The sequence below is a fragment of the Brassica napus genome, chromosome C1, assembly GCF_020379485.1.
Source record: "Brassica napus cultivar Da-Ae chromosome C1, Da-Ae, whole genome shotgun sequence".
Lineage (NCBI taxonomy): Eukaryota > Viridiplantae > Streptophyta > Magnoliopsida > Brassicales > Brassicaceae > Brassica > Brassica napus.
This window is the reverse complement of record NC_063444.1, coordinates 37,608,591-37,680,679: the sequence shown is the minus strand read 5'-3', so window position 1 is coordinate 37,680,679 and position 72,089 is coordinate 37,608,591. Positions and strand designations below refer to the sequence as shown.

Genomic DNA, 72,089 nt, shown 5'->3' with positions numbered 1-72,089 from the left:
AATATGTTGAGAAAAAATCCTACAAAATCTTATTAGATATTTTAAATATTATTATAAAATGAATCATTGATTAATTTCGTGATTACTACTCTAATATTATTATAAATTAATGTTAGTTAAAATTTTATTATAAAATATAAAAAAAAATTGTATACTATTTTCTTAAAATTTCTAATTATAGTCTATATTATCTATTAAAATAGAAGTAATGAATTCTTTCATGTATTGTTTTATAATTTGGACCATCCTTTATTTTTTTATTAAATATATTTTATTAAGACTAATAATATATAGAATCTTTGAACTACGTTAATCACAATATCTTTTGATATCTTTTCATTTTAAATATAAATATATATTTTAAAAGTTCTAACAAGTCTGTTTAAAAGATTTTAACAAGATCTTAATTTTCAAAAATTATATGTAAATATTTTTATTAATTTCGAAATTAGTTATGAAATAATATTATACATTTATATATTTTAGAATATTAAAAATAGAAATTCTATCATTTTATCAATTATATAATCATAATCAATCATTTTAAGAGAAATTATTAATTATTATATAGTGCTAAATATGATTAAATTATATTAAATTGTTAAATTTATATATTTTATTTCTTATAAGTATTTATATTCGAAATGTAATATGTAGGCGTAACAGTGTTAATATTAGAAAACTATATAATACACGTATATAAATTAACATGTATTTCATCAAAGTTAATAATACAAATCATTTATGCATGATATCTTTTTATTTTAAATATAAATATAAATAAATATATACATATATATATATATAATTTTTTTAACAAATCTTTTGAAAATATTATAACATTATCTTAATTTTCAAAAAATTTATGTAAATATTTCAACTAATTTCGTACTTAGCAATGAACTATTATTATGCATTAATATATATATATATATATATATTTAGTTATCATTTATAAAATAAAAAATTACCTTTTTATTATTTTATAATAATAATAGTTCATATTAAATGAGATTAGTGTATTGAACTAAATATGATAACATTATATTAAATTGATAAATTTGTAAAAACAGTTTTTATAAATATAAAATATTTATGCTAAGAATATAATACGATGATTTAACGACTTAACATTCAAAAACTATATAATACATGTATAAAAATCGACATATCTTAGACTTTTGTATATATAATAATATATTATCTGCAATAAATAAATGTAAAAATATTGCTAATAGAAAACTTAGTTTTGAAGGTCGTTGGGTCAAAACTGAATATAAATTTAATACAAAAATAATATGTAATATGTTTTTAATGCATATATTAATTTTTAAAATATATATATATATATACCATAAATGATGTAAAAAATATTTATGTATATAAAATGAAAATAAACACCCGCACGGTCGAAATCTAGTATTAGGTTAAATCACTTTGCAACTCCTAATATGTACATGAATCGGATATGATCACTAAATTTACGTTCGACACCATCTTGTAAAAACTATCCATCCATTTTCAGATGCCTTTTTTCTATTTTCTCTAAATTAAAAGGGATAAATGAAAGTTTTAGTTGTCATATTAATTTAATTAGAGTAAAAGACTTTGATTAGGGTGTAATGTTGTTCCTTTCTCTCTCTAAATAATAAAACGCTCTCCCTTCTCACTTCAATCTAGAGTTTTCACCACTATTTTCCTCCGCTTCCGGCGGTCACCGCCGTGTCTTTCTGGTGGCCGCCGGGTTTCGTTTTTCGTTTTCTGGTTTCCTCTGTTGTTGGGTCCTCTTCTTCGTGCTCCTCGTCTGTTATCTCTGCGACTTTTCTTGTGCGGCGAAGGTCCAATTTCGGTTCAGATCCGGAGGCTTCTCTGGGTCATGGTCAGATCTAGGGGGTGCTAGTGCTCGAGGACGGTGTATGGCTCCTCCAAAGTCTCTGTTCGTGGCCCAGATTGTGTCTCTGTTCGGATTGGGTTTTATAGCTTTCGTCGTGCGTGGGTTAGAGTGGTGTTTGTGTGGTGGTTGCAGAGATGATGGGCCATGCTTGGTGAGCTCTTCTGTCCAGTGGCGTGGTGGTCGGGCTCCGTGGTTTGGTTCCGGTGAGGCTTCAGATGGCGCCGATCTGAAGCTCGGTCTCTCTTCTTCTACGGGTGGTCTCCAGTAGGCGGTAGGCGCGTGTGGGCTCTCCTGGTGACGGTCTCTCTGTCTCCGGTGAGCTTATGGTGGCAACGCGATGGCCACGGCGACGCGTGTGGTGGTGGCAGCTCGCGCGTTCAGATGGGTCTTTACTCTTCATGTCTCTCTTCAAGGCAGTTTCCCGGTGGTTCCGGTGTGGTATGTGATGTGTCCTGAGGCCTCCACGCCTCACCTCTCTAGAATAAGGTACTGCGGCCCTTGGATGAGCTCGTATGGTGGTTGGATCTTGTTCTTGTTCTTGTGCAGTTGTTGGTCTAGCGGGCGGCTCGTTCTTTTGCGGTTGCGCTTCCGGAGGGTTAACTACCTTTCGGTCTGTTAACTCTATATGGGGTTCCGGTTCAATGGGTGTAAACGGTCACGGCGAGTTGGAATGGAGGCGACAATCTCCGGGACGACTCGACAAACGACGACATCGTCGCTTGGTGGTTCTCTCTCGTGCCGTCAGAGGTTTAGCTGTCGGGTATTTTGAGTTTGCTCGTGCTCGGATTCTTCTGTCGGGTCTGGTTTCGGTAGAGCGGTCGGAAGCTGTAGGAGCCGTAGCTTCAAGGTTTGAGGGCACATTTCTCTCGGTAGCTTGCGGTGCCCGACTCTCATTCTCGACTGGTCTCGGTTCGTAAGGTCCGCGCTTGGCTCGTACCTAAGCGGGTTCTAAGTCTTTGTCCCACTACCTTCGGGTTTGTTTCATTCCTTTTAGTTATGTTTAGTTTCATTTTTTCGCATTCCGCTACTTGTTAACTGTGTAACTTCTATCACAAATTCGAAAATTGGTATAATAATTTAACATTTTACCAAAAAAAAAATAAACTTTGATTAGTATATGAAATAAATACTGGAATAGTTGAATGATTGAAGTCCGAAGAGCATAAGTTTCTTATTTGAATATAATTAATTAGTAAAAATAATCATAGAATACTAAAAACGGTTTACCAAGTGAATATTTTTTTCTTTATCATCTAGTTATGGTATGCCATTCATCAATGTATAAACTTCTTTCTAGATAGGTTGGTGTTGTAGTTTAAGTTAAAAAGAAAAAGAAGTTGGTGTTGTGGTATTTCTTGGTGTTTGAAAAGAATGAGAAGACATCGAATTAAACTTTCATTTTGGGAAAGCAGAAAAGACCTACGCAAATAAATAATGAAGACCTAAGCAATTGGACAATTCAATATTTGCATTAAGCTCTAAGTCCTCATTGACTACGCAAAACCACGTGAAGGGGACAACTAATTCTGATGAAAATTTTGATGGAAGATCCAACACAAGATTCATTTCGTTGCAAGGCAAAGATGGGCCTAGTTCATGCCGTTCCTGACATATATAAGGTTAGAAAGAACTAATTTTTTTTTTGGCCCTATAAACCTTTTTATAAAAAAAATTAATATTATAATATACAGAAATGGGGGTTCAAATTCTGCACCTTGAATACATTACCAACCAAGTTTACCATCAGAACTAACTGAACTTTAATGAAAATGGCCCCTAAATTATTTTTAAGCTGACCGACTTCCAGGCTAATGTTTGATCAGGCCTCTGATCAGGCCCCGACCCTGCTCATCAATAAAACTAGACGATGTTAAAGTGTTCACATTCTTTCGCATAATATTATGAAAGAAAGGAAAAATATTTCAAGTGAAATGACAAATTTTGTTTTGAACATTTTATGAATTACTATCAGATACACGGTACACCCTTAGACATAACAAATTAATGTATGGTTTATATGTATTATTATCAATACACATCTGACATGTTTTACACGTTGAGAATCTAGAGGCCCATATAGTTTGATATGTGATGTTTTCTTAAAGCCGAACTAGAGTTTATCCCGCACATAGTGCGGGTATATTTTCATTTTATAAATATTTAATTTTAATATTATTATATAAATTTAAATATACAATTTATATTTTAGTGTTTAGTATTTTATAACTTTTTAATTTTATTGTTTAAGTTTCTTATTACTTTATTAATATAGGGGTTTGTTTTATACATTTTACCTTTTTTATTACATTTTCGAGTTTTCATAATTTGAAATCATCAAATAAAAAATATTCTTCAACATATGATTTTTGAAAATATATAGCTGTAGAAATAAATTTTTAACATATGTTAATAACTTCATTTGTATAAAACAAATCTGACATGATTAACAAATTTGAACCCGTTTTAGTGGTAGATGATAATTTATTTAAATGAAAGCATTATATTATTTAATTACGAAATTAATTAAACAAATATTAAATAAAAATTATTTAAAAATTTAGTAGGATTTTGTTAGATTTTTCTCAACAGATTTTGTTATAACTGAAAATAAAATTCAAATCTATAGTTAAAATTAATTTATTATTAATATTCCTATTAATTATTATATCATATTATGTGATTAATGAAATGGTCCTAGTAGACTTCTAAATAGTAGATAAAAATGGTACTTCTCTTTTAATAGAGAAGATATTAACGGGTAAGTGAAGATATGACAAATATCCTACAGAGTATTCCAGCCCCATTTTATTTATGCTTTCAAAAATTAATTTTGAAATCAAAACTTCTTTTTAATTCTGTTATATTTTCACTTCATAATAAAATAAAAGTAAAACTACTCCAAATATGAGTAGTGAATTCATTTTATTCATTCCTTCGTTTTTCAGTCCAAAATGAATTGGAATTGGAACAATATTTAACTCTACCATATAAATATTTTATTTAAATATAACTAGACTTAGACTTTGATTTGTATATCCATGCGGATATTATTTTAAATAATTACGATTATTTTTGTAATGTAAAATATTTATAATTGCTTAATGGTTTTTAATTATTTGTATATGTATGACACATGCAAAGATATGAAAGTAGGTAAAGTTAAAATTAGCTTTAATAGAGAAACATTTTAATAGAATAACTTTTATTTAGTACTATGTTTACAAGTTTGTCATTATTGACGAGGTGTCATCACCACATGCTTTTTTCATGCTTCATTTTTAATAGATCAATATTTACTAGAACAATTACAATATATGCCACTTGTAGGTGTATAATATATTATGGATTAATGAAATGAATATAGTTACCGGAGTAAATGCAGAACCTGACTATATGTATTTTGTCAAACACTTAATGTTGTATTTGAAATGGAAAATCAGATTTACAAGTTACAAATAATAGCTTAATGATTATGTTTACAATTAATTTTTCAAACTTTGTAAATATGTTCATGCAATTAATATTATTCCCGTAATATTAATGGATTAAATATGCGACTTTGTACTCTGCAAAGGCCAGAGTCTTATGATTGATTACAAATAAAATGCTTGGGTTATTTGTAAATTGATGTAAGTTGGTTCTTAGTTTAATTTCTCTTTTAAGATCTGAATTAGATAAATTTACAATAAAACATCAAACAATTATATTATATGTTTTGAGAGGTCTAAGACTGAAAGAAAAAAAATCACTAAATTGACAATTCTGTTAATATATTGCAGAATTTATAAAAATTAATTGGGCTGATAAAATTACAAATTTAATTACTAGTATAATAACTTGAACTTGAAATCCTAAACTTTAAATATATTATATATCTGAGTTCAAAATATTTTAAAAACATTTGAAATTTTTAGATCTAGACGTTATAAAACGTTACATGCAAAAGAGGTTTCTTTGAAGAGTCCATTATATAATTTTTAATTTAGATGTGAGTAATTTTGATCTTTTTCATTTTATAATATCTTTATGCATAGATGGCTATGACTTATGAGGTAAACACAATTCCATTGGGATGATAATCAACAAATTTCAGTTCTACATAAAAAATAATATGTTAAATGTTTATAAAACAAAATGTAATAAAAACAAAATGACAAATGAAAACAAATTTTCAAATTTAAGCTTGCGATATAACTTACATAATAGTTTAATTGCTATCTCTTACTTATTAGTAGATAATCATTTTAAGAGAATAACCATTATTTATTACTGTATTCACAAGTTTGTCATTATTGACGAGGTGTCATCACCACATGTTTCCTCATGCTTCTTTTTTAATAGACTAACATTTACTCGAACAATTACAATATATGTAGTATAATATATTATGGATTAATGAAATGACTATAGTTACCGGACTAAATGCATGACCTGACTATATGCATTTGGTCAAACACTTAATGTCGTATTTGAAATGCAAAATCAAATTTACAAGTTACCAATAATAGCTTAATGATTATGTTTACAATTAATTTTTCGAACTTTGTAACTCTTTTTACTATTGAAAATAAAATATGTTCATGCAATTAATATTTCTCCCGTAATATTAATGGTTTAAATATGGGACTTTGTACTCTGTTTTTTTTTACAAAATCAGATTTTAGTTATTTCGAGTTCAAACATAAAAAAAAAATTTAAGGATGTAATAATTAGAGATAAGAATGAAAACAAAATTACGAGATGAGAATTAGTGTAAAATTCTTTTTTTTTTGATTAAATATCAAATTTATTGATCAAACTAGAGTAGTAGGAATATGTGATCTAAACTACTAGAAACAAATTAAAGAAAGAGTAGTCTCTTTCCAACTAAATTTAAGTGACTTCAAACCATCTTTTCATCAGCCCCTTCAATGGATGAGCACGTGCATAGCAAAGAGATGATATCCGGTTCCTAAATAGCTTGTCAATACTTCGAGAGTTCTTGGCCGTTGTGAGTCTTGTGACCCATACACCTCCATGCCTTCTTGAATTATGTTCTCTCCAGATAGAGTAGAGAACCATCTGAAACACCATCTTTTGTAGCACAGAGTCCAGCCGACTCCGAGCAGGCTGCAGTAAAGACACTACAGTATCCGTCCAGTCAGGAGATATAGCGCTACCAAACAGCTTTCCTGCAGTTTGCATCAAGACAGTAAACAAGTAGGGATAGGCAAAAAACCATTAGTGTAAAATTCATCTATGTAGAAACCATTTTTTTGAAATATTTAGATTAAAAATCTGGGATCGACGAATTCCTATGTCTCTTTTCTATTTATAATCTCTAATATTTTTGCTTTTAAACCAAAAAAGGTTATAGACTGTATGTATAAGGGCGTCTTATTATACAAATACACCTTTGACAAACTAATAATCCACTATCGTTAACTTTTGTTATAGTTTTTCCCTATATAGTTTTGAGTCTATAGTTTTTATATAGGCGTTTGATTATATACATATACAAGTGAAGTTATTATAGCTCAAAGATTTATAATGGATGCAGTAACTATTTTCATGTGTTTAGTAACATAAATTATAAAACTTTTACAACCATTTAAATGTTTTCTTTTTAATTCTATTTATATATTTTTGTTTATAATTTTCTTTTACAAATTAAAAACAAACAATTTTACAAATTAAAAACATATTTTTTCATATATGATTTCACAATTGTTAGATTCTGTCATATAAAAATCTATATATTTAATATTTAATTATATATTAAATATATATTTTTTTAATTTGTTTTATCCTGGCACGCACGGGTTTTGATCCAGTTTGAGTATATTCGAATACACAAAAGTCAAGTCGTTAAAAAGAATATACAAAAGTCAAAAGATTTAAGACATCCATTTCAATTGTTTAACTAAGCAGAGAGTGAGAGTTGCAACGTCCAAAGTCAATTACAAAATAGTCAATACTAACAACATGAATCGGGAATTAAGAAAAATACATATAAATATAAAAAGATATGGACAAGCAATAATGTATATACAATAAGATGAAAAAATGCATTTGTCGTTTCATACTTGTTCACAGTCAGATCATTGTGGCTCAAGAAACGCCAAACAACAAGAGCGCATCGATAGAATCAGACAGAACACCGTTTGTTCTGAGTTTTCTTTATTTAAAAAGAAATTTTGTTTTAAACGTTTGTTCTGTTGACAAACAAAAAAAACGTTTGTTCTGAGTTGTGCACTTTCTTCTTGAAATATTCGTTGTTGACATTCTACAAAATGCTTAGATTTCAAGTATGAATGATATAGATATATAATTGGAAAATATATTTTTCTATATAGCTATTTTTGGTCAGAAATCATTATGTAATGGTAAAGGTTAACCTAGCAAACCAGTTGACATATATGGAATAATAGTAGTAAAATTATCCCAGCAAATAGAGGGTTTAAATTAATTAATGATCCCAAACAACAACCCTTGTACTTGTAATATGTGACTTTGCACATTGCATATAGCGATGGCATTATTAAAACATGTTTATCAAGTTCTTAAAAAGTTATTGGTTCAGAAAGCAAACCCTCATTTAAAGCGATTATGTAATTTACTGATTTTAACAAACTGATCGAAGTCGTGAAGTGATTTTCATTACAAAGAAGTTATAGGTTAGTCCTGATTTTGAAAATTTTCGAAAAAGTTATTAGTATTAAAAAAGGTTCAGCTTCTTCATTTAAATTACATAATGTTTGGATATGTAAACAAATTAAATGTATAAAATGGATGACAGATAGCAAAAATAATGGAGATTCTTTTTTTTTTTTTTGTTTAAATAATAATGGAGATTCTATGGTACAAAAGCAAAGGCTAAATGATGACTTTGGTACGTTGGCTTTTCTTGTGGCCATTTGTAGTAAGCAACAGGATCTTTAATTAATTAATTAACATTTATTTTCCTAACTAAATTCTGAATATTCCGTTAATAAACAACCTGACATGCACAAACAGTTCATGGAACAGCTTTTCGATATCCCAATTTCTTATTAATACAGACCTGATTTAGTATAGTACTGTATACAATGGACTCGAAATAATATTTAAAATGACTGACAATAATAGGTACACAAGTAACAAAATATTAATAATAATGTTATGGCGTATTATAAAAAGAAAGACTCATGAAAGATGCATAGTTTTATGTTTTTGATGTCACGTGATGTGTCATGCGGCACGTGACAGAGAAGCAGCAACATGAATGTAGAATGGTCGACATTATGATTTTCGCATGGGGGCACCTTTCGCCAGAAGAATTGCTTTTGGTTCTATCCATATCATGATACCAATTCCCATCAATTCTCCATGGAGGATATATAATACATATATACTTTAATATGTTTTTTTCCTCTTTCATATGAATATCACTATTTTGGTTATAATTTTCCAATCGACTCCGTATAGTTAAGTTGCGAGGGAAAATATTAAAGTATCATTGATACCGTATAGTTAAACAAAACAACAGTTAGTCGCTTCATTAAGCAAAAAAAAAAAAGAAAAACAGTTAGTCGCTTCTTGTATCAATCGATCTCTTGCTTTTGTTGTTGATATGAGATTCCAGTTTACGATTTAAATTCCAACAAAGTATCACTTGTGTCTTATATTTCCTTTTCGTTATATCACGTTCACGTAATTATGTGGCAACGAAAGGAACCACTGCAACGAATATTTGGAGCATTCACTTTATGGCGTCACGGGTAAGACATTTTTTTCTGGCTAGAAGAGATAAATAGCTAATATGTTTTCTTTACAACAAATAGCTAATATGTTTTCTTTACAATATATTTCAACATATACGCACTTATTCACAGTAGATGCGTAATAATTGTATTCACGAGTCAACATGTATAGCTCTTAGTTAGTGGATGTGACATTAACATTTCAACAACTCTTTTACACCTATGCGTCCGTGAAAATAATATTGTTTGCAACTTTGCAAGTTGTTTGATCATCTCTAATGTAAAATTCTACATTTTCTTTCAAAATGTAGTAATTTCATAATAAAATGTGTTTTGTTCTAATCCAGTTTCATTTTGAAGTGAAAAATAGAATTAAAAACAAAAAAAATATACAAATTTATTTTTACTCTATTATAAAATATAGTGTGGAGTGAGATTAGAGCATTTTTTTACTCTAACTTTATTTTAAAGTAAAAATAAAGTTGGGTGAACACAGAAAAAAAGAAAAAAAGAAAGTAAAAATATAGTTGAGAGAGAGATTCTCTTATAAGTTATAAACTTACGTCTGTTATGAAAGTCAAATAACACAGCCACCGCAATTGTTGAAAATATAAAGATGTGGGGTCCGCTGTACTATTTGCACAGTAAATTACTTTCTATATATACGAACGTTTTCGTTCATTGTAAAACACACCTCAACCTTCTCTTCTCTCTATAATAAACTCTTTCTATCAGTGTTAAAAATTCTACGGGTATAAATTTTCCCTTTATTTAAATTCCCGCGATATAATAAAATTCCAGTTCTTTTCATAACACGTTATCAGCACGATCACTCTGCGATTCGAAATACAAATGACAAAAATCGAGAAACTTCAGTTTCCGGCATTGGAAGTAACTGGGACAAACTACACGGCATGGGTTACAAACATGGAGCTTCATCTAGATTCCGAGGAAATACTCGGAACAATAAAAGACGGCAATATATCAACCTCTCATGAAAAGGCTAAGGCCGTGATATTTCTGAGAAGACATCTAGATGAAAATCTTACGCATGATTATGCGAGAACCAAAGATCCCTTAGATCTTTGGAAAGCTCTGAAGGAGAGGTTTGATAACCAAAAGAAAATTTACTCTCCCCCATGCACTCGATGAGTGGAAAAATCTACGATTTCAAGATTTTGAAAAAGTGGAAACGTACAATTCCGCTATATTGAGAATAGCGGCACAATTAGATTATTGCGGTAAGCCTGTCTCGGAAGCAGAAATGCTCGAGAAAACTTACCAAACGTGCCACAAAAATCATTATGTTCTACAAGAACAATATAGAAATTGTGGGTATACGAGGTTCTCCGAACTCGCTGTGGCGCTTATAATAGCGGAGAGAAATAATGAACTCCTCATTAAAAACCACAATGCCCAAACCCACGGGAACCAAAGCATTTCCTGAGGTAAATGTAGCGGATATAAAAAATCCAAGAAAAAGGAAATTATTCCTATCGTGGGCGTGGTCGTGGCCGTGGTCACAATCGTGGTTTTGGTCGTGGTCGTGGTTATCGATTTAACCGCAACCATGAAAGGGGTAACAACCCAAGAGGAAGGGGATCCAACACATGGAATCGATTTGATCGGGTAAAAGGGAAAGAAACCCAAGAAAACCCTACTCATAAAAATGAGAACGTCTGTTACAGATGTGGATCGAAGGGACACTCGTCTCAAGTATGTCGAACTCCTCGACATCTATGCCAATTGTACCAAGAATCTATTAAAGGCAAGGCAAAGGAAGTAAATCTCAATGAACACCTTGTGGGTACAACATCGACATACCTCGAATCCTCTGACTTTATGGGAGATTTCGACGAGGCCACTCATCAAAATAATTGAAGTGCTTGTACTGATCAAGCTTAATAATGCCTAGTGATGCCATAAAATATTATGTATTTCACTTTCAAAATAATGTTGTATTTCAAAATATCTAATGTATAATTATTGTGTACTTGTTATTGATGCATAATATGTTTACTTATGAAAGTTTATTTTCTTTATTGATATTAACTGTGTGTTACAGAAATGGATAAGAAAGCAAATGGAACAACAACTAAACAAATTGGTAGAGAAGTTTGCATACCAGATAGTGGCACAACGCACACTATACTGAAGGATAAGATATATTTCTCTACTTTAAAGTCAGTAAAAATGACTATAAACACAATATCAGGTCCTACAGACCTGATCGAAGGAATTGGCAAGGCAAACTTTATGTTGCCTAATGGAACAAAGTTTTCCATAGATAATGCCTTATATTTTCCATAGATAATGCCTTATATTCTCCAAATTCTAAGAGAAATTTGTTGAGTTTCAAAGATATATACCGTCAAGGGTATAACACTCAGTCTGCAACTGAGAATGGAAAGAAGTATTTATATATAACTTCTGAAAAATCAGGCAAATGCCTTGTACTGGAAAAATTTCCAGAACTTCCTTCTGGATTGCATCACACTTATATTGATGCTATAGAATCACATCTTGTGATCAAAAGAAATCCAGAAAATGTTACATTATGGCATGATCGTCTTGGTCATCCAGGCACTACAATGATGCGAAAAATCATTGAAAGCTCACATGGTCATTCAATAAAAACCCAAGATATATACCAAAGTAATAAAATGACATGTGATGCGTGTGCTCTTGGGAAATTAATCATAAGACCATCACCAACCAAAATTGACAAAGAATCACCAAAGTTTTTGGAAAGAATCCAAGGTGATATTTGTGGACCAATACATCCACCGTGTGGACCATTCTACTACTTTATGGTATTAATCGATGCATCGAGTAGATGGTCACATGTTTGTTTGTTATCATCTCGAAATATGGCATTTGCGAGATTTCTAACTCAGATAATCAAATTAAGAGCACAGTTCTCAGATTATCCAATTAAAAGAGTTAGATTAGATAACGCTGGTGAATTCACATCCCAAGCTTTTAATGATTATTGTATGGTATCAGGGATTGAAGTAGAGCATTCTGTTGCTCATGTTCATACACAAAATGGTTTGGCAGAATCATTAATTAAACGGCTGCAACTAATTGCAAGGCCATTGATCATGAGATCAAAACTCCCAACATCTGTATGGGGACATGCTATTTTGCATGCAGAAGCACTAATTCGGATAAGACCAAGTGCATACCATAGATATTCCCCATTACAGTTAGCATTTGGAAAAGAACCAAATATCTCTCATCTAAAAATCTTTGGTTGTGCGGTTTATATTCCAATAGCACCACCGCAACGTACAAAGATGGGACCGCAAAGACAGTTGGGAATATATATTGGCTATGATTCTCCATCAATAATAAGATACCTAGAACCACAAACTGGTGATGTGTTTACGGCACGATTTGCCGATTGTCATTTCAATGAGAAAGAATTCCCAACTCTAAGGGGAGACAATAAGCAAGTAGGAAAAGGGATCAAATGGAGTGTACCATCGTTATTACACCTTGATCCTCCTACGAATTAGTCAGAACTAGAAGTTCGACGTATCATGCATTTACAAAATATAGCAAATCAGCTACCTGATGCATTTGCTGATACCAAAATGGTAACTAAATAACATATACCCGCAGCAAATACTCCTGCTCGTATTGAAATACCACAAAATGGTGGAACGGCAGTTGATACACGTGAATCAGGAACACGTTTAAAGCGCGGTAGACCTATTGGTTCAAAAGATAAACTTCCTAGAAAACGTAAGGAATGTGAAAAACATGATACTCCCAAAATAACAGAAAATATTTTGGACGAAGAAAATTGTGAATCTAACGACAATATAAAGCATCTTGAATCTGAAGGAAATCATGAGATTTTTATCAATTACATCCATAATGGAAAGATATGGAAACGAAATGAGATGGATGATATTGATGACGTTTTCTCATACCTTTTAGCAAAGGAAATAAATGAAGAAAACGAAGATCCAGAACCAAAGTCTGTATATGAATGTCAAAAGAGACATGACTGGATAAAATGGAAAGATGCAATTCAAGTCGAACTAGATTCGCTTAACAAACGAAATGTATTCGGACCTATTGTGCTCACACCCAAAGATGTAAAACCTGTTGGGTACAAATGGGTGTTTGTCCGAAAAAGAAATGAGAAAAACGAGATTACAAGATACAAAGCTCGTCTTGTAGCCCAAGGTTTCTCTCAAAGGCCAGGAATTGATTATGAGGAAACTTATTCTCCTGTTATGGACGCAATCACATTTAGATTCCTGATGAGCCTAGCGGCCAATGAAAATTTAGAAATGCGTCTCATGGATGTCGTTACGGCATATTTATATGGATCATTAGATACTGATATCTATATGAGAATCCCAGATGGATTTAAAATGCCAGAAACGTTAAGTTCCAAACCTAAAGAGTTATGTGCAATAAAATTGCAAAGATCATTATATGGGTTAAAACAATCTGGACGAATGTGCTATAATCGTCTCAGTGAACACTTAACAAAAGAAGGATACACAAATGATCCTATATGTCCTTGTGTTTTCATAAAGAAAACAACATCCGGATTTGTGATAATCGCGGTGTACGTTGATGATCTTAATATTATTGGAACTCAAAACGAAATCCAAAAGGCATCAAACTATCTGAAAGGAGAATTTGAGATGAAAGATCTCGGGCAGACAAAATATTGTCTAGGATTACAAATTGAGCATTCTCGAAAGGATATATTTGTACACCAGTCTACATATACCAAACGAGTATTGAAACGCTTTAACATGGATAAAGCAACTCCTCTTAGCACCCCGATGGTCGTTAGATCACTTAATGTTGAAAATGATCCGTTTCGACCATCTGAGGAAAATGAAGAAATACTTGGTCCTGAAACTCTACACTTAAGTGCAATTAGAGCTCTTATGTATCTTGCAAATTGTACTCGACCTGACATATCTTTTGCTGTTAATCTTTTAGCGAGATTCAGTTCGTCTCCTACGCGAAGACATTGGAATGGAATTAAACATGTCTTTCGTTACCTTCAAGGAACAACTGATTTAAGCTTGTTTTATCCTAAAAGTTCAAAAGGTCAAATGATTGTTTTTGCAGATGCAGGTTATTTGTCAGATCCACACAAAGCTCGATCCCAGACAGGATATGTTTTTACAATTGGAGGCACTGCCATATCTTGGCGTTCTCAGAAGCAGACACTTGTTGCTACTTCTTCAAATCACGCTGAGATCATTGCACTCCATGAAGCAAGTAGAGAATGTGTATGGCTAAGATCAATAAGCCGACACATCTGTTCAAGCAGTGGGATTGACGAAAATACGAAGCCAACTATTCTATATGAAGATAACGCGGCATGTGTTGCTCAAACGAAGGAAGGATATATCAAAAGCGATAGAACCAAACATATACCTCCGAAGTTCTTCTCATACACTCAAGAGCTCGAGAAGAATAAAGAGATTGAAGTAAGATATGTTCGATCATGCGACAATGCAGCCGACCTCTTCACAAAATCACTCCCTACCTCGGTATTCAGAAAACACATCCATAACATTGGAATGCGCCATCAGAAGGATCTATGACTGTTCATTCGAGGGGGAGCTTACGTAGTTGTACTCTTTTTACCTTACTATGGTTTTTCCCATTGGGTTTTCCTGGAAAGGTTTTTAACGAGGCAACAAAGACGTTATGCGGGAGCGGATAGTGTCACCGGCCCCCAAGGGGGAGTATTATGAAAGTCAAATAACACAGCCACCGTAATTGTTGAAAATATAAAGATGTGGGGCCCGCTGCACTATTTGCACAGTAAATTTCTTTCTATATATACTAACGTTTTCGTTCATTGTAAAACACACCTCAACCTTCTCTTCTCTCTATAATAAACTCTTTCTATCAGTGTTAAAAATTCTACGGGTATAAATTTTCCCTTTATTTAAATTCCCGCGATATAATAAAATTCCAGTTCTTTTCGTAACAACGTGTAAATTATTAACTTAAAAACTTACTGAATAGAACCAACATATAGTGGGTCCAAATAGTAAACACAAAAGTAATAAATGAGATATGGGATGAAGATGAATGAGACAGAGATGACTGCAATATGAAAATTAAATAAATTTGTTATTCCTAGTGGAATTTTTTTTCCTGGTGCAATATTTTGTTTTGATATTAGATTGTTTTTTTTTCCTAGAGGGAAAAATAGAATTTGTATTTCATGATTTTCATTGTTAGTGGTAAAATTCAGAGCCGTGCGAAGGTTTAATGGGGCCTGAGGCGAATATAAAAATGGGGCCCCTTTATAAATTTTTTTTTATCATAGTACAATATATATTTGAAAAAAAAATATTAAGACAATAACTTTAAAAAACTAAGACAAAATTTTCCTTCCCTCTTTTTCAATAAACTCTTTAGTCAAATTATCATAATCTAGATTCCTAACTAATTCTCTCTCGATCGATATAATTGCTAGACCATTTAACCTTTCTTATGACATGGTTGATCGAAGATAAGACTTTATTAGCTTTAACTTGGAAAAGCTTCTTTCAGCAGTGGCGACAGAAACTGGAATCGTCAATAATATTTGATAAGCAATCCATGAGTTTGGATAACACTCTTCCCTTCCTTTCAAGAAGTTCAAAACTTCAAGAGGTCTCTTGTAATCTTGTGGCAATGCCTCTTTTAGAACCATCAGTTCAAAACACAAATCATCCCCAATAACATCAGAATGATTTACATGCTTTAAAGCTGCTTCAAGATTGGTACAAGATGCCATCAAACTATCTTCACTCGCTGATTTCAGTGTCTCCAAATCAAAGAGAAAACCAAATGTTTGTTCATACTTCTGAAATTGCTCAAACCTTGTTTCAAGAGAATAAAGAGCTTGATCCATGACTTGGAGGAAATAAGAAGTTCTGAAGCTCTCTTCCGGAGATAGATCTACAGACTCATCAACTAACTCTGGTTCCTCATCAAAGAACCTTTTCCTTTTGATGACACGCTTTTTCTGTGTTGGGAATGTGGCTTCAATCTCCATAGCTTCTGCAATTTTTTTAACATCTGTTTTTGCACTTTTAAAGCCTCTCTCTCTATAATTCCGAAAAAAAGAAAGAAGTCCTTCCAACTGGGAAACAGCACCTTCAATGTTCATTTTTTCTGACTGCAAACTCTTGCTTACGGTGTTAACAGCAAATAACAGTTTGTACCAAATCACCATAGACAACAAGAATTCATAATTTCCAATCCCATGTGTCTCGCTTGTAACAAGACACTCAGCATCGCTTTTTGTTGTCGGATCCTTAGTAGTCTCTGCTATATAAATTAAAGCATCTCTTATCTTTGGAGCTTGAAACCTTATTCCCTTGACACATTCAACATGACTTTCCCACCGTGTTTTCGATAAAGATTTAACTGTCAAACCTCCCACCATATCTTCTAAAATTTTCCACTGCTTCGTTGAAGATGCAAAGACGCGATAAATACGCTGAATTATCCCAAAGAATGAACTAGCTTTTTCAGAAGTGCTTGCCATATCACAAAGAGCAAGATTAAGACTGTGACACCCACACGGTGTATAAAATGCACGTGGATTAACATCAAGAAACCTTTTTTGTACTCCTTTATGTTTTCCCTTCATATTGGATCCATTATCATATCCTTGTCCCCTCACATCATCAATATTTAAATCTAGAGAAACCAATACATTCTGAATCTCACGGAAAAGCCCTTCTCCAGATGTATCATTAACTATCAAGAATGTGAGAAAAAATTCATCTATCTTAGCTGAAGCTGCAGATGAAACATCAACACATCGAAGGATAAGAGTCATCTGTTCATGATGACTAATATCTGGAGTACAGTCAACAATGACTGAAAAATACTTGGCACTTTGAATCTTTTTTATGATCATACCCTTGATCTTATCAGCAATCATTCCTATCAACTCATTCTGAATTCTGTTACTGAGATAGTGATAACGAGATTCCCCATCTTCAAACCTTCTAACATGTTCTCTCATTACCGGATCCCACTCAGCCATTGAGTCAATAAAACTTAAGAAATTTCCATTACCATCTACTTTTAGCTTTTCCTTTCTCCCACGGAATGCCAAATTTTGTTTAGCAAGAGTTTTTACCAATGAAAAAAATTCTGACCATCACATCTTTCCAATGATTCCTCTCTTTGCTGAGTTCTTCTTGAATATGCTTATCAATTGTTTGGTTTTTCTGCAGCCTCAATTCTAATTCCATCCACTGGCTCATGCATTTGATATGCTCGTGGCTTGTCTCGTGATGCCTTAACCTTTCCAAAATATTTTTCCAATCATTGAATCCTTTAGATACCAAGTGACTTTGATTGTGAGTGAACAATTTACAGCAAATACAAAAGATTTTATCTAATGTTTTTGAGTAAACTAGCCAACGTCTGTCTTGCTTCTTTCCATTACTCAAAGATCGTGTATAGTATGCATGAGAAAAATGTCGACCACTTGCTTTCTCTCTTGGAAAGATAAAATCACTCGGTAGTCTTTGAGCAGGACCTTTTTCAACCATAACAAGTCTTAATGCAGGTTTGACTTGTCCCCAATTTCCAGGATCATAGATATCTAAGATTCTACCCATATCAGTATTATCTTGAACTTGATCATTCACGTCTTCATTCTCCTTTTCACTTAGATTATCATCCTCTTCAGTGACATCAGTAACATCATCTTCAACCTCCTTATCTTCTTCATTGACATCCTCATCATTTATTTCATTCTCATCTTCCATTGAATCATCAAACTCATCACCACTTCTACCGGATTCATTAAGATTTGCTGATTTTACAAGAAATCTGTCCATAGAACCTTGCATTGATTTCACCAATGCATCAACTCTGTCTTTTTTTTGTCTTTTCTTGGCTCCTGATGCACATGATCTCGTTGGAGGCATATTTTCTGAAATTAATAATTAAACTTAAATCAACAAAGACTGAAAACTAAAAAAATAAAAAAATAAAAAAATTCACCACTTTAACAAAACTGATGATAATATAAGAGACACCTGTAGCACAAGATTGAGAACCAAGAAAGAAGACGTGTGTGCTTGCTTGAGAAAGATTGATGTGAACATTGCACGTAGAATACTTAGGAATATATACGAACCAAATATATTAAGTATAACTGCATTTTTTCCTTTTTATTTAGGAGTTTGACATATAAAACATATATTCCTTTTTTCAATTTGGAAAATTGACAATAAAATAAAATACTCATTTTTTTAAAAAGCAATGTAGATAATTGAACTTGTATTGAATAATAAATGGCAAACTTAAACCAATATACTACTAATAATTTTTGGAAATTTGGGGCCCTAAAAAAACTATATATTTTGGGGGCCCTTGGCGAAAGCCTTTTTGGATACACTTGAAGCACGGCTCTGGTAAAATTTCCTCTGAATGGTTTATCAACCCTGATTTTCTTTTTGAAAACCACAACCAGTTGTAATCTTATTTTACAAAGTATCCCCTTCCACAATGAGAAAATAAATACTTTTTTTTTATTTAACATCGACAAAGTAAATACCTTCGGGTCAAATATGCTTCTAATTCAAGAGTTTTATATTTTGGCTAAGTAGGATATTCTGAGTTCTGAACCAAAATCCAACTATCTAAAGTGAATGTATTGTAGCAGTCCAATCTTTGAGTTTTCTAATATGTTTAAAACGGACTTAATACCACTTCAAATAGTCAGAATAAGAACAAAATTGTTCCTAATAATCAGTATCGGTTCTGAGAGGAAACTATGGAAACATGTGCTTCAGGTCTTGTTTACAATAACTAAATTTTAGGTCATTTTTGAACAAAGTTTCTTATAGCTCAATTGGTTAATGGCCTAACGATATCCGTCATTTTTGAACAAAGTTTCTTATAGCTCAATTGGTTAATGGCCTAACGATATCCGTCATTTTTGAACAAAGTTTCTTATAGCTCAATTGGTTAATGGCCTAACGATATCCGGAGAGGTTACAGGTTCAATTCTCTCAAATTGTTTTCACTACATTTTGTTACTTTCAAATTTTTGAGCTTTAGGCCCCAAATATTTTAGGGCTTGAACTGCTAATAATAACATATTTTAGTAAATGTACGTTGGTGTTCAGTCACTATATATTTTGAAATAAATTTCGTCAATGTACATAAATAACCTCCAAATACTAACTTATCACAATTGAATAAGAAAAACACATAGATCAATTTTAATTTGTTATGTTTTAGAACTACCTCTATACTATTAAAACATAATCTTTTTTAAGATTATGCCTCTGACTTTTCCAATTAATTACAAAATTTTCCATTATTTTTTTCAGTGATTTTCTAATAATAAACCTGATTTTGTCGGTCAAAACAATAAACTAGATTTATAAGGGCAGTGAGCTTGGGCCTATTAATGTAAAATAAGATATATGTTTGTTTTGATTTCTGGTTGAATTGGTTTTTGCGACCCAACTTGATCATTTTTGCATGTGATTTTAAAATCAAGTAATAGTGCGTCTCATTTTAATTCTTTTTAGCAAATTAAAATATTTGAAAATATAAAATATCGACATTATAATTTTTTTCATAATATAAACATTACAGATTATATTTTTAATAAAAAACTATAACATTTTTTCTGAATATAGTAACTTTATGTTATTAAAATGATTTGTTATTCTTTGCTATATTATTTATACCTTAAATAAATAGATATGTAAATAAAATAATTTTCTAAATATTTCTCCCATTTTATTATATTGGTGATTCACAATATGAAGATTTTTTTATTTTACCTCAATTATTAGAAATTATTTAAAACAGAAATGTAACCAGAACCGAAAAATTCGAAATTTTTATATATCCATACCACACAAAATATCAAAATATTCAATCACTTTAACCAAAACTCAACTTCATATATAACCAAAATTGTTCTATATTTCTAAACCAAAAACCACAACCAAACTGAAATCGAAAACCAATAAAAGCAAATTAGAGTCGAACGAAAACCGAAAATGTTTATAGTGAAATAAATTAGTTAACAAACAGTTATATCAATAAATTTGTCAACAAGTATATTTCCGCGCTTTGAAAGTGCGGATCAAAATCTAGTAGGTATTATAATCGTTTGAAATAAGTTCGAGGACCATAAACATTTTTTAAGAACTTTTTTTTTCTGTAAACCACATTTTGTAAGAACTTCCATCAAAACATTTTTTAAAAGGAAATTTAGGATCTATACTTATAAAAAAAATCTATAAAAAATTTGGAAGTCATGGTCAGTGTTTCATTCAGCTTGTCCAAAGCGGGTCTTGGTTGCATGTTTCTCTTTAAAGTTATGGGTTTGCATATACTAATAGATAATTAGATGATAATCAGCATCCTGTTCAGGGTAATTTTTTGAAAAAATATATTGTACTTAAATATTATAACCAATATACATTTTTTTTATCAATAAACTTTTTTACATTTGATTAGAGATGGATATTCGAGTACCATTTGGTTCGGTTCAGATCTTTAAGAGTTTGATTCGGTTCGGATCTTTGCGGGTTTGGTTTGGATTTGAGTTCGGATAACCTATTTTTTTATTTTTCAAAAATTAAAGTTCATATATACTTTATTTTTTTCGAAATCTAAAACTAAAAATAATATATAACATATAAATTTGAATAATGTATGCCAAAATACTTAAACTTAACATAAAAATGGTTTAGCTTAAATATTTGGATAGGAAATAAATAGATATTTTAAGTATTTTCGGTATTATAAGTATCGTTTAAATTTAAACATGTACTTATAACTATTTGTATATATTTTCAAGTATTTTGGACAACTTCAAAACGTCTTATATATTTTGTATATTTTCTGATATATTAAATTTAAAAATAATTAATATATTTAAGTATATAAATCTTGTTCGGATATATTCGGATACCTAAAATATTTCAGTTTGGATCGGGTTCGGTTTCGGTTCTCTTGATACCAAAGTTTTGAACCCATTTGGATATCTAACCAATTTTGGTTAATGTTCAGTACTATTCTTTGGATCGGCCTTGGTTTGGTTTTTGAACCCATTTGGATATCTAACCAATTTTGAATTTCTCTATATAATATATTTTAATATAAAAATATTTATTATTGAGACTTATATTCATATGGTTTTATTAAAATTTCTATATTTGATATAACAAAAAATTCAAACCATTAATCTCATTTTCGATGTGGTATTTTGGATGAAAATTTCAAAATTAAAGTATTAAGGTCTCAATACTCTTTCAATGCAAATTTAAAAGTTAACATATTTATGTATTTTTAAATGGTATATATTTTAATTTAAACGATATTAATATATATATATATATATATATATTATTTAATATAAATATCTATCAAATAAAATTTTAAATTAATACGATTGTATGATCATTTTTATCTTGTTATAACAAAAAAAATTAAGTCATTGATCACAAATTTTTTAAAAGGATTTTTAAAATTTTTTTTTAATTTAAAGTCATTTTAAAAAATTCAAAATATAACATATAAAAAAATGTTTATTTTTATTATATGATTAATGTTATTATTTTAATTTATTTTAATAATATAAAATTAAACAAAAATGGAAGAATGCAAAAATTGTTATCAAATATTTATCATTCATAATCATTAATTACCGTATATATGTTATTTTATTAGGTAATTCCGTAACTTTTATTTAAAGATATAATATACGCTTCTTATATTTTATGTTCTCTAGTAATTGGATTTTGGATCAACATTTTTTCAATTGATTCTTAAGTTGCAGCGTAAGATTAATTGATATCTTAATTAAATGACAAATCAAGACTCTTTTGTTATTATTACTAATTACATGTTACAACATTTTAAGAGATTCTAAATCGAAATATGGATTAAAATACAGGAGAGATGTATTGTCATTCCATGCAGTTTAAGAGGCTTGATTTTCTCCGAACGTTACATTAACAAATTACTGCTACTAAAATCATACTAGTACATGATTATTATTATTACTACGAATAACTGACCAATTAATTTCAATTTAATAGTGCCATGATTACTCATAAGTGCTTTCTCGTGATTAGCAGATTTTAGTGTATTAATTACAAATCTCCAGGCTAAAAGCATTGTAAGTTGTAATTCGTAACGTGTTCTCTTCCATGCAGTTTCCAATGTTTACCATTATACATTTATACTATTTTTTTAATTATTTTTATAGTATCCGATGATTTTTTTGTTGATTATAAATATAAAATGTTTTTTTTTCATCCATAATGAACCGAATTTCGCAATCTTATAGGAAAACAGAAGTCACACCCTTAATTCATGTGTGATTTTCTTAAAAATAAACTCTTTCTAAAAAATCCAAATTCATTTATTCCTTAATAACATTTATGCCTTACTAAATCACTCTTTTTGATACTATAATAACTACCTACTCATACAAACACGATTCAGTTAAGAAACATATATTTGCATCATTAATGATTCACATACGATGCATATCTGTGTTTAAAAATATGCCTATATCGAACCTAACATTTTTTCTAAATAAGTAATTTTACCCGGTTTGGTTTATACAAGTTAATAAACAAATCACAATTGGAATAACTAGTTCTGACCATCATTCTGATACATGATTAGATTGCTTCAATGTTTTTAAATCCGACCAGACACTAAACCAAATAAACTTCTGAGTCATCAGATCATCGGATCGACCGCCGGTGATCGGCAGAATAATATATAAATTAATTGTATTATATAATAATATATTAGCTATGAAAATAAATATACAGAAACTAAGGTTAGGTATTTTATAATATTTATATAAAACATAAAATAACAGTTTGGATATGTAAATATTTTATGTTTAAAAAAAATTTAGAAAATATTTAACTTTAGTTTCTATATTTTTATTTTTATTTTGCATACAAGATATAAAAAATAGTTTAGATTATTTAAAAAAAAAATAACAAGTTAAGATTTATGACATCTAACAAAAAAATATTAAGACTTAAAAAATTATAAATAGTTATATGTTTAATGTGACTAATAAAATTAAACCTTAAATCTAAAATATACCAAAAGTAAAAATCATTAATAAAATGTTGATAACAAGACTGAAAACCCTAATTTCTTAATTAAAAATTATACAAAATAGATTTTAAAAACATAATTAAAAACTAAAAGCTGTCTATTGGTTTAACCAGTGGTTCACCGGTGACCAGATTTCGGGTTTTAGCGGGTTTTATTGGGTTTTTAAATTTTGGTTATTTTCACAAAACCCGAAACGGATTTATCTTGAGTCAATCATTGACTATCTAACATGTGCGGTTCATCCATTCATTAACTAAAACCATATATCAGATATAATCCGTGTTGATTAATCTAAGAAGATATAAGTATAATTTTTGTTAAACTTTATAATGTTGTGAAATGTTACAATGTATTTGGAAATGAAAATTATTTTCTATTTTACAAAACTTTGTACATGTTCATGTGTTTAATAATAAAACACTAATTCAACAAACAAAAATATTAATTTTATGAAAAACAAAAAAAAATGAATAACATACTTATGTTTCTAAAATGCATATACATATATATAATTATAATATATACCATTCTTGAAATAAAACCAAATATCTATATAAGTAAAAGTAAAAATTAACACCCGCGGGTCCGGATCCTAGTTGAAATGTTAATTGTGGGATGTTGATATAGTGACAAGTCTCTTCCCTCTTTTTCATTGAGCCTAATCATTTTATAGATCTTCAACAGTTAATATTATCTTTATAAACATACTATAAATTATTGTAAATCAATAAATAGATAATTTTATTTCATTCTCTCTTTGTTGACAAAAAAAAAACCATTCTCTCTTTATTTCTGCATAATTTTTTGCATGATATCAAAAAATCAAATCTATTAATTCGTTTTTATTTTATTTTTTATTTGAGTATTTTTTTTCACATCCTAATTCTTCATTCTATCTTAACAAACCACTGTTGATATGGTCAAACAAAAGTAAGGCAGAGAAAAACTCGTAGATCAAGCGTGACAAGTAGTCAACATAGTCAGTAAACCACATAAATAAAACAAAAAAAAAAAAAAAAACAGAATTAAAGAAAAATAAAAAGATTTTTTTCTTTTCTTTTCTCTCTTAAATAACCTTTTTGAATGCAGACAAAACAGAAGCAGCGAAGGAAATAAAAATAAAAAGATCAAGGTTGATGTCCGTTACTTTATTAAAAGCAAAGATTACGATATTTACAACGTATGTTTTTACAGACAGAAAGTGAGTCAATAAAAGAGATACGTAGGCAAGTGTAGTTGGGGGTCAAATAGTGACCCTTTTGTTGTAGTTGTGGTTAGCCTTAGTTGGATTTGATTTGGACTATATCCTCCTCACGAGAAAAATCCTCTCATCTTCCCGCTTCTCTCTCCTTCTTTGAAATCTCTCATCCTTCTTCTTCTTCTTCTTCTTCAACCCTAAGTAGAGAGAGAGAGACAGTGCAGAGAGTATTGATTGTTTAGAAAATGGATACACCTCAAAAGACAGTAACCCAGATCGAGACTCCGGTTTCTAAACTCAAAGTCGAGGTCTTTTTCCTCCAACACTCATCATCTCTAGTTTCTTTCTTACTCTGTGATTCAGTTTTTGTTTATTTGAGGAAAGTGTTTTCATTTTCTAAATCTGTGCAATACCCATCTTTCAATTAGTTTAATTCTAGTCAAAGATTCAAATTAAATTTATTTTTGATTCATAAGATTGATTTCAGTAATCTCAACTTTCCCGTTTTGGGTTCTGTCTTTTTTTTTTTGGAATTTCCAGAGGTTTAACAATGGCAACACGCTTTTATTTAGGTCTTTTTAAGGGGTTTGATGGATCTGATGTAACTGTTCTTTTATAATTGAGTTGAATTGTGTTCATCACTGATCGATCAAAGTTGTTTTTTTTTTTTTTTGTCGGAATGCAGAACTCTCCAGTGTTCAATTACATAAACAGTTTGTCTCCAATCACAACAGTCAAATCAATCTCCAATGCTCAGACGTTTAGCTCTCTGAGTTTCACATCTCCTCCTCCTGTGTTCACTACCCCTCATGTGGCTTCTCACAAAGGATCTCGTTTCAGAAGGTTAACTCTCCTCTCCTTCTTACTTCAAAGATAAAAATCTCTGATTATTTGGAATGTTTTTCGTTTGCAGTCATAGTAACTCCTCTGATCCTTCCAACAAAGTTGTAGAAGAAGCTTTACTTGAAAAGGAACCGCCACAAATCCTCAATAATGAATGCCTTACTACTACTCCTAGAGTTACCAATGATGGTGCTTGTGAATATGGTGAAACGGATCTGCAGAAGATGTGCGACGACAACGTCAAGCGGAAGAGTGATACTCCAGATTGGGAAACTCTCATCTCCGATTCTTCCGACATGTTGATTTACGGCTCACCTAATGATTCAGAGGCTTTCAGATGCTTCTTGCAAAGATCATCAGACTCCAAAACTCGTTTATGTGACGGCGGTTCAAAGCCTGCCTTAGTAGCGCCTGTTTCCCAAAGCAATGAACCTGAGTCCTCTGATGTGAGTAAAAAGCTTTTGAAACTATTATCTTTAGTTCTTGATTAATCTTTTGTCTCTGAGATTATTCTCTATGTGTGTGTGTGACAGGCTCTTTCGATCTTGCATCGTGGAGTGAGAAGACGCTGTCTGGACTTTGAGATGCCGCGGAACAATAATCAAACACCGAGATGTGTAGTGCCTAGCATTGGTCTCCATCTTAACGCCATTGCAATGTCTTCTAAGGACAACAACAATGTTAGTAAAGAGTACTCATTTACCGGAAACGTTAAAGTCGGGTTACAAAGCTCTACGACTCCTGTTCTTCCCTCCGATGACATTGGCAGAGACAATGAGATAAGAGAAGCTGCAGGTGTAGAAGAGGCTCCACTGTCTTTAGCTTTGGTAGAAGTGAACCAAAGCAGCCCCAAGAAGAAAAGGCAAGTTGTTTCCTGAGAGACTTGCCACAAGTCAAAATCATATCATTTTCTTAACAATCTATGTGCATTAGAATGTGCAGGCGCAAGTCTGAGCAAGCAGGAGAAGGAGAGTCATCATGTAAACGGTGCAACTGCAAAAAATCAAAGTGTTTGAAGCTGTAAGCTATAAATCCTCTTTAGATCTTTTTGGATTTGCTTAAATCATTCTTTTTTTGGTTGACTCTCTTTTGAATGTTTTCTCTGCTGCAGTTACTGTGAATGCTTTGCTGCTGGAGTTTATTGCATAGAGCCATGTTCATGCATAGATTGCTTCAACAAACCTATCCATGAAGACACTGTTTTGGCTACTCGCAAACAGATTGAATCTAGAAATCCCCTTGCATTTGCTCCTAAAGTCATCAGAAACTCTGATTCTACAATTGAAGTTGGAGAAGATGCAAGTAAAACTCCGGCCTCGGCGCGACACAAAAGAGGTTGTAACTGCAAGAAATCAAACTGTCTGAAGAAGTATTGTGAATGTTATCAGGTACTTTTTTTCTTACATCATCTTTAATCTTCATGAAATTATATTAGATATGGCTACAATATGGCGGCTAATTTTTATAAACCGAAAAAACCGAACCTAAACAGGAGGGAAATCCGGATTGAACACGCCTACATATCTGTGTAAGATTCTTATATACTTGTCTCTCTGATGTTCATATAGAGTGGAGTTGGCTGTTCCATTAATTGTAGATGTGAAGGATGTAAGAATGCATTTGGCAGAAAAGATGGTTAGTGTTTCTATGCCATCTTTCTCATAATTCTCTATATATATATCTCAAGTCAAATTACTTGGTCTTTTAATTTGACATGAATACAACTTGCACAATATCTGCAGGGTCTTCATTTGCTGGTATGGATACAGAACAAGATCAAGAAAATGAAACATCTGGCAAAAGCGGAACAACAATACCACTTCCACCTTCAACACCAATGCCATTAAGGTAAGAAAACCAATTAAGAAAGCTCCTCATGATCTTGGCTCTTCTATTAACCTTTGTTTCTTGTTCAGACAACCATTGGCTCAACTTCCAATCTCATCCAACAACATGCTGCCTTCTCAACAGTCTCAGCAACATCTTCATGGAGCTTCCTTGTACAATAGCCAATCTTTCAGAAAACAGGACATGGGTTTGATGTCTCATTCAAGGATTGAGACAATTGCAGAGGAAAGAGCAGAGGATATTGAGAATTTTATCCACTCTCCAGTAACCAACATCAATGCCTTATCTCCAAACAGCAAAAGGGTTTCTCTGCCACATATGGATTCAACAGAGACGACTCATTGGAGAAGAAACGGTGGAAGGAAGCTCTTACTGTCTTCAATTCCAACTTTTCCTTCCCTCACTCCACACCACTAAATTTTTTTAATTGAATATTTGAATTGTTTTGATGTCAACTTCTAGTTGGTATACACCACAACTGTTTTTGTTTGCGTTTGTGTTTCACCTTGGTTGTGTGTAATAAGAATGTTAGTCAACATATGCAACCTTTCTAGCGTAATATACACACAATTTGTAGCCAAATTTTCACCAACTTACAGAAAATATGCGGAGGGCTAAAGCACTAAAAATACACACAAGTTCGTAATTCTTGTGCATAAGACATTTAAGAGAGCTTTTAGGCTTTAAGTAGGCGTCTATCTACTCTAGCGACTAGAGCGCTGGAAATAAAAGGTAGATTTAGCAATTTTTAGACTGGTCTTAGATTACGAAACTAGGGAATCTCCTGTATATTAATCGAAGATCATTTAAAAAATTGTAACCTTAAGTTTAAACAAATTAAAAAGAGACCCTACTGTGTCACTTAATTATGATGATAATTTAGCTTACGTCACATCTTAAGTGACATCTTAAGAATCAATTGAAAAAAATGTTGGTCTAAATCCAATTACTAGGAAATATTATATTAACAAAAAAATATAAAAAACGTGTATTATTTCCTTAAATAAAAGCTACATAATTACCTACTATGATTAACATATATATGCAATTAATGACTATTAATAATAAATATTTGATAACAATTTTTGCATACTTCTTCATTTTTGTTTAATTTTATATTATAAAAAAAAAACAATATTTTGAATTTTCTTAAATGACTTGAAATTACAAAGTACTTTATATGTTATATTTTTTTTTAAACGACTTGAAATTACAAAAATGAGGAAACCTTATATGTTATATTTTTCTTATATGTTAGATTTTTTCTTATATGTTATATTTTAAATTTTTTAAAACGACTTTAAATTACAAAATGTAAGTTTTCTTTAAGCATACGAATAAAAACATTAAAATGACATGTATCAATTTGATGGTTGATCTGAAACCTTTCAAAACCATATGAAATATAAAAATCAAAATAATTCAACTGTGGAAACATTACTTTTCATTTTTTTTCAAGAATGTGTTTGGTGGAAATAAATAAAGTTTTTGTGTTATAATTTGTTTAATTTCCAATTTGATCAACCCATGATATATTAATTATAGTTTAGTTCCACAATTTTTGATCAAAATTGATCTAGTCCATCAGAAAGAAATTATATAATAACAATAAAAATATTGTATATGTATAAATAAAATGATCAAATATATAATAAAAATTATCGATAATATAAACAAATAAACTGCGCAGATCTTATCCTAGCCACACATTATTAATGAAATCAATAAAATACATATGCTTTCTATTGTTACTCAATTTATAGAGTTCGACTATTCAGCTTTCCTAATCTTCATTTCAATTGGCTTTATCATCTATAACTAGATATTAAAATTTTGAAAGTTTAAACGAATAAACTTCTTTTTTTTAAAAGCTATACTATTATTTTGAAGTGATTTTTCTTATCCACGCTCTCAGGTTAAAATTTAGAGTGGTTAATATCATTTATACCCTTAATGAATAAAATACATAAATTAGCCAAAAAACTAAAAACGAATTTAAAATCTATTTGATTGGATAAGTTATTAAAATTAATAACAATTAAAATTATCCAAAATCTAAAAAATATATATTTTAAAATAAAAATATAATGCATATATATATATATGTATATATATAATGTGTTGTTATCAGAAAAATATCTTTTAGTAAAAAAACTAAAAATTAAAAAGCAGAAAATATCTTTTAATACTTATGCCCCCATGCGCTAGGCCAAACACACAGTTTATTAAACAAACATAATGCATAGATTTCTTGTGTCATAAATATAATTCATATATATATATACTGTGTTGTTATCAGAAAAATATCTTTTAATAAAAAACTAAAAATTCAAAAACAGAAAATATCTTTTAATATTTATGCCCCCATGTGCTAGGCCAAACACATAGTTTATTAAACAAACATAATGCATAGATTTCTTGTGTCATGGTCATGAGAGATTGTGCTTCCATGAATCAGACTGATTATATTTTTGTGTTTTCTTGGGTTCTAGATGGATGCTAAGGAGAATTTCACCTGTGAAGAACCAGAAGAGATTTCATCGCCCGACTGATTGGCTGAAGAGCTCAACAATTCCATGGCGCTCCCCAATCCGGCATGGCTCTATGCTCTGGCTTAGTGGTTCGATTCAGCTGAGTTCACTCTCAAAGAAAACTATGATAACGATGTTGGATAAGCATGGAATAACTTGATATGCAAGTTATCTATTTCTTATGAGAAAAGGATATAGGAAATATGGAAACTAGATACTACTATTGGGATTAGGTTTAATTAAGTAGTATATAAGGAGATACCAATATGTGATATAATATAGAAGTGTTGTGAGCTTTAGATTTGAGAGATTTTACTAAAGCAATAAGAGTTGAGTTCTTATTAATCTTGTGTGTGAGATACTCTAGTTGATATCGAGTTTGTGTGTGATCACCTTAAGACAATAAGTGGTATCAGAGCTTCGAAAAACAAATCATTGGAGAAGTGATTCCAGTTACAGCAGGGAGAGAAGGCGGAGGTCCTTCATCCATAAAGTGTCCGATGCTCACCTCGAGCAACTACACAGTATGGGCTATGAGAATGAAGATAACATTGAAGGTTCATAAGGTTTGGGAGGTAATTGAGACCGAGTTTGCGGATGGAGATAAGAATGACATGGCTACGGCTTTGTTGTTTCAATCCATTCCCGAGGCTTTTATACTTCAAGTTGGGGAGCTTGATACGGCAAAGAAAGGGTGGGAGGCTATCAAATTGAGAAACATGGGAGCGGAAAGAGTAAAGGAGGCTCGGCTTCAGACATTGATGACTGAATTTGATCGTTTACAGATGAAAGATTCCGATAAAATTGATGACTTTGCTGGAAAACTTTCAGAGATTTCATCAAAATCATCTGCGCTAGGAGCTACCATCGAAGAACCAAAGTTAGTCCGGAAGTTCTTGAAGTGTCTCCCACGCAAAAAGTATATTCAGATTGTTGCTTCATTGGAGCAAGTACTAGACCTTAATACCACTGGTTTTGAGGACATAGTGGGACGTCTAAAGGCTTATGAGGAGCGAGTGTCCGTGGAGGAAGATGTTGACGAAGAGAAAGGAAAGCTGATGTATGCTAATACAGAAGGCCAAGATCGAAGATCATCAAACTACAATGGTCAAAACCGTGACTATAACAAAGACTATAGAGGCAGAGGTCGAGGAGGACGCTCTTTCAACCAAGGGAGAGGTCGTGGAAGAAATTTCGATTATAGCCGAATCACATGCTACAGGTGTGATAAGAACGGACACTTTGCTCAGGACTGTCCAGATCGTCTGTTGAAACTGCAAGAAGCACAAGAATCAGACAATACAGAGACGCAAAACGTAGAGGAGTTGATGATACATGAAACTATTTTCTTGAATGAGAAGAACGTCATGCCTGAAAAGTATGAAACAAAATATCTCGACAATGGTGCGAGTAATCATATGACAGGAGATAAGAGATACTTCTCTAGTGTTAACACTTCAATCACAGGCAAGGTTAGGTTTGGTGATGATTCACGCATCGATATAAAAGGCAAGGGAACAATATCATTCATTGATATGAATGGCGAGTCAAGGAAGATGAAGGATGTGTATTACATTCCTGACTTAAGAAGTAATATAATTTCACTAGGCCAAGCCACAAAAGATGGATGTGATATACGGATGAGAGGATATCAACTTACAATGCATGATCAGAATGGGAAGTTGCTTGTTACAGCCAACAGATCAAGAAACCGACTATACAAAGTATGCATGAGCTAAACACCAGACGCGTATCTTTCTCTAACAGAGTCAAAGGAGTCAAGCAGATGGCATGAAAGGTTGGGACACATAAACCTTGAGACAATGAGATCAATGATACAAAGAGAGGTCGTGTTAGGGATTCCAAAGCTCAGCATTGAGAGAGAAGTATGCGGATCATGCTTGAAAGGGAAACAAGCGAGGCAAGTGTTTCCACAAGCAACACAATACCGAGCTAGCAAGAGACTCCAACTGATACACAGAGACTTATGTGGGCCAATAACTTCGAGTACACAGGGTGGTAGATACATCTTCGTCCTCATTGATGATTATTCAAGGTACATGTGGGCTATCTTGATGAAAGATAAGAGCGAAGCCTTCACAAAATTCAAAACAATGAAGAGTTTAGTGGAGCAAGAAACAGAGGAGAAGATTCAAACCTTTAGAACAGATAGAGGTGGAGAGTTCACTTCCAACGAATTCAACACCTTCTGCGAGAACTCTGGAGTTAAGAGACATCTAACTGCTCCATACACACTGCAGCAGAATGGCGTGGTCGAAAGGCGAAACAGAACCCTGTTGGAGATGACCAGAAGTATGTTAAAGCATAGGAGCATGCCAAATTGGTTTTGGGGAGAGGCAATACGACACTCAGCATATCTACTGAATAGAATCGCTACACGAGCACTCAAGGACAGGACTCCATATGAGTTATTTCATATCAAAAAGCCAAACGTAAGCCATCTGAGGGTCTTTGGATGCATCGGATACGCAAAGATAGAGAAGATACAAGTGAAGAAACTTGACGACAGATCAAAGATGCTAGTGAACCTCGGAACATAACCAGGGTCAAAGGCTTATCGCCTGTATGATCCTCAAGATCGGAGAGTAATAGTAAGTCGAGATGTTGTTTTTGATGAGATGAAAGGCTGGGACTGGAGTAAAGACCTCTAAAGACCAGAGACATGATGAGGAATTTACTCTTACAATGAGCACACATGGGAATCGTGGGCTTCAAGAAACTGTTATAATCCGAGATAACCCAGACAAGAGTGATGAGACAAGCCACAAGGATGAGGATGGGGAGAATCACAGCCTTGATACAGAGCCGACAGATGAAGATGAGCTTCCATCGTCTCAAGAAGACCTCACCAAAGATATATCTCAGCCCATTTTGAGAAGATCAGAACGTCAAAGTGTCAAACCAAAGTACTTGGATGATTATATTCTCCTTGCAATAGAAGAAGGAGAAACACTTTTGTTGTGTCTCAACAATGAACCATTGAATTTCCGAGAAGCAAGCAAGTCAAGAGAATGGACACTAGCATGTGAGGATGAGATTGATTCCATCGTCAAGAACGAAACATGGGAGCTAGTTGAAATACCCGTTGGAGTCAAACCAATTGGCCTGAAGTGGGTTTTCAAATTGAAACGAAACGCATATGGGAGTATAAACAAGTTCAATGCTCATCTTGTTGCGAAAGGGTATGTACAGCAATATGGCATTGACTTCGACGAGGTCTTTGCTCCAGTGGCCCGTCTCGAAACAATACGACTTCTAGTAAATTTGGCAGCAGCTTATGGTTGGGAGGTACATCATCTTGATGTAAAGACAGCATTCTTGCACGGTGAGCTTAAAGAAGTTGTATACGATTCACAACCAGAGGGTTTTGAGGTGAAAAGTCAAGAGCACAAGGTATACAAACTTAAAAAGGCGTTATATGGTTTGAGACAAGCTTGGAACACAAAGCTCAATGGCATTCTCATTGAGATGGAGTTTCATAAGTGTACAAAGGAACCGTCCGTATATCGGAAGATGATCAACGGACACTTACTCCTGGTAGCCGTCTATCTTGATGACCTGTTTGTTACAGGAACCAACAAGGGAGTCATTGATGAGTTTAAAGCAATGATGGCATCGGAATTTGATATGAGCGATCTTGGTAGGTTAACCTACTATCTCGGGATAGAAGTAAATCAACATAGTGGAGGAATAACGTTGAATCAAAGCCGGTATGCGCAAAAGATTTTGCAAGAGGCAGGAATGAGTCAATGTAACCCTGTGCAGACACCGATGGAAGCAGGACATAAATTATCAAGAGCTGATGGAGAGAGAGAGATCGACGCAACAGAGTTCAGAAGGAACATTGGCTGTCTACGTTATCTGCTTCACACACGTCCGGACATGGCCTATTCCGTGGGAGTATTGAGTCGATACATGCACTGCCCGAAAGATTCTCATGGCACGGCAATGAAACAGTGTTTAAGATATCTGCGAGGTTCTACTAATCTTGGCCTAACGTTTCAGAGAATGATGTCGAAGTTACCAAGACTACTTGGATATAGCGACAGTAGCTATAACAATGATGTTGATGATGGCAAGAGCACCACATGCCATATCTTCTATCTCGGAGAAAGCCCAATCACTTGGTGCTCACAGAAACAAGAAGTTGTTGCACTCTCATCTTGCGAAGCAGAGTTCATGGCTGGAACCGAAGCAGCAAGACAAGCGCTGTGGCTACAAGAGTTGTTAAGCGAGATTATTGGACGTCCATATGAGAGGATCACTATACGAATCGATAACAAATCAGCAATCACACTTACAAAGAATCCGGTGTTCCATGGTCGAAGCAAACATATACACTCTAGGTTTCACTTTATAAGGGAATGTGTGGAGAAAGGGCAAATTGAAGTCGAGCATATCTCTGGTGATAAACAAAAGGCGGATATCTTAACCAAAGCTTTGGGAAGAATCAAATTTAAAGAAATGAGAGACTTCATAGGAGTACAAGATGTGAATACAAGTGATTCCAAGCTTAAGAGGGAGAATGTTGGATAAACATGGAATAACTTGATATGTAAGTTATCTATTTCTTATGAGAAAAGGAAATAGGAAATATGGAAACTAGATACTACTATTGGGATTAGGTTTAATCCCCTATATATTATTTGTGAAACATTACAACTTCTTTTTGTAGCCACGTATCATCACTAGGATGATTCTTAGAATTATTAGAAAATATGTTGGTCCATCTAATTATATAATAAGCTTTTTATTAAACTAACCATAAATTTATTATTAATGTCATTTATTATTTCCTTAAATAAAGATTACGGAATTGCCTAATGTGGCTAAAGTATATATGACAATTAATGATTTTGAATAATAAAGATCTGATAAAAAAATGTATCTTCTATCAAATTTGTTTAGTTTTAAACTATTAAAATAATTTAAAAAAATCACAATAACCATATTATAAAAATTTAGATTTTTCTGTATATGTTATATTTTGAATTTTAAAAAACGACTATAAATTACTAAAACTGTTAAAAGTCTCACATTCAAATTTTGGGATCCATGGTTTAAATTTTTTGTTATGACAAAATACAAATGATTACAAAATCATATAAATAAAAGTCTAATTTAATTAATCATTAAGATTTAAAATATATATGTATATATATCATTCTAAATTAAACTATAAACCATATTGAATAAATAAATATTTTAATTTCAAAATTTACTTTGAATAATTTTTTTTTATAAAAGTTTTAAACTAACATTGATAAATTTTTTTAAATTATAAATTACTAAAATTATTAATCCTACAATGAAAATTTTGTTATCAATAATTTAAAGTTTTTGCTATTAAAGATACACATGATCAAAAAAACATATGAGTAGAAAACATCATTTAATAGACACTAATATTAAAAATATACTATGTACGTTAATATTATTTAAATTTAATTACATATCCTATCAATTTTTTTAAAAAAATTGTTTGCATTAATAAAATTGATTTATACGTTCGCACCAATTTAATTATATATGTAATATTTATTGACTTTTAATTATTCAATATATATTTATTATTTCATAATATGTAAGAACATATAATACATAAAATAATTTATATATATAATGTTTATCCCGCGCAAGGCGCGGATCTTAATCTAGTTAAGTAGTATTTACGAAGATACTAATATGTGATATAATATAGAAGTGTTGTGAGCTTTAGATTTGAGAGATTTTACTAAAGCAATAAAAGTTGAGTTCTTATTAATCTTGTGTGTGAGATACTCGAGTTGATATCGAGTTTGTGTGTGATCACCTTGAGACAATAAACGACCTCTTCTGAATGTCTGCTTCTTATTATTGTCTTGATTTTTTTCAGATGAAGTAGTTGTAGTAGGTATCGACTCTCTTTTGTTCACATGATTGTATACTAGTGTCCATCACTCTGTAACTGATAAATCAGCTGAACAAAAGATGTTTGCGTTATTCGGAGAATCTCAAAACCGGTTCGTTACCCAAAAAACCACATACTTATTAGAAACACCACTTATCATCAAGAAAATTACATTCTTGTCGGATTTTCTGAACATTGAATCGAAGCAAGAATGAAAGACTGATTAAGATTTCACTCGTATTGTGAGCCATTATTTGAGACGTTCTTGTTTGTTTGTACCCTTCCATTGTCTGACACTTTGGTGGACACATAAGAGAAAAAGGTCAAAGTTTTGTCCTCATTTTTTTTATTATATTTTCTCTATTGATATATTTTTTTCTCAAAAACAAAATTATTTTAAATAAACTCGATTTATCTAACCAGAAAAAATCCAAGAAAGATGAACGAAGAAGCCATGATTCTTTACTCAAATTACAAAGCCCTTAAAATTTTCATAAAGCTTGAAAATAGCTGTTGAATTCGTACTTAAAGAAGCTTCACATTCTCAACATACTTGAGATAGGTGTTGAATCTCTTACCCTGAAACGCTTCCATTCCTTGGATTCTAACTTTTGTTATTGTATTTCTCTCCACATTAAAGAAGAGGACATAGGAAGGCACGTTTTGGAGCCCAGGTACCAAGACGATTTCATTTGTACCAACTATTATTCCAGCAATGCGCATGGTTTCCGTAACTACATCCTTCCACGAAGGAGGTAATACATATACATGCTTGGACCATTCAGCGTCTTGTAGAACCCACAGCTCAAAACTTTCACTTGCTCGACTAATATTAACACCAGGAGAATCTCCAGACGTAAGCAAACCCAGTTTCCCATTGTAATTAACCAGAGCTGTTGAACCATGCATTGCTCTACTGAAATTCACAAAGCTGAACTTCTTGTTTCATGTTTGAAGACACTCATTTGTTATTATGTTTTACACTCATTTGTTATTATTGTTTGAAATGGATCTTTGGTTATTATTGTATAAACCCATCTTGTATATTGCAGAGTGAACGTGTTAATGAGACGAATGCGGGAAGGAAGAGCTTGCCGGAGGATAAAGGTCCAGATGTGCCCGCAGATGCTAGTTCCTCGAAAGATAAAGCTCCATAACCGAGCCTTGTTCTATTGGACAAAAATCAACCCACTGTTTCTGATTTACAGAAGGAGGATGCTAGATATCAGGAAAAGAGGGATGCTGCTTTGACACTTTGCCGTGCAAAGAGTGATCGAACAAGGAAACTTGCTGCTTCACAGCAATCTCCTTATACGGCAAACAGCACGGCCAAAGTGATCATTCCAAACAAAAAGCTTTATCCAGGCTATAATCCTTTTGCACCAATTGACAAGAAGAAGTTGAAGGAGCTCGCTGATTGGTTGAAAACTTGTTCGTAAGTGTTTGCTTTTCTCATAATAGCTTGCTTTAGTCTACAAAAACTGATTGCTTTTCAACATTTTGTGTTTGCAGTCATTATAGAACACCTCTCGATAAAAAACCACGTACAAGTAGAACTTGGTGGTATCACATCCTCCGGACCTCCTTAGAGTGGCTGGAGGACTGTGTAAGTCTTCTGCTATGACTTAGATGACTTACTGATAAGTCTTCTTTGTAGACGACTTACCAATAAGTCGTATCGTAAGTTTTCTACGTAGACGACTTACCAGTAATTCGTCTGATATCTTATGACTTGTACCCTATTTTATATGTAGCATATTGATGCTTGGATTAATGTGCTGAGGAAGAGGTACGACGCTAACCCACAACATTTCAGGAGCGAGAGAATGTGCTTACTCGATCATCTCTTTGCTCAGCAATAGAGATTCGACTACAAGGATTTTAAGGACTCGGATCCCGATCAGAACGGTTTAGGAGGAAGACTCCCTGGTGGGGCATGGAATTATTATGCAGGCACTATACCATCATTTGCCAATCGAACAAGGTTTGGGGAACGAATATTGATGATGTCTATGCGCCAGTGAACTACAACGACACTCATTGGATTGCTATGTGGATATCGATCCCTAAGAGGCACATAGTCGTCTGGGACAACATTTGTTTCAGTATCTCCCCAGAAGAACTCGATGTGGTAATGGAGCATTTTCTCTACATGGTCCCTTATCTGCTTGTTGAGTGCGCTTCCTCAGACGAACAACGTGACCAATACAGCCTGGAGCCATTCACATATGAGAGACTGACCAATATACCTCAGGCCCGAGCTGGTGATTGTGGCGTGTACGCTCTAAAGTACATTGAATGTCATGCTCTTGGGATGCCATTTAGTAAAAAAGACTTTGCTAAGCCCAACGGGAAGACTATGAGGGATAAGATGGCGGTGGATATATTTAAAGAGCTTCCTGACGCGCATGAGTTCGAAAACAAGGACAATGATGCCAACCTGGGTGCGTATGAGGGGTGATAAACATGCTATGTTATTTTGTATGATAGATTAGGCTGATGTGTGTATTTGAACTTGATTATTTTGTAACTTATCTTCTGCGCAGAAAACTTACAGTTAAGTCGTCTGGAATGTTGGACGACTTAACTATAAGTAGTCTGGAAAGTCTTCTGTGCAGTGACCTTTGTAACATTTCAGATAATATAAAGGGCAAGACCTTCTTAAATTTGTTTGGTAGTGCAATTTGACAAAGAAGTTGACACATATAAGTTCATAACACAAATATTTAATACATAGACTAAACATTGGACGACTAACTTGAGAGTCTTCTGGAAGAATAAACACTGGACGGCTAACTGGACGACCTTCTGGACGACTTACTTGACGGTCTTCTAGAAGACTAAACACTGGACGACTAACTTGAAGGTATTCTGGAAGAAAACCCCTGGACGACTAACTTTAAGGTCTTCTGGACGACTTACTTGAAGGTCTTCTGGAAGACTAAACACTGGACGACTAACTTGAAGGTCTTCTGGAAGAAAAAACCCTGGACGACTAACTTTAAGGTCTTTGGGACGACTTACTTGAAGGTGTTCTGGAAGACTAAACACTGGACGACTAACTTGAAGGTCTTCTGGAAGAAAAAACCCTGGACGACTAACTGGACGACCTTCAGGATGACTTACTTGAAGGTCGTCCACGTCATTTCTTACATTGTGGTTTCGTATGACCAGTTTCCTTGCATTTTGAGCATTTATAAACCCTGTGTTGCTTCCGGGGTTAGCGTCCTCTCATCCTGGATAGCTCTAACCAAGATTGCCATCTTGATTTCTTCAGTCTTCCTGGACCACTTTTTACATCCGGAGGAAAGCATGTGCGTTCCTCAACTTGTTGTCCAACACAAGGATATATATTCTCTGAGTATCCTGCAAACAGAAAATCCTTTGAGTTCACTGGACATACAAGTGTGGAGATATGCAAACCAGCAGATGTTCCAGCAGCTATAGCATGAGAGCAAGGTATTTTCTCCACTGCATAGACACCACAATCACACTTTCCATGTTCCAAATCAACCACACAGTCCATTTTGCTACCTTTCACAAAGAATCGCCATCCATCAATTGGTTGGACCGTCATCGTATCCGCTATCTCTGATCGAACATCAAGCAAGTATTCAACACCCCGACTATGTTGAGTTGGGAGACTCAAAGCATCTTCTCTCCTTTTCCAAAACCACTTTTCTAGCTTCTCCCTTTTGAACTCCAACAGGAACTGAATCGGAAATCCTCTAGCTCGCTTCAGAGCGGAATTAATAGATTCAGCGATGTTGCTTGTCTTTATGTTGTACTTGTCCCCCTGATAATAAACCCTTGACCATAGGCTGACGTCGGCATTCTCCAAATACGTTGCAAGGTCCGGGTTTGCACTCCGTATCTCAGCCATGTACCGTTCAAAATCTGAAACCGTATGAGCATAAGCAGCACCTTTCACCAAGTACAAGGGATGTTTCCCTTTATACTTTTTGAAAATGTTATCTTGAAGGTGATAATAACATATTCCTCGGGTTGCCCAAGGAAACACTTTATCACACGCACTTTTAATGGCCGTGTGCCGGTCGGAGACTATCACCTGAGGCTGCTCATCAGATACACAACTAGCCAATTTTGTGAAAAACCATTCCTAAGAAGGTTCATCTTCAGCATCTACGATCCCAAAAGCCAATGGAAATATCTGAAAATTCCCATCTTGTGCGGTTGCAACTAACATAACACCTCCATACTTCCCACTTAGGTGAGTCTTATCCACCACAATGATCCTTCTCTGATACTTAAAACCTTTGATAGAAGCTCCAAAAAAGAGAAATATATACTTAAATCTATTGATAGAATCAAGTACTATAGCCATGATAGAATCGAGATTTGCTAAGGAGATTTGCTCGAGATATGATGGCAGACGCGAATACCCATCTTCTGCTGATCCTCTCACCAATGTTTGTGCATATAAAAGTGCTCTGTATGAAGTGGGTAATCAAGCTTCATGCCAAACATGTTCTTCATTGTATCAGTGATATGCTGCGGATTCAACCCATCAATGATTCCAACAAGATCAATGAAAAGCCTACCAACATACTTCGGAATACAGTGTCTCCGCTGAGCGATTCGGTCTCCCACTGAGCATGTATATTTTTCCACATACTTTGTTACCCAAAACATGTTTGTCCCATGTTTCACACTCGCTCTGATCTTCCATTCACAACCACTTACCGGACATGTTGTCACAAGGAGAGTTTTCGTTGAGTTGTATATTCAAAAGGAGAACCTAAGCCTCACTGCTGTCAACCGCAGCTCTGAAAGCAATGCATCATTGCTAACAAAACTCTGGTTGACATAGATACTGTTACCATTCGATCTTCCACCTTCAATCTTTTTGAAATCTTCAAAACACATATCATCATCTTCCTCATCCTCATCTTCAACCTTTCCATAAACACTGTAATCCTCACCATTCTCGTCCGCTTCAGCAACAATAGAGATATCAGCATCCTCCTCCCTATCATCCTCATCCCCATCGTCCTCCTCCCCATCATCCTCCTCCCCATCATGATTTTCATCTTCAACCAAATCATCATCATCATCTTCAAAACATTCATCAGCTTCATCAGCTTCATCATCTTCTTCCCTGAACTCTGAAACCGTTTTCACCTTGCTACGGCTTGATACACAAAGCCGTACTCCATGCATTTTGGTTATCTCGAGCAAGTTTCGAACTTGTCTATCACTTGTAACATGAATAGGGGGGTGTCTGGAGCCAACATCATTTCTGTTGGTAATGAGTAGGTTATCTCCACAGATTTTGTGCTCATGTCCATGCTATAATCTTCTTGAGCCATTGCAAGAAGTTCAGCATGTGTCGAACCTTCACTCAAAAAAAATATTCTCGCTCCTTTGACATTATCAACCACAAAATCCCAACAGCAATCTTTCAACAACCATTCTCCATACACTGCATGTAACTGACGCATCATCTGCAAAAATTCAAAATAAAACACATTAGTAAACATAGAGAAAATGAAAGTTTACTAAACATTGACGCAGACGACATACCAGTAAGTCGTCTGGACGACTTACTAGTAAGTCGTCCAAACATGTCATTTTTGCAATTGAATTTTAAATAGGACGACTTACATGTAAGTCGATCAGCTTTGTTTGTTAAAAAAAAACTGTAGACGACTTACCAGTAAGTCGTCTGGGATAAAACGGGTTAGTTTTGCATTTGACCGAATTGTGTCAGATATTTGACTTTTCCTGGACGACTTACCAGTAAGTCGTCTCTGGGTAAACAAAAATTTCAATATTTTATTAAAGCTAGACGACTTATTTGTAAGTCTTCTCAGGTTAGTTTGCAATTCTAAAAAGAAACTTAAATATTTAACTTTACCCAGACGACTTACTTGAAAGTCGTCCAGGTAGACGACTTACGAGAAAGTCGTCCGAGATAAGCAAGGTTTGACCAGAATCTATGAAATAAATCTGGACGACTTTGCTTATCCTGGACGACTTTCAAGTAAGTCGGACGACTTTCAAGTAAGTAGTCTTACTTGACGACTTCCGCGTAAGTCGTCTGGGAAAAGTTAAATATTTAAGTTTTATTTTCCAATTGCAAAAGTAACCTGAGATGACTTAGAGATAAGTCGTCTAGCTTTAATAAAATATTGAAAATTTTTTTTCCCGGAGACGACTTACTGGTAAGTCGTCCAGGAAAAGTCAAATATCTGACACAATTCGGTCAAATGCAAAACTAACCCGTTTATCCTAGATGACTTACCAGTAAGTCGTCTAGGGTATTCTCTAGATTTTATTAACAAACAAAGATGACGACTTACAAGTAAGTCGTCTGTTTGACCAGAAGACTTACCCGTAAGTCTTCTATAGCCAGACTACTTACGGGTAAGTCTTCTACGCGAACAGATATGGAAAAAATTTCAATTTCATACCTTAAACTAGTGAGATGACTTCCTTAGCACACAGAGTCTTCTCCAACCACCCAGAACCTCAAACGAAAGTAACCCACCAAGAATAGTATGCTTGAATGGCTCTATCAACCATAAAAAAATTTGAATCAAAAGCTTGAGTTTTTTGATGAATATGGAGGCAAAGTGAAAGAGATGTTGTTTTTAGTTCATAACAAGTGAGAAAAAGAGAGTGTAAATCGATTTTAGGTGTATTAAGAGCTTCAAATTGGTTGTTCATGGTGGTTGGGGTATTGATGACAATGGCAATCTTGTAATTAGTTGAAGATGATGAGGGTGAGAGAGTAAAAATGTCATTTTCGGAAAGAAAAAAAAATATTTGATATAATTTTCGTGAATTATATGAACTTGTGGGGTGAATAGGGCAAAACCAATTTTCAAAAATAGAGAGGTTAGTTTTGTGTTTGACTTTGAGTTCTAGGTCAATTTTGCAAAAATCCCGGTATTTTATCCCTTATTAGGTTAAAGTAAAGATGGATCTTTAGAAAATTACTTAGATTAACCCTTATTATCAGTATATTCCAGCATAACCTCATATAGTTTGATTTATTACATCAACTAGATATGGGCCCGTGCTGGGTTTTGATTGATATTTCAGTTTATGAAAACATTAAAAAATAGATTTTTTTATTATAAATTATGATTTTTTAAATACATTGCCATGAGACTTATTTTATGAATAAGAATTCGTAGGGGTGGGCGTTCGGGTATCCATTCGGATTCGTTTCGGGTTTATTCAGGTTTCGGGTTTTCAAGGTTAAAGATTTCAGTCATATTCGAGTATTTCTAAATTTTGGGTCGGGTTCGGTTCGGATCTTTGCGAGTTCGGTTCGGGTTCGGATAACCCATTTAAATAATTTTTAAAATTTTAAAATTCAATATATAGTTTAAATTTCTCAAAATCTGTAAATAAAATATTGTATTATATATAAATTTGAATAACATATGTCAGAATACCTAAACTTAACATATAAATTAGTTTGATTTGAATATTTTGATTGAGAATCAGTAGATATTTCAAGTATTATTAGTCTTTTGAGTATATTTTAGTTATTTTAGTTATTTTAGACATTTATTTTTGACTATTTGTATATATTTTCAAGTATTTTAGACGATTTAAAAGTATCTTATATATTTTAGATGTTTTTAATATACATTAAATCTAAAAATAATTAAAATATTTAGATATATAAATCTATTTCGGATACATTCGGGTACCCGACCTTCGGTTCAGGTCGGGTTCGGTTTCGGTTCTCTGGATACCCAAATTTTGAATCCGTTCGGATATTTAATCAATTTCGGTTCGGATTCGATGCTACTTTTTCGGATCGGGTTCGGTTCGGTTCTTCGGATTCGGGTTTTTTGCCCAGCCCTAAGAATTTGTTTGCCACCTAAGTTTTGATTTGTTTTATATTTTAATAAGGGAAATAGGGATGTATAGCAATAAAATAAACAATAATTAAGTAACTAACAAAAAAAAAGTACCTCCATTATTTTTATAATATATACTATATTACCCTTACTTTCCGGTTAATGAAAGAGAAAAATATCTCTTTCTCTTCTTCGATTATCAACTACCACCACTTATCCTTTGTCACCATTACAATACGATCATCTCCAATTATATAGCCATCCCAAACATCTCCAAATCCATAATATATGCTAGATATGTCATCTTTGCTTTTGAAATATACAGACCACGATGGTGTTACGGTCGAGGCTTCCTCATTTGTCATATAAATTTTCGTTGTACTATACTATTTGAACAACATTTACTATGCTATTTTTTCTGTTACTATTTTCATATTATGTATTGTGTGCATATTTTGATCTTTGAGTTAGGGTTTATATTTCTTTTTAGGGTTTAGTGATTATTGTGTTGTGTTTAGTTTATCGAACGTTTTTGTTGACTTTGGGGTAAGCATTAATTCTTTCCCTATAATCATATACATTTCAAAATTTGATTAATATATACTATGTTATTTCGTTTATTACTATTCTATTTTGATACTGCTTCATATTATGTACTATGTGCATATTTGATATTGGGTTAGTGTTTATATTTTCGTTTAGGGCTTAGTGATTATTGTGTTGGGTTTAGTTTATGGAAAGTTTGAGTTGATTTTAGGATAAGCATTACCTCTTTCAGTGTAATCATAGACATTTCAAAATCTGAACATTAATATGTACTATGCTATTTCGTTTGTTACTACTTTATTTTAATAATGCTTCTTATGTACTGTGTGCATATTTTGATATTTAGTTTAGGGTTTATATTTTTTTTTATGGTTTAGTGACTAGTGTTTTGGGTTTAGTTTATGGAAGGTTTGGGTTGACGTGGGATAAACATTACTGCCACTATTATTAAACCATTTTATAATTTCATTAATATGAACTATACCATATGTAGAATGATCTATTCTATCTACTTTGTTTATCTTCTTCCATAACATTATATATTTCTCCGATCATCGTAGTCATAGTAATCTTTGTGTGAAACACGACTGTTTCTTTTGGATTGACAAACTCTGTTTCATTCTTAATCATTCATGACATTGTCATCATCTTTGTAGTCACCACCACCGCCAGTGCTATAACCCAATATTGATCACAATTTTTTTTTCTGTTACTGGCAACTGGTTCAAAAGAAGAACAAAACCGGGAAAATATTGCACAAATGCTATGAGATCTAATAACGTCAAAATCAACACTATATTCTTAATTTGTTGGTGAAATATGGCTGATTCACAAATAAACCCTTTTAATAAGGGAAGTGCATATGCGAGTTATTATTTACTTTGTACATAAGTTTAGATAAAATATCCAGATTTTAATATCTAAACCGAACATAACAAAAAAGAAAAGTAGAAAAAATACAAAAAAATTTAAAATTGAACCAAGCCCAAATCAATAACAACGTCTTACACTTTCTTATGCTCATCTTTTAATGTTTGTACTGATTGCTATGTTATTTTTTTGTCATATTGTAATATTTTATGGTCATTTAGTGATACTTTTATAGTCATTATAGGATTTTGTGCATTTGTTACCTTCTATATATCTTGGTTTGCATTTGTTATCATCTATCTATTTTGGTTTTCATGGTCTATATATCTTTAGTTTTTCAGTTAATATAAAACGTTCTAGATCGATCTTTCCATCATGTAATTTATAAGTAATAAAATTATCAATATTTTATGCGTTTTGATTTTGTTTTGATTATCGTAGCCATAAAAATATATGTGCATAATGAAAACATGTCTACGAATCTTGGTTGTGTGCACAGTATTTTGTAAGAAAGCATAACTTGTAATAAAAATTTGCATTGACTAAATATTAAAATAAATATTAGTATATGATGTAATAAGGCTGAAAAAGACACCACTCTAGATCATTAAAAATTCTTGTAATTTCATTTTCAATATAAGACAATCAAAATCCGATATATCATCTGAATTTTTGTTTTGTGATTTTCTTCTATGATTATTCATTATTGTTCGAGTCTCTTTTCTCTCTGCCAGTTACTGTGAATGCTTTGCTGCTGGAGTATATTGCATAGAGCCTTGTTCATGCATAGATTGCTTCAACAAACCTATCCATGAAGACACTGTCTTGGCTACTCGTAAACAGATTGAATCCAGAAATCCCCTTGCATTTGCTCCTAAAGTCATCAGAATCTCAGACTCCATCATGGACACTAGTGTAAGAGCTCTCATTTCCATCTTCCTATTCCTCTTCTAACTCAGTCTTCTATTTATCTGAGGTATGAAACTGTAATCTTAGGCAGGACGATGCAAGTAAAACACGAGCTTCTGCACGACACAAACGAGGCTGTAACTGCAAGAAATCAAACTGTCTCAAGAAATACTGTGAATGCTTCCAGGTTTTTCTTTCATCATCTATTCATCTGCGTAGGTTATCTTCCATGGTCTGATTCAGATACTTTGTCCCTGATGATCTTATAGAGTGGAGTTGGCTGTTCCATAAACTGTAGATGCGAAGGATGTAAGAATGCATTCGGAAGAAAGGATGGCTAGCTTCTTCTTCAACTCCATTTTCCATTAAAAAAATTACTATCCCAAAGTTTGATGTTTAACATGATTACATTCTCAGCCTATTTACATGCTATCATGGAGAGAAGACTAGAGGAGGATCACGAGACATATGAGAAAAGAACGACAAAAATCCAAGAAAATAAACAAGTCAAGCAGAACCCAAGTTCTGATCAACCATCGACACCACTGCCACCGTACAGGTAATTCTTGTTAGTACAGTGAAGACTGAGTTTCAAACAACATACAAACAAACAAGACAGCTCCTAATTTCTGTTATTTTTTGCAGACATTTGGTGGATCATCAGCCATCTTTGTCTAAGAACAGGCTGCCTCCCACACAGTTTTTTCTTGGCGTGGGTTCTTCATCTTTTAGAAAACCAGAGAGTTATTCAACGCAGTCAAGGAATGAGACGAAGCCTCTTGAAACTGTGACTGAAGAGAAAACAGAGATTATGTATGAGATTCTCAGCAATAACCCTATAACTACCATCAAGGCCATCTCTCCCAACAGCAAGAGAGTTTTTCCTCCTAAGCTCGGCTCCTCGGAATCAGGCTCAATCCTAGTGAAGAGAAGTAATTGCCGGAAGCTGATACTATGGTCTATTCCAGCTTTTCCTTCTCTTAAACCCAAATCAGTGAAAAAAAAACCATTCTATCAACCAACTGTTTGTATCTTTGTAATGGGTTCTACATAATTTCAAGCCGATCACTGTTTCATAACGTAACCATTCTTGTAAGATACTTATGTTTTAGAAGGTAATCTAATATCACATTCTAGTTTGGAAACATAGGAGTCAAACCAGGTACATACAGTTAAGCATACGCTACAAGTTTTACTCTATTATTTCAGAACCCTTGTCACAAAGTTCTTCTAGAGTCAGTTCGATGATCAAAGTGAATAAAGATAGTAAACTTAGATGATGTTACGTTATCGTCCACCCTAGTCTTCCTTAGCCGAAGATCTCATGCAGCCACAGAAACGGTTTTTCTTCTTTCTAGCTGTCCTTTTCCCGCCCTTGTGGATAATGTCTCTCAAGAGTATCACTGTCCTACTCTCTGAGAACTTTGTCTTTCCTTTACTTTTGGCTGCTCCGTCTTCAATCTTCAGCACTGTTCGCTCAATGCTCTGCATTTCTTGCTGCATCTGCTCTATCTTCTCCGATCCAACTCTTGACTTCTCCATAACCACCTTTCTGTAGATATCTCTGGCGTCTCCCGTCTCCTCAATTTCCTTGGAAAGAATCTCGTTTGTGTTTGCAAGCTGAAGGACGGCTTCTTCTATCTCTTTCAGCTGTTTCCTCACTCTAGCAAAATCAGGGTTACTGAACTTGTTGCCTTGTTTCTCGTTCAGATCCAGCTTGCTTTTCAGATCTCTTAGACTGATTCTAAGGCTTGCCAATCTTCTGGAATCAGACAAAAGCCTCTCCATGATCTTTGCATTGTCCTCAGTGTTTCTAGATAACTCTAACTTGTCAACAGCTTTCTCAGATTCAATAGACGGATTCCTGCTTCTGCGATGAAGACGCGGAATCATAGGCTTTTTTGAGGTTTTATTGCTCATCAGAGACTTGATGGTAGACTCTGGTTCAGCAGGTTCTTCCCATAGCTCAAGCATCTGGTCACTGGAGCCACGGCTACCCCTCCGGCTCCTTCCATAGAAGGGAGAGTTAGCAACATGATCAAGGGGAATGTCTTTCATCAGTGAACCATTTCTAGCCTCGGTCATTGCAGGTGATCTAGGCTGGTGTCTGATTTCGCCAGAGAATTTGTCTTCAAGTTCAATCTCTTCAAAGATCTTACGGTCTCTGCTTCTGCGCGAAGAGCTTCGTCTTCTCTGCTTCCCAAGCCTCTTCTTCTCCCCAACAACTGCTTGCTCGATGATTTTAATTCTTTTCTTCATGTCCTGCAATAGCACAATTCCATTTTCTTGGTTGGTACTGCTATGTCCTTTAGGTTCTTGAGAGACCACCGCTTCTGGATATTCATCATCCTGAGGAAATTAAAAGAGTTTAATTGATGAGGAACGTAGAGGCATATAAGTTAATCACTAGAGGTAACATGTCATTTAGAAGAACACGAATGTGTTTACCTCTCTGCAACGATCAGATAGCGTAGGGAGTTTCATCAGCACCAGGGCATTTTGCTCTAGGGATTTTACATCATCTGCTAGAGATGCTACCACAGGATCATAGACAGACAATTGATTCTTTAGCTCAGTCACTTCATATTCCAAGAATCCAACAGTTTCTTTAATCCGTTTTATCTCTGTGGTCTTTGTGACAGCTTCATCTTTGAGGCTTTCACAAACTCCAGTGAGTTCTTTAACTTTGTTCTCAAGCAAGACTTCACGGACAGCTGAGATCTGTAGATCAAAGAAGAACGATGTTGCTTCCGCATCCCAAAGTTCAAACTCATTGCTTCTCTCCTGCAGCTCCGAACTCAGGAACTCCTCTCGAACTCGCTGTTCCTGGATTTCCTTGTGTAGCAACTCTACTTCTGACTCCAAACTCTCCTTCAAACTGCTAAGCACTTTAATCTCTTCATCTTGTCTTCCACTAACGTCAGACAGTTCAAAGATACGCCTCTCTAAATTTACCCTCAGTTGTCTTGATTCTTTACAGTCTTTCTTCAGCTCTTCAACTTCTTGGCACAGTTCCGCATTTGCGTTATGTGTATCCTTGAGCATGTCTTCTGCTTCTAGTAGGTCCATCTCCTTCTGTCTCAAGATTGCCTCTTTATCTGAAATCTGATGTTCTAAGAGATCGTTTAGCTCATTGGCATCCTCTAACTTTTCAAGCTTTCTGTTAAGCTCCCGACTGTCCACCTCTTTCCCTCTTAACTTCTCTTCCAATGTCTCAACCTTCTGCTTCAGTTCCCTATTAACATCTTGTAAGCTTCTCAAGTTTTTAGCAAAAGCTTCAACCTGTTCAGCCTTTTCAAACCCAAATGACTTGTAAACCACAGACATGTTGCTCAAGGAAACAGCTTCCTGAAGAATTACATCGTTCTCTTCCAGTAGTTTATGCATTTCACCTTTAAGCTCTGAGAATGTCAGATCCAAAGTTTTGTTTTCGTCGAGAGCTTTGGAGTATTCTTGATTCAGAGCCGTGTATGACTCATGCAAACTCTCAAACTTTAAATGCTCAGTTTGTAGGTCAGCTCTTAGATCTAGCTCCCGCTTCTCTCTGTCGATCAGTTCTGATTTCAACTTCCGGTTCATCTCCAATAGCTCGAGCATGTCCTTCTTCAGCATTCCATAGTGGTGTACTATCATCTCCAGATCTCTCTCTGCGTTTTGTTTCTCTGATTCCACCTTCATGCCATCTGATTGGAACTCTCCAAGGAGAGATAAGAGCACAGAGTTCTCAATTACAAGCCGCTGCTTCTCATATTCAGAGATGGAAAGTGAACGTTTTAGTTCACTGATTCCACCCAAGATGCGTAAAACTGGAACTCGCTCTTTCGAAATTTTCTGGTCAGCTGCTTCAAGCTGAAGTGCCTTGAACACTTGATAGATTGCGCCCCTGCAGTTATCAACCTCATGCAGCAAGAACTCTGTTTCCATCTGTTGCTCAAGATTCTCGCTTTCAAGCTCAGTAATGAGTTTCTCTGAAAACATTGACGCCTCTGCATATTTCTGGCACTCAACCAGGAGGGAAAAGTTCTTCTGCTCCAAGTCTTCTATAAACTTTTGCAAGATGAAGATCTCGACTTGAGCGTCTACTGCTCTGTCAAGCTCTTCTTCAAACTCCTTTTTCCTGGAGCGACACTCTTCTCGAAGAAAGCTCACGTTGCTCTGAAGATCTGCCAATCTTGTGTCAGTCGACCTTTCGTAGCTAGCACGCTCTTGCTTCTCAGTGGCGAGTGAGACTCTTAGCTCTTCCACTTGTAGATTTTTGTACTGTTTATCCCTCTGTAGATCAGCATATCTTCCTTGCAACTCTGTGAACTTCTTCTCCAGAACTCCCAGCTTCTCCTTATTACTATGTAACTGAGAGATGAGAGATTCTCTTTCCTTTGTAAGCTCTGCCTTATCTTTTTTGAGCAACTGGAAAAACTCTTCAAAGCATTTTGACTTCTCCCTTGCACACTGAAGCTCAATGTTTGCACCAGAGAGGGATGCCTCCAGTAAAGAGTTTTTCTCCAAGAGCTTCTGCATATTCTCAGTCATGATTTGCAATTGGGAAAACAGATTAGCTCTCTCGGCATTAAACTCAGACTTCTCTCCTCGTAGAGACTCACATCTTTCTTGCAAATCCTTTGTCTTCTCCCTAGAACCATCCAGTTTGGTGTTTGATTCCAGCAGCAGTTTTTCTAGACCAACATTCTTTCTAAGAATGTTATCTATTTCACGCAGCTTCTCCGTAAGAGCATCTTTATCACCTCTCTGGTGGTTCCACAGCTCGGTAAGCTTTGAGTTCTCGTCTTGTAGATTCCTCACAGAGCAGGTGAGGGATTCAGGATCCAATCCTGCGAGTTTCACTTGCTCCATTATTGTTTGATACCTTCTGTTCAAGCTGTTTATTTCATCCTTCAGACGATGGATCTCTTCTTGAAGGGCACTGCTTTGGTTTATTTGTCTAGCAACTTCTTCCTCGAGATTTCCTTTCACCTCTTTCAAGGTGGAGATCTCGCATCTCTGAGTCTCTAGGGAGATCATAGAAGAGTCGCTTAAGTTTCGGTTTGTTTCTTTAACTGAGCTGATCTCTCCTTCCAACTTATGATTACGAGTCTCTAACTCCCTCAACATGTCAACTCTGCTTTGAATTTCAGAAGTGAGAACCTTTTGTTCCTCTTGGGACTGAGAATGCAAACTTTTCAAACTTTTAAGGCTGGCTTCGATTTCCAAGAACCGAGAGTGCTCATCATGGATCAGAGCTTGAAACTTCTCAAGCTCGCTTTGCTTCAGGATAAGCTCTTGATCCTTAGCTGCTAGTTTGTGTGTTAGACCATCTGCTTCTAGCTTTAAAGTTTCATTTGAGCTCTCCAAAACAGTACACTGGTCCTCTACAGTCTTCAGTTTTGCAGCTCCAGCTAGGACTTCACTACTCAGCCTTTTAGCATTCTCTTGCGCATGAAAAACTTCTCTCTCCAGCTTGGATATAGTTTCCAAACACTGCTGGTACCGAAGACTCAAACCGTCCTTCACTTCATTTGCCTTCAGAAGTTCTTGTCTCAATGCTTTAATCTCATCTTCTGCTTTTAGAGATTGATTGCTTAGCATCACAGCATTCTCCTCAGCCTCTTTAACCTTCTTCTCTAGAGTAGATATCATCACAAGGCACTGATTGTATCTGGCTAAGCCAGCCTCCTTCTCTGAGTGCAATCTACTTTGCGCTTGCTTAAAAGTCTCCGCTTCTGTCTCTGCTTCAGTTGCTCGGTTGGTAAGCCCCTTCACATCTTCTTGCGCATGAGCATATGATTCCTCCAGATCTGCTATCTTCTTCATGGACTGATTATAACGAAGAAGCGCGTTATCCCTCTCGGCTTCAAGCTTTGCAAGGCCTTGTGCAAGTATCCTACTTTCAATCTCAGCTTTGCTAGCACGCTCATCAAGACCATTAACATCCTTTTGAGCATCTTTCAGGTCTTTCTCTAGTCTGGATAGTTTGTTCAAGCTCAGCTGATACTGAAGACTAAAGGCTTCCTTCTCAGCCCCAAGCTCAACCAACGTTCTCTTCAATCTCTCAACTTCTGTTTCAGAACTTCCAACATGACTTAACCCTCTTCTACTCGTGGCGGCACTGTCCGAGTCATAAAAAGGCTGGATTCCAGGAGGAGTTTTCTCAGGAGTACGTGGCTCAGAACAAGAGGAAGAAGCGGAATCTTCAAACATGTCGAACGGCACTTGGTTAGGAAACGCCTCGGCCATGGTCTTGTGCGCGTGGCGAAGCTCCACAGTCGCGTGATCGTACCTCTCTGCTAACGCACGGTAAGCTCTGTAGAACTCTTCAACCAGTTTCATAAGCTCTGGACGTTTCTTGTAGTACATCTCTGCCCTTCTCGCAAAGGAATCTGCGTCTTCTTCGATGAGTTTAATCATGGCCTTGACTTTAGAATCCATATCTGCACACATCATTATTCAGTTAAATATAACCAATACAAAGGAACACAAACAGCAGCAGCACGTTACCTGCAAGATTCTGGTGGATCCATTTAGAGTTTTTGGGGATGTGACTATCCCACCACCATGAGTATAAGCGCCTGGACTCGGAGTGTAACACGGTAGCCATCACACCGGCTGCAACGAATACAAAGAGTGGTCTAGACTTCACCCAAGGGTGGTTAAGTGCCAGGTAAGAATCAACCACCTCTCAGTGTTAGGCTTTCTTCACCTACAAAACTGAGACAAAGCCACACTATAAGCAAATCTACAAATCAAACTTGTTCAGAGTTAAAGCAGTGTTCTTTCTACTCAATTTAGAGGAACAATGTGTTTAAAGCCTAAACAGAAACAAAACAAACCTCTGGAGTAATAGGTCAAACGCTGGATCTCTAACTTCTTGTCTGGTCTTAGGGAAGATAAAATATTGAATCCCCCTGAAGAAAAGACAGAGAAACCAAACCTAAATTACTTTCCACACAAGAGAGAATCTTTCTACTGAGAGTATTTAAGGCCAACAATAACAATGTAGGTTATAAACAAAGCAGTGAAACTTAATCCAAGTAACACTCTGAGAAATCAATAAAGGTTAAGACTTTGAGAGCAGAAACAAAAAAAAAAAGTGGTTCAAGAGAAGAGACACAACTTGTCTAAATAACAGCGAAATGGGTTAAGCAAAATGAGAGACGTTTACGAAACCACTCGTCAAGTAGACTGAATCCAAATGTAGAAATTGAAAATAACAGAGATGAAGAAGAAGAAGATACCAAGAAGCAAGAGGTGGGAAGTAATGGTGAAAGTCATCCCATTGTCTTCTCTATTTTACACTCAACAGCTCTCTCTCTCTCTCTCTCTCTCTCTTACTGTCTGCAATTATACTTTTCTTTGTTTCAGATTCGGAAGTCTTTTTGTGCGACAAAAATAAAAGATGGGAATGATTTGACGCACACTGTAGTTTTATCTTCTTTCTTTTTTTTTAGTTTTATCCTTTTTGATTTCTTTGTAATTTTTTTTTTTTTTTTGGCAAATGCTGTATGCCTAGGGCTGTAGGTATAATGGTATACTAGACTCTGATCCGCACGCCAACGTGGATATAAATTTTCAGTTTTTAATTATTTATTTTATTAAATGATGTATTTGTAATATTCGTTCATATTATATTCATTAAGTAAATATTTTTTTTGCATATTAAACTATCTATTTTTTTACGAATGTGTGAAATCATATAAAAAATATTAAAAAAATGAGTATAGAGTTAATTAGATAATTTTAAAAACAGAAATTTTTCTTTCGTGTGCGATATCATACAATAATGATCCGCCCAGTTAACAAAAATCATGATTATTTTATGTGTAATTTTTTTATTTTGACCATTTCCTTAAAACTATATTAAATTTTACATATTTTAATTAGAATATTTTTAATATCTTTACCTTTTATTTGAAATGCAACTCGATATTTTTTTTAACAATTATAACAAAATATTTAAAAAATATTTTTAGAATTTGTTTGAAAAATATGAAAATTACATTTTAAATTAAAATTATCCAAAAATATGATAAATTTTGATGTAAACGAAAACTCAAATTATGTGAAAAATAATGATATTCAATGATAATAACAATTTTAATTGATTATTTTTTAAAAAATACATTTACAAAATATTGTTTGAAAGAAAATTCATTTATCTTTCAAATATAAAATGAAAATATTATAATTAAATAATAAAAAATATAAATAAAAACCATAAATTTAACAAATGACAACTGAGTTATATTATGCTAAAATTTTCTTTCTAACAATTTATCAAATGACAAATGAGTTATGAGCAAATAATATCATATAATTTTTAAAAACATAGCCATTCTTAAATATTTTTGGAATAAATAATTATTTTTAAATTTAATCAACTGAAAATAATATCCGTACAATGTGTGAGTCAAATTCTAGTTTTATTGATGCATGTTATATATTAGTGTTGTATGGTTTAGGTAACATTTTAATGATGCACGCTTTTAAAAATCTCATTTATTAAAATTATGCACGTAAGGATAACTCATGAATTTTTTTGGTTGATTAAATGACATTATGTCCAAATTTATTTAAGGATATTTCATTAAGGTAACTGAAAAAGACAAACAATAAAATAGGAAGTTTAAATTTATTTAAGCATATTTCATTAATGTAACTGAAAAGACAAGTAATAAATTAGGCAGTTTTATTCGTTTTAGGATATTTCATAAATGCAATTGAAAAAGAGAAACAAAAAAAAAGAGTTTAATTAATGAAATAAAAACATTTTCAAATGGGTACTTATCTTTTAATAATATAGATAAATGAACGGGGTTTATTTTGGAAAATGGAACGTTTGAATATGTGATTTATTAATATCAGAGAATTAATTAGGGTCAGGAATTCGCTTCAACGGGTAGATTTCCATTTTTGTTAATTGGTGTAATCAATGCAATTAAGGGGGAAAATGATACGGTCAGCACTGGGTTTGAATGTATTGGTTTTAAAAATCTTTCTTAATGTTACAAGATAAACTTTGAAATGATCCTCCACTCCTTTACCAACTCAAGCACTATGATCATCTACTCATCAAGCACTATGATCATCTACTCATCAAGCAATATGATCACCCACTCATTTACCAAATCAAGCACCATCTTTGATATTTTATGTATTGTTGCTCACTATAAATACCATCACTCATCTCACTCTTTTGTACACAATTACATCTTCTTCTTCTTCCTTATAATAAACTCTTTCTCTCATATTAAGTGTTATTTGCTTCCTACGGGTATTGAATTCTACTCTTATTTAAATTTTCCGATACTATAAATTATAAGTTATTTCATAACACGTTATCAGCACGATCACTCTGCGATTTGGTAAAATTTATTTGTATCATTTATACCCTGTTATAATGGTCGGTATACCGCCTCTACTATTATTTATATCATGTTATAATGGCCGGAATACCGCCTATATTATTTACTAGTAATTTAATTTATTTATTGGTCGGCCGAGCCGCCTTATATCCTGTTTATTATTTATTGGTCGGCCGAGCCGCCTTATATCCTGTTTATTATTTATTGGTCGGCCGAGCCGCCTTATATCCTGTTTATTATTTATTGGTCGGCCGAGCCGCCTTATATCCTGTTTATTATTTATTGGTCGGCTGAGCCGCCTTATATTCTGTTTATTATTAATTGGTCGGCCGAGCCGCCGTATAATTTATTTATTATTCTGCATTGATCGGCTGAGCCGTCGCATGATTTGTTGTCATATAACATAAATATTTCATTGTCATAATTTTTCACTTTTATGAAATTTTATAGATTTGATTGACCGTTTAATACGATATTTTCAGACTAATTTTTGGTGCACTCGATTTAACCCCAACGGTCACAAAGAAAATTTTTCAAAAATTTCCCCTTTCTCCAACGGTCATGAACAGTAATTTTCATCTATAAATACAACTCATTTTCACTCCATTTCATCATCCAAAACATTTCATCTTCTCTCAAAAATTTCAAATCGCTCTCCTCCGATTTTTCATTTCAAGAAAGATGATTCGCGCACTTTTGTTTTTATGTGCCATTTTTATTTGTGTTTCTATTTATGGTTCATTCGTTGGAGAATTTACTCCGAGTGAATTTAAGATGAATATCGGTTTAATTTTATTTACATCGCTTCTCCTTGTAATTGCTTGTATGATTAATGTAAACGGTTTTTAAATTATGAAGTTCTAATAAAATTACTATTTTGTGTTTTAGAAATACAAATGGCAAACATCGAGAAACTCCAGTTCCCGGCTCTAAAAGTAACCGGCGAAAACTATGTCAGATGGGTCACAAATGTGAAACCTTATCTTGTAATAAAAAAGATATCTGAAGCTATAAAAGTCGGTAACAAATCGCCACCCGAGCATATAGCCGAGGCGATAATCTTCCTGAAGAAGCACTTAGATGAGAATCTAACTCACGACTATGGAGACGTTGAGGACCCAGCTGTACTATGGCAAGCCTTGAAAGACAGATTCGATAATCAAAAGGAAATCAATCTCCCTCACGCTCTTGAAGAGTGGAAAACCCTGAGGTTTCAGGATTTCCAAAGGGTTAGAGATTACAATTCCACTATCTTGAGGATAGTTGCACAATTAAAATATTGTGGTAACCCTGTCACCGAAGCAGAAATGCTTGACAAGACATACAATACCTTCCACAAAGAACACAACGTCTTATCCCGAATTTACAGAAAATGTGGGTACACCAAATTTTCTGAATTGATGGTAACACTCATGTTGGCTGAAAAGAACGATGAGTTACTAATCAAAAACCATAATTCCCGACCCACGGGAGCCAAGGCATTTCCCGAAGTGAATGCTACGGCGGTAGAATATTCGGGAAGGAGAAACCATACCAATCGAGGTCGTGGTCGGCGTTTCAACAACAAACGTGGAAAGCCTTACTATCCTAAAAGTATTAGATCTAACAAATGGGTTAGATCTGAACAACCTCATAAAGGCAAAGAAACCGAAGAGGATACCACAAAGAAAAGTGAGACTGTATGTTACAGATGTGGATGTAAAGGACATTGGTCCCGTACCTGTCGTACTCCCCCACATTTGTGCAAGTTATATCAAGAATCCATAAAAGGAAAGGCTAAAGAGGTGAACCTCACGGAAAACGTTGAAGGGACCTCATACCTTGAATCCTCTGATTTCGCAAATGAGCTGGACTAGAATACTCTTGAAGAGTACGGAAATGTTTCTAATAAGACTGCTGAATAGTCCTCATTTGTAATGTATAATAATTATGTTTTCAAAGAATAATGTTGTTTTAACAACAATATTTGTATAATTATTGTGTGTTTTCTTTATATAATCAATGAATAAATTTCACGTTTCACTTTTATTTAATGTTTATGATAATTTCAGAAATGGATCAAAATACTAATGGAGCAAAATCCAAGAAACGGATTCGTGAAATATGCATACCAGATAGTGGAACAACGCACACTATTCTGAGACAAAAGAGATATTTCTCTGATATAAAACCGACAAGAATTGTCGTCAATACAATATCAGGTCCTGCAGACGTGATTGAAGGAACTGGTAAAGCAAACTTTACTTTGCCGAATGGAACAAAATTTTCCATAAATAATGCTTTATACTCTCCGAGTTCTAAAAGGAATTTGTTGAGTTTTAAAGACATATATCTTCACGGATATGATACTCAGTCTGCAACTGAGGATGGAAAGAAATACATGTATGTAATTTCTGAAAAATGTGGCAGAAAACACATATTGGAAAAGTTTCCAGAACTTCCTTCGGGATTACATCATACTTATATCGATGAGATCGAATCAAATCTTGTAGTAAAACGGAACCCAGAAGAGTTCACGTTATGGCATGATCGCCTTGGCCACCCAGGCACTACAATGATGCGTAAAATCATAGAAAGTTCACATGGTCATCCATTGAAAATCCAGGAGATTTCTCAAGGGAATAAAATGACATGTGTTGCATGTTCTCTAGGAAAATTGATCGTAAGGCCATCGCCAACCAAAATCGATAAAGAATCACCAAAGTTCCTTGAAAGAATTCAAGGTGATATATGTGGACCGATACATCCACCATGTGGACCATTCCACTATTTTATGGTATTAATTGACGCATCCAGTAGATGGTCACACGTTTGTCTATTATCATCTCGAAATGTGGCATTTGCGAGATTTCTAACTCAGATAATCAAACTGCGAGCACAGTTTCCTGATTATACTATTAAAAGAGTTAGACTAGACAACGCTGGTGAATTCACATCCCAAGCATTCAATGACTATTGTATGGTAATGGGAATTGAAGTTGAACATTCGGTTGCTCATGTTCATACGCAAAATGGTTTGGCTGAATCTTTAATTAAGCGTCTGCAATTGATTGCAAGACCATTGATCATGAGATCAAAACTTCCAACCTCTGTATGGGGACATGCCATTTTGCATGCAGAAGCACTCATTCGGATCAGACCGAGTGCATACCATAAGTATTCTCCACTACAGTTAGCGTTTGGTCGAGAACCAAACATTTCCCACTTTAGAATCTTTGGTTGTGCGGTATATGTGCCTGTAGCACCACCACAACGAACAAAGATGGGACCACAAAGAAGGTTGGGAATATATGTTGGTTGTGATTCTCCATCAATTATAAGATACCTAGAACCACAGACTGGTGACGTCTTTACAGCACGTTTTGCTGATTGTCATTTTGACGAAAATGTATTCCCAGTTCTAGGGGGAGAAAACAAAAATGTTGGAAGTGATATAAAATGGAGTGTACCATCATTGTTATATCTTGATCCTCCTTCTAAAGAGTCAGAACTAGAAGTTCGACGAATTATGCATTTACAGAGTATAGCTAACCAGCTACCTGATGCATTTGCAGATACCAAGACGGTAACTAAATCTCATATACCAGCTGCAAATGCTCCTGCTCGTATCAAAATGCCAAATGAACAAGAAAAGGAGGATGACACACGAGAGCCAAAAACACGCCTGAAGCGTGGTAGACCTGCTGGTTCTAAGGATAAGAATCCTAGGAAACAGAAGAAAGCTGAAATATATGATGCACCCAAAATAGCAGAAAATATTTTGGAAGAAATAAATGATAAGGACTCTGATGAATCAGAGCATCATGAATCGAAAGATAATCATGAGATTTCTATTAATTACATCCATAATAAAAGGATATGGAATAGAAATGAACAAAATGACCTTGATGATGCTTTCTCATATATCGTGTCAAGTGAGGTAAATGAAGATACCGATGATCCAGAACCGAAATCCATATATGAATGTCAAAAGAGACATGATTGGAATAAATGGAAAGAAGCAATACAAATCGAACTTGATTCGCTTAACAAACGAAAAGTGTTTGGATCTATTGTACTCACACCTGAAGATGTGAGACCAGTTGGGTACAGATGGATTTTCGTTCGAAAACGAAATGAGAAAAATGAGATTACAAGGTATAAAGCTCGCCTTGTAGCCCAAGGATTTTCTCAAAGACCTGGTATTGATTATGAGGAAACATATTCTCCTGTAATGGATGCGATCACATTTAGATTCCTGATGAGTCTAGCCGCTGATAAAAATCTTGAGATGCGTCTCATGGATGTTGTTACAGCTTATCTATACGGATCATTAGATACTGATATCTACATGAAAATCCCTGATGGATTTAAAATGCCAGAAGCATTAAGTTCCAAACCTAAAGAGTTATGTGCAATAAAATTGCAAAGATCATTATATGGGTTAAAACAATCTGGACGTATGTGGTACAATCGTCTCAGTGAACATTTAACAAAAGAAGGATATGTGAATGATCCTATATGCCCATGTGTTTTCATCAAGAAAACAACATCCGGATTTGTGATAATCGCGGTATATGTTGATGATCTAAATATTATTGGAACTCAAAAAGAAATACAAAAGGCATCAGACTATCTCAAAGGAGAATTTGAGATGAAAGATCTTGGACAGACACAGTATTGTCTTGGCCTACAAATAGAACATTCACAAAATGGTATATTTGTGCATCAATCCACATACACTAAAAGAGTGTTGAAACGATTTAACATGGATAAATCAACTCCTCTTAGCACCCCAATGGTCGTTAGATCACTTAACATTGAAAGTGATCCATTTCGACCACCTGAGGAAAAAGAAGAGATACTTGGTCCGGAAGTACCATATCTAAGTGCAATTGGAGCGTTGATGTACCTTGCAAATTGTACACGGCCTGATATATCATTCACTGTTAATCTTCTAGCAAGATTTAGCTCATCTCCAACACGAAGACATTGGAATGGAATTAAACATGTCTTTCGTTACCTACAAGGGACTATTGATTTAGGCTTATTTTACCCTAAAGATTCAAATGGTCAAATGGTTGGTTTTGCAGATGCAGGATATCTTTCAGATCCACACAAAGCCCGATCGCAAACAGGATATGTTTTTACGATCGGAGGCACTGCTATATCTTGGCGTTCTCAGAAACAAACGCTTGTGGCTACCTCTTCAAATCATGCTGAGATCATCGCACTCCATGAAGCAAGTAAAGAATGTGTATGGCTAAGATCAATAAGCCAACACATTTGTTCAAGTAGTGGGATTGACAAAAGTACGGGGCCAACTATTCTATATGAAGACAATGCAGCATGTGTTGCTCAAACGAAGGAAGGATATATCAAAAGTGATAGAACAAAACATATACATCCAAAGTTCTTCTCATACACTCAAGAGCTCGAGAAGAAGAAAGAGATTGAAGTAAGATATGTCCGATCATGCGACAATGCAGCCGACCTCTTCACAAAATCACTCCCTACTTCGGTATTCAGAAAACATGTCCATAACATTGGAATGCGTCATCAGAAGGATCTATGACTGCTCAATCGAGGGGGAGCTTACGTAGTTGTACTCTTTTTACCTAACTATGGTTTTTCCCATTGGGTTTTCCTAGAAAGGTTTTTAACGAGGCAACAAAGACGTTAAGCGAGAGCGGAGAGTGACACCGGTCCCCAAGGAGAGTGTTACGAAACTTAATACAAGATGGATGATCAAGGGGGAGTGTTATAAGATAAACTTTGAAATGATCCTCTACTCCTTTACCAACTCAAGCACTATGATCATCTACTCATCAAGCACTATGATCATCTACTCATCAAGCACTATGATCATCTACTCATCAAGCACTATGATCACCCACTCATTTACCAAATCAAGCACCATCTTTGATATTTTATGTATTGTTGCTCACTATAAATACCATCACTCATCTCACTCTTTTGTACACAATTACATCTTCTTCTTCTTCCTTATAATAAACTCTTTCTCTCATATTAAGTGTTATTTGCTTCCTACGGGTATTGAATTCTACTCTTATTTAAATTTCCCGATACTATAAATTATAAGTTATTTCATAACACTTAAATCTCAGATTGGGGGATTGTGTCAAAGGTTTGTTGTTACTGTTTTTCAAATTTCAAAGCTTATTTGAATCAATATATTAGTACTGAATCATGTAAAATTGGATTAGTCTGTTTCGTGATGCGTGTAAATTAGGTGATACTTAAAATTATATCTGAATCATGTAAAAATGATAAATCGGTCCTTTGCGCAAGCAAAGCTTTTTTCTTGGGTTTTATAAAAGATAGTCCTTTAACCTAGAAAATATTGGCAAAGTGGGTCACTTTCGAGTTTATAATTCGGGCTTTGGACCGCGCGGAGTTTTAATTCGGCAAATGGGTCGCGTGTATTTGTGACCCTATGCGACTTGAAAGCAAAAGACAAAACAATCCTTACTCCAGCTGTGGAATATCGGAAATGCCACTCCTCTCTCGCACGTGAGAATTTCGGCGACTTTCCTGGTTCCCGAAAAACCCGGGTCATTAACTTCGTCGTCTTACCTGCACATGGTGGTAAACGACCTTCTGGTAAATTCATTTACTGTGAAAGTCTGAGAGGACTATTCGTCTTTCGGCCTAGATCACCCAGTGTTCCCTAGCCTGTCGCAGCCGTTGGAGAATCTTCCCCGGCGATAATTAGACCCCAGACGACGCCTGCAGTGATGAAGAAGTCCAAGCTAAGACAGACAACCGTTCGTCGTCGGCCCAGATCCTCTGGCGAGGAGCTCCCGGAGCGCCCTCCTGCGAAACAGCAGCGCTATCCGGGTATGTGTTTCGTCCACCTCCGTTCATGTGGATTCCGTCTTTGCATGTCATCGGACAGATTCTTTAGTAATGATTAGTCGACACCGTTTTGTGTTCGAAGCCATTTATTTGAGTTATCGATTTTTCTTCTATTTGTAGATTCTGGATCTGAGGACGGCCCCGGTGGTGGTGATTCCTCAGGGGGACAATTCTCTGATGGGGTGCCCTCATCTGTGTTGCCCCGGAGACTGTTCGCATATGGTGCGTACCCGACAAAGTTGCGAGTAAACATCTACTCAAAATCACACGTCATCGGTTATGTTGCTGCTGCTCTAAAGGGGACGGATGCGATGGACACTTTGATGGCTTCCCAGTTTCGGGGGCTGTTTCAGCTTCCCGTTGTACGCTGCCAGAACTCTACGAAGCTCATCGGCTGCCTCCTCAGCCGACAGCTCGTTACGGCTCGCAGACACGAGTTCTGGTTCACCTTCGGGCCCGATCCACTACGTTTCTCGCTGGATGAATTCCGAGACGTTACAGGTTTGAACTGCGGAGCTTTCGATGTTCAGGATTCGGAAGCATCTGAATCTGTTCCTCCGACGATGTGGAACAAGCTCTTTGATACGGCTGTCGGTAAGTTAACAGTCCTGAGTGTACTGCGCATGTTGGGAAATGAATATCTAGCTGTGGAGAAACGGCTCCCTTTGGCTCTGATCGCGTTGGTTGATGGTGTTCTCTGCCCCAGTAACAAAGATCTTAAACTAACGCCCAGGTACGTTGAGATGCTGTCAGACGTTGAGAGCTTTTTAGCGTATCTGTGGGGTCGAGAGTCGTTCTTGACGACTGTGCCGCGTTTCCTGCCTCCACTTGTTGTTGCACCAGGTGAGAACCCACTGCAAGTTATGCGTGATCGGCTATCGCAAAAGACAACAGTTTGCAATGGGTTTCCACTTGCTCTGCAGTTGTTCGTATTTGATGCTGTGCCTCTGCTATTGGAGAAAATTCCCGACGCAGGGAACACCTCCACTTTCATTGATTCCCCCGGAGCTTGCTCTTCGCCGTCCACTATTCTCACGGTCAATGAAATAGTTGCTGTCGAGGAAGACCCAGACGTAAGTTTGCTTTCCCTTTGTTTTAAATACAGCGGATGCAAAAATACAGTGAAGTTAAACGGTTACGGCTTTTGTGGTTAATGTGTCTTCCATTGCTTTTTGCCTGGCTGCAGCTCTCTGTCCACTTCACCGTGATTCCTGATGAGGAACGGCTGCTGTTGGTGGACCAGAATGAAGATAGGCAAGTTTCTTCTTTGGTGCAGAAGATGCTTTGTGGGGAAACATTCAAACCTGAGGACTTTCCAGGTGGTGACCAGTCGTTTTCCCCCAAGTTTAAGGTTCCAGACGCTGCCCAGGGGGAGGGAGCTTGTCCCACTCCCGTACGCCAGAGAAATTTGCGACCGCGTAATACAGCGCCCATTGAAGTTGAAGATATTTCTTCTTCTGGAAACAGCGGAGAAGAGAATCGTCAATGCTCAGAGAGGTGTACGCATGAAAATTTAAAACATTGGATATCCCAGCGGTTTGAGGGGATGGCGAGCAATATTGAAGAGTTGCGGACACTGATTTGCAAGAGTTTGGGTCTGCCCGAGGGGAGCAAACGCAACGCTAGGAAGAGGAAAGCGATGGATGATCCGCAGGTGCGTCGCACTCCGTCTCCTGATGATAGTATTGTGAGTGAAACCGAGGGGCGAAACAGGAAGGGGAAAAAAAGGAAAACGGTTGGCACTCGGCATGTTGGGAAAAAAACGTTGCCTCCGCGTCGATCTGGAGGTGGAAAGGAGGTGACAAAGGTTGTACGCCGAAGTTATTTTTTCGCATAATATACAAATTCGTGGTCATTTACTGTCCTGACACCTTTGCCATTTTCCAGGAAGTGAGCAGGAAGAACCCACCCTCATCAGAGAGAGAAAGTGGTCACCAGAATGATGATGATCATGCAAAAGAAAACGAGTCTGACAATGCACGTTTTCCACCATCCGGCGGAAACAAAGGCGATCAGGTAATGTGATAGATAGTTTTATTGTTGTGTTATTGCTTAGACTTCTAACCCAGCGCTGGGGGGGATGGTCAGCAGCAAGAAACACAATCGAATGCCCTCGTCCTGTTTGGAGATGTATTAGATGTTGAGCTTGAGTCCTATGTGTTACCAGCAGAGGTTCGTTTGCATCTTAATTAGTTGTGTAGTGTTTGGCTAAGTAGTGGTAATAACAATAGTTGTGAATATTTGCGGATTTCTTCTACCTTCCAGCATGCGGTAACCTCCCCGGGGGCATGGCAGAAAAGAAACCCAACGTACCGGTATGAGCAAGGCTCCCCAGTCGCATGGGAGAAAACAAAGCCGAACTGTTACAGTTCGGTAGGTAGTGTACGCTCCTTTCATCATTCATGGGATGGAAACCCCTCCTCGAAATCTAAGGTTGCATCCACCGGAATTGAAACGTGTCCGCTACTGATTATATGTCCGCTACTGATTATATCATAGACAGTAGTTATATCTGTCACATTAAGTTTGGTCTGTTATTGTTGTACATTACTTGAAGTGCGTTATTAACGGATCTGATGCAGGAAAGAAGTGCTCCAGAAGGTGGGGAGGGCCATCAAAAATGGGTAGGTGCTCCACCGGTGGGCTATGAGTCCGGTCAAACATCAAATCAGAATGATGGAGAGGGGCTTGAACAAGTCTCTGCTCCTATGGGGTTTGTTGAGGCACTTGTGAAGGAGATCAACTCTGAAATCCCGGGGGCAGACGAGGTAGTTATATCTTAGGCAATGGTTTAGGTCTGTTGTTGTTCGACAATTCTCAATTACCGCGTAATTAACTGATTTGAAATTGCAGGAAATAAGGGCAACGAGGGGTGGGGAGGGTGCACAGCCAAAAGAAAACGAGTCGGTAGCTGCCCGCATGACACCAACGGTCGGGATTGACTTTGCGCAGGTGATGTGCATTTTATTATTGGTGTACACATTCACATTTTATTTTGGGTGTACACCTGTTGACATAGGTTACTGACTCCATCTAGAAAACGGGTGCCGACAACGGTGGTGAGTCCGGTCAAACATCAAATCAGAATGATGGAGAGAGGCTTGAACAAGTCTCTGCTCCTATGGGGTTTGTTGAGGCACTTGTGAAGGAGATCAACTCTAAAATCCCGGGGGCGGACGAGGTAGTTATATCTTAGGCAATGGTTTAGGTCTGTTGTTGTTCGACAATTCTCAGAGAGCGTAATTAACTGATTTGAAATTTCAGGAAATAAGGGCAACGAGGGGTGGGGAGGGTGCACAGCCAAAAGAAAACAAGTCTGTGGCTGCCCGCATGACACCAACGGCGGGGATTGGCTTTGCGCAGGTGGTGTGCATTTTATTATTGGTGTACACATGTATATTTTATTTTTGGTGTACATCTGTTGACATAGGTTACTGACTCCATCTAGAAAACGGGTGGCGACAACGGTGGTGAGTCCCTTTCTCCTTTACCAGCAAAATTCCCTCGATGTCGACTTCCAGTAGCTCGGATGGTGCCTCGTATGTGGACATGCTTTACGCTGTGAACGACTCCAACTTTGGAATCCCGGATCGTTGTCCTTGCGGAAGCGCAATTATCATTCAGATCTCTACAGAAGCGGCAGCCATTCCGAAGAAATACTTTGTATGCAAAGATTTCAAGGTGAGTTGTAATCTTTTATGTAATTGTTGGCTTTGCTTCCAAAGATTTAAAGGTAAGTTGTAATCATATTTCCAGAATGACGGGTTGCACAGAAAGCAAGAATGGACCGCCGCTATCGAAGACGAAACCCGACGTTTGAAGAAAACAGTTGACGACCACGAATCCAGGATACGTAGCTTAGGTCGTGTTGAATATCAGATCGATCGAATTAACGAAGATGCCCAAAAAAACGATGGTGAGATTGCAAACCTTGGTTATCAGATCCACGAGATGGAGAAAGTCTTGAAGAAAAACACTGAGAAGATTGCATTACTCAAGGAAATTATTGAGAAACTTTAATATAATATATTGTTGCATCTATTTTGTAGTATCTATTCCGGCAGACATATGGTGTGCAACTTTTATATATGGTGTGCAAGTTTTTTATTGACGTAATTGTATCCAACGTTTCAATTGACATAATAGTATCCTACATTTCAATTGACATAATAGTATTCTCTTCGAAAGATTAGAAATATTTGTTGGTGTGCAACAATTTAACAACGGTGTACGTAGGATAGAGTAGTGTGCATGAAGATTACCACCATCCAACAAGTCTTAACGCCACGTTTCAAAGTTTGGATGACCGGTGGATGTCTTGAAGTCACGTAGAAAAAGACCAACCTCTTTTATCCAGAAGCACCGGTTACACATGTCTTCAGCCTTCCTATTGTCGATGTCCCATAATGCCCAATGTCCCTCCAATAGAGGAGAACAAGGACAGCTGTAAAATATCGGTGCGACTGTTGATATAAAGACGTGCCTCCTTATGTGGAAGTAGTCGTTATGGTCCTAATTCCACAATCCAGCCGAGGATCTTACCATCAGTCCGATCTTAGCGACATAGTCTCTTGAAAATCCCCTGAAGTGGTCGCCATCATCATCCCATAATTTGCTTGTCATGGCGTAGGTATACGAGGCTCGCTCGAATCCAGCATCGGCTGCTCTCTTCATCAAATCAAGACCCTCAACGTACATATTTCGCCTGTAAAAATACTCAACGCCCTTGATGTAAAGTGTACTTGGGTTTCCCTGGGCATAGCATCTTCTCAATAGGTAACGGAGCCTAAACCCGTTAAGCCTCCACGGGTATTTAAACAAATCAAACGAAGCGTAAACGTCTTCATCGTCTGCCAACGAACGCATAGCCTTGCAAGTAGCGCGGAGTCTGAAAAGATCTTCTACATCCTCTATTTAGGACTTAACTTCCTTGCAAGTGATCTTCTTGTGACATTATTCGGATATAATATCTACTTTTGTTATTAATGTTATGCATCTATTGATCAACTATAGGTGTACAACAAATATGTGCTACAACCATAATATATTTAGTACGAAAAGCCCGTACACCTCAACACTAGTTCCGTACACCATATCCAAACAAACACAGGTTCATCGTTGATCTACAATAAAAAATACATTCCAAAATGAGGTTAGTCGTTTTTATCAAAATACAGACTTTCTAGATCCTCTATTCAGGGCTTAACTTCCTTGCAAGTGGTCTTCTTGTGACCTTCCTTAAAAAAGTTTGAGCACTTGTTCGGCTTATGTCTTTTGCTCCCCCCCCTGATGTAAACAATAAAGTTGGTATAATTGGAGAATTTACTATACGTTACTGAAATTATTGTTCAAAGTCAACACCACAGTCTTACCGGTATCTCTCATGCGGACAGTTTACGTTTGATTCCTGGTCTTTCCTTCGTTCGTTTGGTCGTTGGTGGATAAAGATCAACCGTTAGTATTTCGGCTGGCACTTCAACATCCTTTGGATCCGGAACCGGAAGTATGATACCCCTAATTGTTTCAGCCCATGTCTCTTTGAGATAGTGTTTTCAAACAAACATGGTGTACTGCATATTACGGCAAGAAGCAGCAGCAATGGCATGTCAGCATGGCAAACCAAGCTTTTGGAATTCGAGGCAAGTGCAAGTTCGTTTATCCAGATCAACCGTGAAACCAAAATTAGTTGGCCTGTGCGTAACTTCGAATAACCAAGTCGAACATGGCATAACTAGAAGGCCCATTGACAGCACCAGCTGTTCGACCAATATCTTTTGAATATTATCTGGAACATTTACCTTCATCTTACTGATCTCGGTGCGTCTGCTCACATACCATGTACACAGCTTACGGCGAATAAACTCGAACAATGCCATTATAGGACTATCACGAGCGGGCAGAAGAGCATTATTCAACGATTCAGCAGCGTTAGAAGTCATCACGTTAAATCTCTCCCCTTCGAAATGTGAACGTGTCCATAGCTTCTTGTCGATCTTCTCCAAATAATCCCAGCATCTCCAATCCGTCAGTTTTATAAGCTCCATTATCTCCTTAAACACCGAAACTCTGAACGCATCCCCAGCTCTGCCAACCATTGCTTTCTGTTGCAGCCCCTTAAACTTATCATTAACGTTACGCTGGAGGTGTACGAGACAAATACCATGGTATGCACGTGGGTACCATTTATCTTTCGCTGCGAAAATTGCTGCGCATCTATCTGATATTATACTTAAATCAGAACCATCCTCTACAATAGTAGATAACCTCTGGAAAAACCATGTCCAAGATTCTGTGTTCTCGCTTTCCACTACTGCGAAAGCAATCGGGAATACGCGGCTGTTAGCATCTTGTCCGCTGGCACTTAGCAAAACACCTTTGTACTTTCCAAACATGTGGGTGCCGTCCACCACTAGCACCTTCCTCAGGTACTTCCATCCATCGATGCATGCTTTCAGGGACATGAACGCATACTTAAACCTTGTTTTTCCTTCTTTTTCTTTTTCTGTTTTAATATCGGTGATTGTTCCAGGATTTGCTAGCTTGAGTACATGGAAGTACTATGGTAGCATCTTGTATGAATCCTCCTATGTTCCTTGCGCAGATGCAATCGCTAGTTCTTTCGCTTTCCAAGCTTTCCAGTATGAGCATGTATAGTTGAATTCCGTTCGCAACATTTCCGGAAGTTCCATAGCACGCGGCCCAGAGTAGAGTCTCTCGTATTTCGAACGCAATAGAGCTGCAAGCACTTTGGTTGTACCATGTTTTTTATACTTCCCTCTAACGTCGGCTACGCATACATGATTCAGAATTGCCTTTTTAACCAGATAAGTTGGAGAATCACCGAGTTGAACAGCCACTACTCTCCACTTGCATTCTTTTTCGTAGCATTTCGCCGTCAGTCGGCGTTTGCAATGCCTGAGCTTAAACGTGCACACCTTAGCAATTGCGTAGATAGCCAACGTCAACTTGCACTCCGCTTTGTGCTTGAACGTCCTTCCCACGTATATGTCAGAGTCCTCCTTGCTGAAGTCAATGTCAAGAGGGTTGCAGCTGCTTCCATCCATTTCATTATACACACCATCTACATCATTATATCCATACATATCTGGTACTTGTATGCCTTTCATGAATGCTTCTCCACCCTGAACTTGTCTAGTTGCGGTGACAGGAGGATCAACATCGTCCTCATCTTCGAGCTCACGGTTGTGCGTGTTATATTGTTTTGGGGGAGTTTCGAGACATATGTCACCACTTTCAACGGCCTCTGTTGCTTGATTGGGCGCACATCCAACGTTTGTAGGAGTACCACTCACATTATCTCCGGCTTTCGTCAATACTTCTTCACCCTGAAATGCGGCCGGCTGGGGAATAGGAGTGTCAACAACAGCATCATCATCATTATCTTCAGTCACCCGGGTGTGTTTGTTTTTAGATTGAGGGGGCGTCACAAGAACAACATCAACACCTACCTCGGTCTCTGTTACTTCTGTCTCCAATCTGGAGGGTGATCCAAGATCTCTTGCTAGATCGGTGATTTCCACAGAAGAATCGTTATTTTTGGATATATATCCACCTCCACGTGATCGTTGCTTCTTACCACACGCCGATTTTGCAACCCCTGTGCCACCAATACAGACAGGACGCCGAATACCCTTCCCACCAGACTGTCCACCACTTCTTCCTTTGCCTGGACCTTCTACAAAATCGTCGTCGTCGTCCGTCACGCAATCGTTTCTACAATAATCATGCCAGCCATTGTAGTCGTAATCGCTATCATCGCCTTCATCTTCTGCAACAACATCTTCGTGAGCTCCTCCATTATTTCCATTCTCCACTGAGACCTGTTCAACACTTAGCGTTCTCGTATCTTCGATGAGACAGATTTGTTGAGGCAGATTATCCGGCGCCGTTTTTACTGCGCCTCCTTCTTCGACTTTGCCTTCCTTATTCTCTCTATTATCCACTGCCAAGTCATCTCCACAAAAATTCCCCTTTTCTTGCTCGCAATTCTCTGAATTAGCCCCACTCCCGTCGGCAAGAGTTTCTCCGCTTTTGTCTTGGTCCTTTGACGTCGCAACCATGCCGCCAGACTGAGAGTTGCGTTTGTAGCGTTCTTCGATTTGCTGTACTTCCATCAAAAAAGCAACATCTTCATCAGGAGGTCGAATGGGTGCATTCATTTGGACCCGTATTACTCGTTTCGACCTTAGAAATATCATTTCTCCTCCAACACTTTCTCTTAATGTTACGAAGAGATTGACGGATTTGTCTGCCCGGTGAAGCGCCTTGAAAATCCTGAAATCTTTGTCCGTTGCTATCTCGACGGGAGAAGCCACTAGGCCCACCATTTCACTCTCTCCATCATTCAGCCAATACGACATCTCGGCTAACACTTCCCTTCCCAAAAGCCCATACGCAGCTACAATACACGTTTTTAACTCCTCAGCACCTCTAATTCTGGACGAATCGACGGCTCTACCCATTTTATCATTGTCTATCTTGAAATCCCAAGCTCCATTGTCAAACATTATCCACCTCCCAGCCATAACCACAATGCAAGAATTACACAGACCTACGGTCCAAGCATGAGCACCCGTTAGTGTCATTTGCCAAATAGAGGAAGCACACAATTGTAAAAACAAATACAGAAACTTAGAGCTCAAACTCTGTACCTTCGCCGGTGTTGGTCCTGATTTCCTTACTACCTGTGCCACTACTACTTGACCCGACGTTCCGACCACCGCTAATTGTTTCCATCCTTTTCAGTTACGGTGGATAAGCATCGACGGCCTCAGAGGATGGGAATATCTTCTTATCGTAGGGTTGCTTCTTTTAGTTGTACACCAGTTCTTAGCTGCTTCTCACCATTACCCAGTTAGCGTTTTATAACATATTAGTTTAATTAATATTACCACAAATATCAGAAAACAGTGAACGGCGGGAAAATGAATGGTTAATATTACCTTTAACCTTTGCTACCGGTCACCCAAAAAAAAAAAAAAAAATAAATAAATCTCGAACTCACACGTGCGGAAACTTCTGGGCCGCTTAGGTCGCTAAGTCTTAGGGTCGTTTCGTCTGGGTCACTTTCAAGAGTTTCATGGGTCACGGCCCAGAACATTACCGGTCACAAGGCCAAATTCGTCACCGATTTATTTTTCTCCCCCCTAGCGGCCCGTTTCGACAATAAAAACTTCCAGCAACCCACTTGGCCAATTAAAAACTTGAAGTGACCCTATGTCACGAGCGACTCCTTTAACCTGTCTACTTATGCTTATTTTGACCCTAGGAAACAAAAATAATAACTGCATGTTCAAGAATGTGTTATCTTTACTTAGATTTGCGATTGCGTCATGGTTGATTTCGCTTATACGTAAGAGGTTTATTTGCTTCTGTTGATGCTTCAACACAGCGTGATCGATCACAACTTTAAGCAGATTACGGGTTAGTGTAATTATTTTTCAAAATCAATAGATCTATTTTATTTTACCGTACTTAAAATACCGTCTTCAATAACCTGTACTATAGCCAGTCTCACTTGGATCCTTTTGTATATGTAGAAACAGTACAATCATTGAGATCTATTACATCCCATGTCTCATCCTAAGCTGTGAATTTGTGAAGGCTGAT

General features: G+C 35.6%; 5 protein-coding genes and 1 pseudogene across 7 annotated transcripts; 2 read left to right on the top strand and 4 right to left on the bottom strand.

The window, feature by feature from the left end:
• Positions 1–15,811: 15,811 nt before the first annotated feature.
• Positions 15,812–19,426, bottom strand: LOC106349948 (annotated as a pseudogene).
• A 5,550-nt stretch (positions 19,427–24,976) lies between these two features.
• Positions 24,977–28,175, top strand: LOC106347028 (protein tesmin/TSO1-like CXC 3). Its single transcript, XM_022703919.2, has 9 exons — positions 24,977–25,254; positions 25,632–25,789; positions 25,860–26,235; positions 26,323–26,651; positions 26,732–26,809; positions 26,901–27,177; positions 27,358–27,424; positions 27,532–27,637; positions 27,706–28,175. The coding sequence occupies exons 1-9, from the start codon at positions 25,192–25,194 to the stop codon at positions 28,052–28,054; spliced, it is 1,803 nt and encodes a 600-aa protein (XP_022559640.1). The 5' UTR covers positions 24,977–25,191; the 3' UTR covers positions 28,055–28,175.
• Positions 28,176–36,604: 8,429 nt separating this feature from the next.
• Positions 36,605–36,988, bottom strand: LOC106349949 (F-box protein At5g65850). The gene has a single exon (XM_013789908.1). The coding sequence runs from the start codon at positions 36,986–36,988 to the stop codon at positions 36,605–36,607; it is 384 nt and encodes a 127-aa protein (XP_013645362.1).
• A 10,363-nt stretch (positions 36,989–47,351) lies between these two features.
• LOC106347031 (protein NETWORKED 1A-like) lies at positions 47,352–53,645 on the bottom strand. Of its 3 annotated transcripts, XM_013786517.3 has the most exons (5): positions 53,475–53,645; positions 53,070–53,144; positions 52,738–52,947; positions 48,694–52,670; positions 47,352–48,594 (listed from the first exon to the last, which is right to left on the bottom strand). In XM_013786517.3, the coding sequence occupies exons 3-5, from the start codon at positions 52,835–52,837 to the stop codon at positions 47,545–47,547; spliced, it is 5,127 nt and encodes a 1,708-aa protein (XP_013641971.2). In that variant the 5' UTR covers positions 52,838–52,947; positions 53,070–53,144; positions 53,475–53,645; the 3' UTR covers positions 47,352–47,544. The 3 variants fall into 3 exon arrangements, with proteins under 3 accessions (XP_013641971.2, XP_022559639.2, XP_048600360.1); XM_022703918.2 differs by lacking the exon at positions 53,070–53,144 and having other exon boundaries at positions 53,475–53,633; XM_048744403.1 differs by lacking the exon at positions 53,475–53,645 and having other exon boundaries at positions 53,070–53,334.
• Positions 53,646–56,497: 2,852 nt separating this feature from the next.
• Positions 56,498–57,457, top strand: LOC125580206. The gene has a single exon (XM_048744402.1). The coding sequence runs from the start codon at positions 56,498–56,500 to the stop codon at positions 57,455–57,457; it is 960 nt and encodes a 319-aa protein (XP_048600359.1).
• A 10,608-nt stretch (positions 57,458–68,065) lies between these two features.
• LOC106349953 lies at positions 68,066–68,920 on the bottom strand. Its single transcript, XM_048743911.1, has one exon. It carries the CDS (start codon positions 68,918–68,920, stop codon positions 68,066–68,068), a length of 855 nt encoding a protein of 284 aa, XP_048599868.1.
• Between the last annotated feature and the right edge of the window lie 3,169 nt (positions 68,921–72,089).

Coding starts and splice junctions, on each gene's coding strand:
- LOC106347028 (XM_022703919.2), top strand. CDS start 25,192: ATGGATACACCTCAAAAGACAGTAACCCAGATCGAGACTCCGGTTTCT. Junction 27,178..27,357: donor AGTATTGTGAATGTTATCAG/GTACTTTTTTTC, acceptor ATGTTCATATAG/AGTGGAGTTGGCTGTTCCAT. Junction 27,638..27,705: donor TCAACACCAATGCCATTAAG/GTAAGAAAACCA, acceptor TTTCTTGTTCAG/ACAACCATTGGCTCAACTTC.
- LOC106349949 (XM_013789908.1), bottom strand. CDS start 36,988: ATGCATGGTTCAACAGCTCTGGTTAATTACAATGGGAAACTGGGTTTG.
- LOC106347031 (XM_013786517.3), bottom strand. CDS start 52,837: ATGGCTACCGTGTTACACTCCGAGTCCAGGCGCTTATACTCATGGTGG. Junction 52,671..52,737: donor GATCCACCAGAATCTTGCAG/GTAACGTGCTGC, acceptor TGATGTGTGCAG/ATATGGATTCTAAAGTCAAG. Junction 48,595..48,693: donor TATCTGATCGTTGCAGAGAG/GTAAACACATTC, acceptor TAATTTCCTCAG/GATGATGAATATCCAGAAGC.
- LOC125580206 (XM_048744402.1), top strand. CDS start 56,498: ATGGCAAACATCGAGAAACTCCAGTTCCCGGCTCTAAAAGTAACCGGC.
- LOC106349953 (XM_048743911.1), bottom strand. CDS start 68,920: ATGTCCCTGAAAGCATGCATCGATGGATGGAAGTACCTGAGGAAGGTG.